Source organism: Benincasa hispida, chromosome 11, assembly GCF_009727055.1.
Source record: "Benincasa hispida cultivar B227 chromosome 11, ASM972705v1, whole genome shotgun sequence".
NCBI classification, from domain to species: Eukaryota; Viridiplantae; Streptophyta; class Magnoliopsida; order Cucurbitales; family Cucurbitaceae; genus Benincasa; species Benincasa hispida.
The window spans coordinates 1419661-1491749 of record NC_052359.1 but is presented as its reverse complement, the minus strand read 5'-3'; the positions used below and the strand labels follow the sequence as shown (position 1 = coordinate 1491749).

Here is a 72089-nt window from a genome sequence, read left to right as displayed (position 1 = left end):
TAATATTTCATCTCATGTAACATATAAACTATAGCTCTTTTTCTATTCCATGGTCCTTAATGTAAATCTCATTTACATAAATCCTCCACTTGATGTATCTCATACACCATACCGATCATATCATATATATATATATATATAATCAAACTACCTCTTGTCAATTTGAACATTTCAAATCAACATCAAGAACTGATTTTCAACTTGAATCCATTGAGCTACCAAAGAGACCTTATGGACCTGTAGCTCAAAGCTCTCACGGTACATGAATAACTAACTAAACTGTTTAGCCACGGGATCTACCATCCGTTAACTGTCAGGCACTCCACTAAGGACTGACAGTTGAACTCTTCTTACTACATATATATATTATGTGTCCATCTTAACCAATCAACAGTGTGATAACCCTTCATAGATCCCTCGTAAGTACAGCTTGACCAATAACTGTTATGCTCCTGTAGTTACATCTAACTCCTTAAGTACCACTAATCCTTCTAATGAACATAAGTCATAGTCCTACTATGACTAAGCTCTCTCTTCCAAAGAGAAGTTGTGGCCACTATTTTCAAGCCCCAAAATCAGCCCTTAAGAGAGCAATCTATCTACTTACCTCTGCTTTGGAGAATGAGTGAATTCCATCTTGTGTAACTGAGTTCCCAGCTCCCAAATCAGACAAGTCCCCAAAAAAGTAGGCATGTTGAGTTGACAATCTGGCCATTCTCACCCATACTAAAAAAAGAACCGCCCTCAAAGGTAGAAGTTCCCAAAACACTCAGGATTGAGGTCATATCACCTACGGTCGTTTAGGTGAGATGTAAGTCTCCAGTATCAACAGCGTTATATACAGAGATGAAACATCTTGTGGTTCTATCTTATACAAACTCTTTGTATAGGACACCCCCGCTCGCATGTCTCCACATGGATGGTCTGGATCTACCATTTGTAGTAGTTCACAACACTTACAAACCTCTATAAAGCGGGTCGTATCCATAGTGTCACCAGGATCAGGTATCCCTCCTTAATCCTTATACTACAGATCTATTTAGGTTATCACTTAAGGCATGATCCACTTGTATATCTCATATACATGCTTAAGTTTACACACAATAACTATGGAGTTTTGTTTATTGGATATGAGTAAATGCCAGAATGAAATAGCTCTTATTTTATTCATAACAATGTATATATATTACAAACAATGAGACTCGGGGAGAATTAGGACACCAATCCCAATAAGTTTGTTGACAGATAATAGAGCTAAAGTGGTAGTTGTCATTGTTAAAGTTGTTGAAAAACATGAATAAACTTAATAAGTCTATTTGCACTACCACTTTTAATACCAATTTTAGGTTTTAGCAAAATAGTTCTAATATACCCTAAGTGAAAAGACATCTATTTTGCAATGATGCCCCAACGAGGCAGAACAAAAGTTACTGGTGGGGTTATCAGGTGCCCCTTCACTGGGATGAGACATTCTCAACCATTAGACAGAAACAACTATTGTAACTGACTCTAACAGTCATCATTTTTTGCTCTAGAATTTGTTAACCTTTAACAATTTCACGTAAGTGTAACCTTTCATTTTAGGCCCTAGAGTCTCACCCTAATGCATCCACCATAGGGAAAAAGTATATTAGGACAATAGTCTAAAGTAACCTTATCCTTTTCAGGAGATCTGATAAAGAGTCGTGCAAAACTGTCATCCTTTAGGGGACACACCCAAGGTGCCTCAAGGCAATGCACAAAACGTTATCCAACCTAATGAGAGAGGCCGTGGGATATGTTGTCACACGTCCTGCTCCCATTTACTATGAACATTCTCTCCATTCACCTTGGTATTGACCTACCTAAATACCATCCTTTAGAAGGACACTAATAGGGTGCCTCAACGCCGATGATAGATCTCATAGTGTAAACTTTTAGGGAGAAACGTGTAGAGGTTTAAGTGAAATATCATATATCCCAAGTACCTTCCACTAAATATTCTACCTAAGGATCCATTAACTTAGATAATCCAATAAACTAAGATCCAAGGTTATTTTATGTAACTTAAGCATGTATATGGAGACATACAAGTGGATCATGCCTAAGTAATAACCTAAATGGTCTGTAGTATATGGTTAAGAAGGGATACCTTATCCTGGTGACACTATAGATACGATCCACTTTGTAAATGTTGCAAGTGTTGTAAAGTGTTACAAATGGTTTGATCCTGACCATTCATATGGAGACATGCGAGCGGGGGTATCCTATACAAAAAGTTTGTATAAGACCAGCCACGAAATGCTTAGTCTCTTTATATAATCGAAGGAAATCGAATTCGAGATTTTCATGAGCAGTGGAACAAGATTATTCCAAATCACAATCATTAATGAACAAAATATTTACAGTCGTCTTCAAACAAACGGTTATGCAATTCATACAGAAATTACAGTAGAAAAACTCAAATGAACAAAAAGAGAACTCTACGAACATTTGTCGCCCCGTCTCCACGCTCCTTGTTCACAAACGCTCGAACAACAGCAGCCTCAAACGCTTAATCTACACGACTGCAACACAGCACGAACCCTTCACACTCGTCCTCAATGATCGCCTCAGTCACGAACTCCTCAGTAACACACGAATGGCCTCCAGAAAACCTTGACGATGTCGAGTTGAGTATAACACCACCAACAAGTCTACCTTGGTATTCTCGGTGTGAGAATCCAGAGGATAGGCTCTGTTCGGACTTGGTATGAGGCTGACGAAGAACGAAACACCGATTGTGTACACAACTGGGCAAGTGGGAAATGGTGGAGACCTATCGTATAGATCGATGCTCAAATCATTTAGATAAAGCTAAGAGATTGTCTAGCAAAAGCTATGCGATCGTTTAGCTCAGTCTGTCACCTATAGACACTACACGATCATTTATTTTGGGCAAGCGATCGTCTAGCAAAACTATGTGATCGTTTAGTAAATATTCTACGGTTGTGTAGCTCGTCCAACCGTCGTTTAGTAAATCCGTATTTACTTGACGACTACATGATTTTTTTTTTTTTTTGGTCGAGAGAAATCTCAAAAACTTTTATCAACCTTTTGTAAAACTTCTTTTCAAAATAGAAAAACCACTTTCCTTTTAAACTCACGGTTACCATGAATCCAATAACCATCCACTCATTTGGTTATTAAAAGAAAAAGAATTAATATTATTATAAATATAAATGATAACCAACTTACCATACTATATTTATAACCTATAGTTTTAATATTTCATCTCATGAAACATATAAACCATAGTTCTTTTTCTATTCCATGGTACTTAATGTAAATCTCATTTACATCAATCCTCCACTAGATGTATCTCATACATCATACCGATTATATCATATATAATCAAATTACCTCTTGTCAATTTGAACATTTCAAATCAACACCAAGAACTGGTCCTCAACTGAATCCATTGAGCTACCAAGGGGGCCTCATGGACCTGTAGCTCGAAGCTCCAACAGTACATGAATAACTAACTAAACTCTTTAGTCACGGGATCCACCATTCGTTAACTGCCAGGCACTCCACTAAAAACCAACAGCTGAACTCTTCTTACCACAAATATATTATGTGTGCATCTTAATCAATCAGTAGTGTAACAACCCTTCACAGATCGCTCGTAAGTACAGCTGGGCCAATAACCGTTACGCCCCTGTAGTTACATCTGTCTCCTTAAGTACCACTGATCTTTCTAATGAACATAAGTCATAGTCCTACTATGACTGAGTCTTCTCTTCCAAAGAGAAGTTGTGGCTACTATGTTCAAGCCCTGGAATCAACCCTTAAGGGAGTAATCTTTCTACTTATCCCTACTTTGAGAAAGGAGTAAATTCCATATTGTGGATTGAGTTCCCAGCTCCCAGATCAGACAAATCCCCAAAAAGGTAGGCATGTTGAGTTGGCAATCTGGCCACTCTCACCCATACTAATCAAAGGACCACCCTCAAAGGCAGAAGTTCTCAAAACATCAGGATTGAAGTCGTGTCACCTATGGTCGTTCAGGTGAGATGCAAGTCTCTAGTATCACCCATACTAACCAAGGAGCTTTGTTTATTGGATATGAGTAAATGTCATAATTCAATAACACTTATTTTATTCACTAAACAATGTGCGTCTTTACAAAACAATGAGACTTCGGGAGAATTAGGACACCAATCCCAACAATAACGCCGTTGATAATTGAGACTTACATTTCACTAGGATGACCATAGGTGACATGACCTTAATCCTAAGTGAGTTGGGAATTCCTACCTATGAGGGCGGTTCTTTGATTTGTATAGGTGAGGGTGGCAAGATTGCCAACTCAACAAGCCTACCATTTTGGGGATTCGTCTGATTGGGGAGCTAGGAACTCAGCTACACAAGACAGAATTCACTCCTTCCCCGAAGTAGAGGTAAGTAGATAAATTACACCCTTAATGGCTGATTTCGGGTCTTGAACATAGTGGCCACATCCTCTCTTGGGAAGGAAAGACTCAGTCATAGTGGAACTATGACTTGTTGTTCATTAGAGGAATCAGTGGTACTTAAGGAGTTAGATGTAACTACAGGAGCAAAAGGGTAAATTAGCTCAATTGTACTTATGAGGGATTTGTGAAGGGCCATCGCACTGTTCATTGGTTATATGGACATATAAATATATTTGTAATGCGAAGAGTATAGTTTTCGGTTTTTAGTGGAGTGCTCGGCAGTTAACAGATGGTGAATATCGTGATTAAAGAGTTTAGTCAGTTATTCACGTACCGTTAGAGCTTCAAGCTACAGATCCATAAGGTCCCCTTGGTAGCTCAATTGAATCATATTGAAAATCAGTTTTTGGGTTAATTTGAAGTGTTCAAATTAACAAAAGGGAATTTGAATATATATGATATAATTCAATTAATTTAATTATATGTGATATAATTGATATAATGTATTTGATACATTGTTTGATTAGAGGGATTAATATAAATATGATTTATATTAAATGCCATAAAGGAGAAAAAGAATTATGGTTTATATGTTGCATATGATGTGATATTAATGTTGGGGTTGATGCCCTAAAGTCTCGTGTCCTGTAGTTTGTAAACAATTTGTATGAACGTTTGTGATGTATAATATATGATATTTACTTCACTTCTTAACTTTGCACATTTGGATGTTTTATTTTCTTTACCACAAACCAATAAACTTAAAATATTTGGTTACTTTTATGTAACTTAAGAATGTATGTGGTGACATACAAGTGGATCATGTCTTAAGTGATAACCAAAATGGTCTGTAGTATATGGATACAGGAGGGAAACCTTATCCCAGTAACACTACGGATGTGGCTCGCTTTGTGGTATAGTTATAAATATTGTGACTTGTCACAGATGGTCTGATCCTGATCATTCACGTAGTGGACATACGAGTGGGGGCGTCCTATATAAAGAGTTTGTATAAGACCTGACCCCGAAGTGTTAACGTCTCGTCATATAACCCCGTTCATGACAGAGACTTCACTTCACTAGAATGACCATAAGTAACATGATCTCAATCCTGAGTGAGTTGGGAACACCTGCCATTGAGAGCGGTCCTTTGATTTGCTTGGGTGCGAGTGGCCAGAGCACCGACTCAAACCTACCACTTTGAGGATTCGTCTAATTTGGGAGCTGGGAACTCAGCTACACAAGATGGAGTTCACTCCTTCCCCAAAGAAGAGGTAAGTAGATAGAATGCTCCCTTAAGGGTTGATCCCAGGGTTTGAACGATGTGGCGCCACACACCTTCTCATGGCCCGATAGGTGTTCACACATAGTAGGAATATGTTGTAATGTTCATTAGAGGGATCAGAGGTACTTAAAGAGTAAGATGTAAATACATGAGCAAAATGGTAAATTGGCCCAGCTGTACTTACGAGTATCTGTGAAGGGTCATCGTACTGATGATTGGTTATATCTGATGGACATAAAAATATATCTATGGCAAGAAGAGTTCAGTTGTCGGTCTTTAATGGAATGCCTGACAGTTAACGGATGGTGAATATCCTGGCTAAAGAGTTTAATCAGTTATTCACGTATCGTTGGAGCTTCGAGCCATAGGTCAATAAAGTACCCTTGGTAGCTTGAATACAAGTTGAGAATCGGTTTTTGGGTCAGTTTGAAATATTCAAATTGACAAGGGGGAATTTGATTATATATAATTGAACTAGTTAATTATATATGATATAATTGACTTTATGTACGAGATACATTAATTTGGAGGAAATTGGATACAAATATGATTTTTATCTAGTGAAGAAAAAATACTATGATTAATATATGATATTAATCCATAGGTTATGAATATAATGTGGTTATATTTATTCTTTATAAATTGGACAGTTATGGGATAATTGGCCGGTGTCTCTTCTGTTTTCATAACTGATGAGTAAGATGAATAATCGTTTTGAGACGCTTAAATAACTCATGGTGTGTTAAGCATTTGATGATGTAGTGTATGAGAAGGTCATCGCTTAGTAAATAAGAGCCTACACGATAGTGCTACTTACTAAACGATCACTTACAACTGCGCGTGCCATTCACTAAACAATCGCTTATATTTTACTAAACGATCATTTAGCGCCCGAGCTTTACTAAATGATCATATAGACGATCACTTAGTTTTTCCTACACGATCGTATAGACGATCGTTTACCTTTTCCTATACGATCGTATACTTTACCTAACGATCAAGCATTTGGTCTATACGATAGACGAGTCTTTCTCCCACTTGTTTGATCTTTGTATACGATCTCTTTTCCTCCTCCCCTCTACCAAATCCAAATAAAGCCCACCCTTTGAATTCTCACTCCGATAATACTGAGGGTTCCGAGTGGTGGTGTCGTCCCCGTTTTCTTGTGTTCGTGCGAAGTTGTTTGTGTAGATGACTGGGGTGTTGCTGGACGATTACTTGCTGGGGTCGTTTGTGGAGAGAGCAAGATTTCAAGTGAAGAAAAGTCTTCAACTGATATGTTCTCTCGACCACTTATTTATTGATCCTTTAAGCATGCTAGTAAGTTAGCGTTGTTAATGCATATTTGTATATTTAAATGTATATGTAGAATTTCTGTCACGATGAATTGGAAAGATTTGCTTCCACTCAGAGGTACTCTTGTATAAAATTTCATTCAATTAAAACTATAGATTATAAATATAATATGATAAATTAATTATTATAGTTATTTATAATAAATTAATTATGAGATAATTGATTTCAATTTTCTCCAATAACCACCTTGGTGGGAGGTTATAAATGGTTTATGGAAACCGATTGGATAAAAGTGAAAAATAGTTTTTCATTTTTAATTTGACGCACTACGCGAAGCAAGTTATATGATAACTTGTTGAGAGAGTAAACAATCAATTGAAATTTACTATACGATAGTGACTCTCTTGCTAAATGATCGAGTACATTAGTCTATGCGATAGACTTCTTCCTTCTCTCACTTACTCGATCGTCTACCTGATTGCATAGTTCCTCCTTCCTTCTTCCAGATCCATACATAGCCACACCTCCTGGATTCTCACATCGAGAATACCAAGGTAGCCTCGTGGTAGTGTCAAGTGTTTGTTCGAGTGTCGAGGATCGAGTTATACTCGATTGTGTTCAAGGTTCTACAAGTTCGTGTACTTTGCTGATTTACTTGCATTGCGTTTGTGCTGTTGAACGTTTCACTGAGTTCGATCGAGGAAATACTAGAAGAAAAGGTTCTTCAAAGGTATGTTGACTCGATCCTTTGTTTTAACTTAGAAGCATGTTGTAATTTACTCGTTATGCATAATCTGTTCTTTTAGACTGTAAATGTATGTGTTCTTTCTCAATGGACTTTGGAACGATCTGTTTCCGCTCACTGGTTCTCTATTTAGAATTCCTTCAAAATCCACCTCAAGTGTTGAGGGAACCTCGACATAGTGGGAGGGTTGCAAACCCACTTATTCGTTATAGGGGTTTAACTGAAATCCTGGCTATGGTACTGATGGCGAGGTTGAGGATCCATAGAAGGCAATGAAGGATGTTGACAGAGATGAATGAATCAAAGCCATGGATCTCAAAATGGAGTCTATGTACTTCAATTCAGTTTGGGAACTTGTAAATCAACCTGATGGGTTTAAACCTATAGGTTGTAAATGGATCTACAAGAGAAAACGGGGTGCTGATGGGAAGGTACAAACCTTCAAGGCTAGACTGGTGGCAAAGGGTTATACCAGGTAGAGGAAGTCGACTATGAGGAGACTTTCTCGTCTATTGCCATGTTGAAGTCTATCTAAATCCTCCTATCCATTACCTCATATTATGACTATGAGATATGACAAATAGTTGTCAAGATTACTTTTTTGAATGGAAATCTTGAGGAGACCATTTATATGATACAACCCGAGGGATTCATAATCCAAGGTCAAGAGCAAAAGGTTTGCAGGCTGAATCGGTCCATTTATGGACTGAAACAGGCATCTCGATCTTGGAACATAAGGTTTGATACTACAATCAAATCTTATAGCTTTTATCAGAATGTTGATGAGCTTTGTGTCTACAAGAAAATCATCAATAGTTCAATAGTTTTCCTAGTGTTATACGTAAATGATATTCCACTCATAGGGTTTAATAGTTTTCCTAGTGTTAGCCTTATGTCTCAAAAACTTTTTCATTCTCCTTTCATTTTCTGGTTTTGATAGATTTTAATGTGTAATATGTAGGTGAATGAAGCATGCAATGAAAGAATTAAGAAGAGAAAGAGAAGAAGAACACAAGATGTATAGTGATACGATATAGCACCTACATCCACTCTCAAGCCATTCAAAAGATGTTTATTAAACCAGAAGAAGAGAGATAAGTTCCTCACTCTTTCTTTTTACAAGTACTACTTTCTCTTATTTTTGTTCTTTGTTTTTGTAGAAAAATTTTACAAACAGATTTCAGTAACAACATAAAACTGATTTCTGTTATTTTGTTGCAGATGCAAAAAATAGAGTTTAGAAGCTAGAAAGAATTGAAAAGAAAATATTGAGCCAAAAAATATTGTTAACTGGTATTGTAACAATCTCTACCTTGAATAATATTTTATCTTTTGAAGCTTCTTTTGTTTGATGCTTTATTTTCTGTTCTAATCTACTATTCTGAGTAGATCTAGGCAATGCTCAAATTTAGCTTTTGTTACCGATTTAGTTAGGAAGTCTGTTGCATTATCTTCTGTAATTACTTTTGTCATAATTACTGAGCTTTTTCCAATTACATCTCTAACAAAGTGTAGCTTGAAATCAATGTGTTTGGATCTGTCATGGAATTGTTGGTTCTTTGTTAGGTGAATTGTACTTTGATTATCACAAAGTAGCTCTACTTGTGTTTGATCATAGCCTAGTTCAGTAGTTAGCCTCTATAGCCACAATGCTTCCTTAACAGCTTCTAAGGTTGCAATAAATTCTGTTTTAGTGGTTGAGAGAGCAACCACTAATTGTAAATTAGAATTTCAGCTAATTACATTGTCTCCAAATAGGAAGGTAAAACTTGTGAGGGATCTTCTCCTGTCTAGGTCACCAGCAAAATCTAAGTCCACATAGCCTTTAAGAGCTAGCTTAATGGAATTAGGGGATTTGTAGTGTATTCTTATGTTCATACTCCCAATTAGGTATCGAAAGACCCACTTAGTTGCTTCCCAATGAGCCTTCCCTAGATTGCTCATATACCTACTGATTAGGCTAGAGTAGTGAGCTAAGTCTGATCTTGTGCAAATCATTAAGTATAAGAGGCTGTTAGTTGCACTTGGAATTTTACTCATTTTCAGTATATCCTCTTCAAGCTTAGGTGAGTACTTAGCTGAGAGTTTGAAATGTTGATGTGTCAACTAACTTAGCATTTAACATATTAATCTTAGTTAGGATCCTTTTAGTGTAATCACTTTGGGAAACAAAAAGTTCTCCCAGGGATCTTCTTCTTTCAATGATCATCCCTAGGATCCTTTTAGATAGACCAAAGTCTTTCTTCTCAAATTCTGAGCTTAAAATCTCTTTTATTTGTTTTACTTCACTTATGTCTCTGTCTGTAGTGAGCATGTCATCAACATAAAGAAGTAAGTATACTAGGCTTCCATCTTTGGTCTTTCTAAAGTACACACAAGCATCATACTGACTTCTCGCAAAACTAATTCTGATCATGAACTCGTCAAAATGCTTGTACCAACATATACTTCAGTAGTTGGGAGCTTGATGTATGCCATGGTATGTGCTAGACCTGATATTGCTTACGTTATTAGTGTTGTTAGTTGTTTTATGTCCAATCCAGGAAAACAACATTGAGAGGTGGTCAAGTGCATCATGAGATATTTGAGAGGTACATCCAATTTGATACTTACATTTGAAGGTGGAAAGCCAGTACTTGCTGGGTACACTGATTCAGATATGGCGGGAGTGTTAGGGTTAATGCCCTAAAGTCTCGTGTCCTGTAGTTTATAAATAGTATGTACGAACACTTGTGTTGTTAATATATGATATTTACTTCCCTTTTCTTTTCTTTTCTTTTCTTTTTTTTTTTTTTGCTCATTTGCTTGCTTTATTTGCTTTACCACAAACCAATAAACATAAAATCTCTGGTTATCTATATGTGACTCAAGCATGTATGTGGTGACATACAAGTGGATCATGTCTTGAGTGATAACCAAAATGGTCTGTAGTATATGGATATAGAAGGGAAACCTTATCCTGGTAACGTTTATGGATGCGGTCCGCTTTGTGGAATGGTCACAAGTGTTGTGACTTGTCGCAAATGGTCTAATCCTGATCATTTGTGTTGGGACAATACGAGTGGGGACGTCCTATACAAAGAGTTTGTATAAGACCTGACCACGAAGTGTTAACGTCTCGTTATATAACACCGTCCATGAAAGAGGCTTCACTTCACTAAGATGACCATAGGTAACATGACCTCAATCCTGAGTGAGTTGGGAACTTCTGCCATTGAGAGCGGTCCTTTGATGTTATGGGTGCGAGTGACCAGGTCGCCGATTCAAACCTACCATTTTGGGGATTCATTTGATTTAGGAGTTGGAAACTCAACTACACAAAATGGAATTCACTCCTTCCCCAAGATAGGGGTAAGTAGATAGATAAGCTCCTTAAGGGCTGATTCCGGGGCTTGAACGATGTGGCGCCACACACCTTCTCTTAGCCCGAGAGGTGTTCACACATAGTTGGACTATATTGTATTGTTCATTAGAAGAGAATCAGTTGTACTTAATGAGTGAGATGTAACTATAGGGGCAAACGGTAATTGGCCCAGCTGTACTTGCGAGCATCTGTGAAGGGTCATCGTTACTCATGATTGGTTATATTCGATGGACACAGAAATATATCTGTGGTAAAAAGAGTTCAGCTGTTGGTCTTTAGTGGAATGCCTAACAGTTAACGGATGGTGGATTCTCGTGGCTAAAGAGTTTAGTCAGCTATTCACGGACCGTTGAAGCTTCGAGCCACAGGTCCATTAGGTCCCCTGGGTAGCTTGGATAAAGTCGAGAACTAGTATTTCGGTTAATTTGAAATGTTCAAATTGAACAAGAGGAAGTTTGATTATATATGATATAATCGGACTGGTTAATTATATATGATATAATTAGCTAAATGTATGAGATACATTATTTTGGAGGAAATTAGATATAAATATGATTTATATCAAGTAGAGGAGAAAATACTATAGTAGATATGTGATATCAAACTATAGGATAAAAATATAATATGATTATATTTATTAATTAATTAGTTGGTTAATTATATGATAATTAATCCAAAATTCATGTTGGACGTGGGTTAGTGAGGGCAACATTGGTTATTGTAACCGATGAGTTAAAATGAAAATGATTTTCATTTTGATTGGTCGTCCAAAGAATTCGTAAGAGCATGCATTGGAGAATAGAGAATGATCGCTTAAGAAAATCGAGAGCCTATATGATAGTCACTCTTCGTTTAGACGATTGTCTACCTCACGCCTAAACGATCGTACGCTATTTCCTACACGATCGGATAGCTTCTCTAAACGATCGTATAGTGTGCCAGTTTTACTAAACGATCGTGTACCTTTTCCTAAACGATCGTTCAGTAAATTTTACACGACTGTGTAGCTCCTCCTAAACGATAAGCATTTTTGCTATGCGATAGCGCTTTTTCTTCCTCCCACTTACTTATCGCCTACATGATTCGTGCTTCCTTCTTCCTCTACCAAATTTCACCAAAGCTCACCCTTTGGGTTTTCACTCTGAGAATACCCGGGGCTCTTTAGTGGTGGTGTCGTCCCCGCGGCGTTCGTGTTCGTGCTTCTTTTGTTGACACTGCTGCTGGGCTCTGGTAGATCGTGTGGAAGGTTTCCGCTGCGTTGGAGTTTCGAAGTGTGAAGAATGTCTTCAACTGGTATGGAACTCTTTCCTTTGTTATTTATCTTGTTCTTAGCATGCCGTTAATTAAGTTTTGTTTGCATAACTGTATGTATTGAATGTATAATATGTATGTCGGTCACGGTGAGATCGGAGCGATCCAAACGTGTTCATGGAACTCTCGGTAAGAGATCCTTCAATCTAGACAACAAAAAGTCTACTTCTGGTTATTTGATAATATTTACAAGTGGTATAGTGTATTGGCAATCAAGGTTGCAGAAGTGTGTTGCACTTTCTACAACTGAAGTAGAGTATATTACAGCAACAGAGGCTTCCAAAGAGATGTTGTGGATGAAGCGCTTTATACAGGAGATTGGTTTCAAGCAACAAAGATATGTGATATACTACGACATTCAGAGTACTATTTATAGTAAGAATGTTACATTTCATTCTAGAACGAAGCGCAAAGATGTGAGGTATCATTGGATGAGATATGCTTTGAATGATTAATTATTTGAGCGAGAGAAGATACATACTGATCATAATGGATCCAATAAATTAACGAAGAATCTACTAAGAGAGAAGCTTAAGTTTTGTCGTTCCACCGCGGGAATGACAAACTCCTCTAGAAAGTGAAATAGGAGGAGGTTTGTTGGTTTATTTTACCTATTAGTGAAAGCCCAAATAAGGCCTATTACTTGGGCTTATTAGGTTTTGTTTATTAAACCAGAAAAAAAAAATAGCAGCCGTCGAGGATAATGCAACACACAGACCAAAAGACTAAAAAGGCAATGAAGAAAAATTAGAGAAAATTCTTCTCCATACAGCAATGTTTTTCAACCATTTAAGGATCGATCCATGGTCCGATAGAGTTGAAATTTTGACAGTATGTTCTTGACACGAGGGTTTTCAATCTGGACGATGGAGATTTTGTTTGGAGCTACCTACAGTTAGATACCAAGGGTAATTGGTTGCCACTTCAAGTGAGATGTTTCTAATTTTATTCTTTATTATAATTTCCGTTTGCTGCCGATATTGCTAATCTTGAGTTATTCACTGTGTACCTCTAGTTGTGACTAGAGAGACCTTGTTTGTACCCATTATTGATTATAGTGGAGATTTTGACTTCGGTGCGTGGTTTTTTACTCCTCATATTGAGGAGATTTTTCCACGTTAAAATTGTTTGTGTCTTTACTTGATTATTATTGTTGTTTTTAGTTGATTAGTATTTTATTAGATTTAGACAGAATGGGATACTTGATCCAAAGGATATAGTGTTTATCCCAACATTTCGAGCCCGACGACCACCTTCGATGTAACTCTAGTGAACAACTCTAACGACCACTTTTGCACAAGCAACTTCGACGACCACCTTAGCGCGGCCAACCCTGACGACCAACTCCGGGTTCTGACAATCAAGCCTAGGCTCCGGCAGTCACCTTCGATGCAACTCTGACAAAAGCCATCTTCGATAATCCACTCGAATGACGACCACCTCTATCAACCAACACTAACATTCACCTTAGAAGACCAACTCCAACGAAGACCACCTCTAAGGAACCTTTAATGACACCCCTAATTTTTGCGAATATGTAAATAAACCCTTAATAAACAACCCTACTTTTTGTGCATGTTCAACTCATACGTTCTACAACCGTTAAAGTATATTAGTGTTGTTGGTTATATAAATAATAGTATTTTGTCTACGTTAAATGCAATATTCCAATCTAATTAGTTCCAGACCTTTGAAGGTTGTTGTAATATGTTTGATTTTAATTTTATTTGCATTTAAATTCATTCTAATTTAACTATAGTTTGTTATCTTACTTGTAGGGCTTAAACTAATTATAGAATCCTTCCTATAATTGGTTTGATGTTTTAAGTTTGGAGTATACTTTTTATGTTCTAAATTTTGTTTAATTGTTGGGGAACAATTTATCATGTATCGAGTGCTATTCATTGTTATGCATTCTTTTACATGTACATAGACATTTTTGTAGATATTATTATTTCATCTGTAAGTGGTAGATTAGATTTAACCATAAAAACTAATCATAAAAAATGTTTGAACAAAAAAGGGTTTGCAAAAATTGAGTTTGCACAAAAAAATAAATTATTTCATTGTATTAGTGTAAAATGTAAAGAATCAAACGTTTGCACAAAAAAGGAAAAAAATCAGTAACCATCAAAATTGAAATTCATGTTTCACAAATGGGCAAAAAACAAGATAAGAATCAATCCTATTTAGTTTTTTTTTTTTTTTAGTTAACATTTATGGTTCTGAGTTAAAATAATTGAGGATTAAGAATCGAGGATTAGGAATTAGAGAAAATGTTCATTTTATTGGAATGTGACTTGTCTTTGGAGATGTAGATAAAATTGTATGCAACTGAGTGTTCAAATTATGTGGTGAAAATATGTTACATTTTTCAAGAAGAAAAAATAAATTGTTATTCAATGTTTAAGCTTTTAATTTACATGATTGAAATGATTAAGTAGTTGTGAAAATTTTTTCATTTGTTTGAAATATGTTTGGTGTTTAAGAATGGAAAAAATATATATATTATGAAATTGAATGTTCAAAATTTGTGTTTAGTATATATTTACTTCGTAGAAATTTGTTATATTATAAGAATCGGTTTTTTATTATTTTTTATTTTTTAAAAAAGAATTCACGATTTTGATATTTTAAATAAGAAAAGTGGAATTCTAAATGTTTGTTAATAAACTTCTTCCAACGTGGGTTGAGTATTTTGAGGGCCCACTATCATTACCCATGATAGAGTAATAAAGAAAAGAAAAGTGGAATTTCGAATTTTTACTAATCAACTTGTACGGTGAACTAAGTAATTAACTTTTATTTCTAGGGACATAAGAGTCCAAAAAAAAAACAGTGCTCATTTTTAATACATTATATATTACACAAAAGATGATAGAGGTTGAATAGATCAAAGATATGTTACACATAAATTTTAAAATTCATGAATATATTAGATACAAAATGAAAAGTTTAAGAATCTATTAAGGATCTATTGTACATGAAGTTGAAAATTTAAAAACTTAAACACTTTTTAAATGTAGAAACACAAAATACACAAATTTAAATGTTGATCAAAGTATCTTTTTGGTTATTTGGGTTTTACTCAATTTAATTCAATTACTCGTGTTAAATTTTAGTTCTTATATTTTCAATAAATCTTAAATTTAGTAATTCAAACTAATAAATTAGGTTAAAAATCACTTTTAGTCCTTAAATTTTCATAAAGTAATAATTTAGTTCCTAAACTTTGGTTTATAACGATTTAGTTTCTAAACTTTCAATTTAGTAACAATTTAGTCCCTATACTTTAGTATGTAACAACTTAGCCCTTGTACTTTCAAATTTGTAACAATTTAGTCCCTAAGGTAGAAATTAGAGTTTAAGATTTCTTGCATAAATAAATCGATAAACTAATTAGAGACTCGATATTTTTTATAATACAAAGTATTCATCATAAAATAATAAAAATTGACATATAATTTTGATAAATTTATTTGCATTAGGGACTAAATTATTACATAATAAAGTTTATAGACTAAATTATTACATAATTGAAAAAAAAATCATCACAAACCAAAGTTGATGGACTAAATTATTACTTTCTTAAAAGTTCAGGGACCAAAAGTGTTTTATAACCTAAATAATAATCTACATGTTTCAAATTTTACTAATATGAATAATTTTCAAGAACTTTTATTGGAAAGACTCACCGGTTAAAAAAAATGTTTTAGAAAAATCAACTATAAACTAATAGTTGGAACTAGGGTTGAATCTCTACAGGGTCAGGTTCTCACCCCGCCCCGATTTGACCGAAGATGGGATCAAATTGGGGATAAAAAATGGGTCCCCATCCGGAATATTTAAAATTGGAATATAAATACCAAAATTTAATTGATTTTAAATATTAATTAATTAAAAATAAAAATATAAACAAGAATTTTTTTTCTCATGGGACCCAATTCTCGAAAAGGGATTTTTCGACCCCGATCCTAACTCCCAAAAAGGGGAATGAAATGGAGACGTGGTTTATAAATCCTCACGGGAAAGGGAATCGGGAGTATATCCCTGGTCCCGATCCCGTCCCGCCCCGTTGCGAACCGTAGTTGGACTAAACGATCAAAATTTATCAAATTTCAAAAGATGGGACAAGATTGTACTTTCATCAAAAAAAAAAAAAAAAAAAGTTTGTATCATATTTATATACTTGAATTTAGCGTCCCTATCATTAAATGGTAATTAATACTTTGAAATGTCTAAAATCGTAAATCACATAATAACACGTGGCAACATGCAAAAGGCTGTCCTACGTCATTACGGAACTCCCATTTTTCAAATTTATTGCCGTGCAGATTTCTAGGTTCTTCAGAAAACGCAAATACAAATCATTCTTCTCCTTCTTTTCCTCTTACCTTCATTCAACAATTCCGTTTTCTCCGGCGAATTCCTCCGCATTCCGATCGAAACTCGCCGGCAAAATTTACGTCTCTCCAGCACCGTGAGGAATTCTCTGTGAGTCCATCGATCTCCACCGCTTATCCGCCATGACGCCTGAATAGTAAGCGCGAATTCTTTGCCTCTAATCATTGTTCGTTTTTAAATTAATTTCAATACACTTCTCGGAACTTGCGTGTTTTTTTTTTTTTTTTTTTTTTTTTTTTGTTATTTTTGTTTAGAATTATCCTAGATCTGGTACGTGGTTGCTTAATCTTAATTTCGCCTTCTTCTTCTTAAATTTTCTTTTAATAATCTGGTAAGCCTGAGTATATATGATTCGTCGGGCTCTTGTGGCGATTTTTCGGTATAGATCCTTGTGATTGGAATCAGATCCACGCGATTCGATCAATTTCGGTCATCGGTGCTAAATTGCGTCTGATTCTTTGACAGCGTTTGCTGATAAACAATGAGTTCTCGATCCTTATGTTAAAGCAACATTTCATCGTCGAACAAATTTTCCTCAAAAAATATATAAAGAGATGTAATTCCATAGTTTTTGGAATAGTTTAGTTAGGTGTCTTGTCTTGTAAATTTTGCCGAAATTAATACAGGTCAAAACTTATTTATGTTCTGTACCTGTTTTACTTTCTATAACTAGCGGCTATTTTGTTTGGTTGGTATGGAATAAAGTCTTGCGCTGTACGCTCTTTGGCGTCAGTTGGTCCTTGGCGTCAAAGATGGGAAAACAATGAATAATTTGTTTGAAAATAGAAAAAATTATAACAGGTTGATCTGCTAGGCTGAGTTTTCATAGAGAAGGATAGATGGTAGAATATGATTGCTTGTTGTATATACAAAGTGTTTTGGTTCATGTCGATGTTCTATTTCATTAAGAAATTTTACATTTAAATATTTAGTGGGCATCATCTGCATCGTTCTTGTTTCAATTTTTCAATCAATATATTTGCTTAAGATATGTTTTAGATTATTTATGAGAATGCTGTACAATATTTCAATAACGTTATCTATAATTGCACTTCATATATTTCTCCAGCTCTAAGCGATATTTATTTCTTTCCTGCAGTGATTATTTGTTTAAGCTCCTGCTTATTGGAGATTCTGGTGTTGGAAAATCATGTCTCCTTCTGAGGTTTGCAGTAAGTGCTCAACGATTCTACAACTTTCTGTTTGTGATTCACAGTTTTTTTTTTTTTCTTCTCTGGCTCTGAACTATGCTGTCAAATTCACAAGTATTAATTAATTTCAATAGCTAATTTTGATTCACTATCTCCAGTTTCCAACTTCTATCACATGTCAGGTGGTTTGGGTGTGAACTCTATATTGTTGCATACTTGTAGTTGTACCAAGAATTACTACCTTATGTGTGCTGTAGCCTTATGCAGTTTTGTGTGTGTGTGTGGAATTTGTTGCTAAACAGCACGTGAATGTTATTAGGTGCTGATATTCATTGGTATCTAATGCTGTACGTAGATTATTGGATTTATTGTAGGAATTACTTTTCATTTTCTATTTTCTTGCTCAACAGGACGATTCATATCTGGATAGCTACATTAGCACCATCGGGGTTGACTTTGTAAGTTTTGATTTCCCACTCTTCTGGTATTTACGAGGATTGCTTTAAAGAAATCCGTTGTTCTAATACATATTGTGTTTTCTTTCTTTTAGAAAATCCGCACAGTGGAGCTCGATGGGAAGACTATAAAGCTCCAAATAGTAAGTTTAATATCTCCGATTCTCCTAGTTGGCTTATTATGTAGGTAGTATCTTTTGTCTAAATATTGGCGTTGACCATATGAAATAAACATTTTATTACCGTATGTTTAGGATTAGAGGTCTTAACCACGTGTCTTCCAGTAAAGGTGGCTGATATGAAGCGTTTATTTTATGTATTAACAAAATAGACTTTCGTTTGAAGTAATTATGAAAGCCGCATGCCGCATGTGTAGTTTTCTTTATGCTTTTAGTTGACAGCACATTAATGCCTTTGTACTCTTTTATTTTATAAATTTGTATGGAAGTAACCAACTATTTACTTTACCTTTGAGACGTGATGGTGTCCTCTTCCTAATAACACCTTGGTTAAACCCTAAGAAAGAACAAGTTCGTAAAACATTTCTAAGATAGAGGATGATATTGTTCTAGATGTAATCATCTAGGTCAAACTTGACAAATTCTCTTGTCCCTGAAAGGACACCTTCGGTTTTTTTTTATTGATAAATTTACCTCATCTCTGTTTACCATCCAGCGGAGAGTAAACATACACTGAAGTAGGACACTAACTTGGTCTTAAGAAAAGTCTATCCTGAAATTTCTACTTATGGAATCCATCCTCCAAATTCTGCCTGTTATTATACTGTTGGAAAGAAGACTTGACAAACTTTTGCTTACAATGTGCAGTGGGATACTGCTGGCCAAGAACGTTTTAGAACAATAACGAGCAGCTACTACCGCGGTGCTCATGGCATTATTGTAAGAGCCACATACTTTCTAAACCTCCTTGTGTGTATAAAACTTGATCTCGGGGTTAGTTGTGCATGATAATTATTCTGAATCTTGTTGACTCTTGGCAGGTTGTTTATGATGTCACAGACCAAGACAGTTTCAATAATGTCAAGCAGTGGTTAAATGAAATTGATCGTTATGCAAGTGAAAACGTGAATAAGCTTCTTGTGGGCAACAAGTCTGACCTGACGGCGAACAAAGTCGTGTCCTATGAGACAGCAAAGGTATCATCATTTTCTTTCGGATTCATTCTTTACATGAAGTTTTTTGCCTTTTGGCCCTGAAAAAGGCTTAGCGAAGTGAGACTTTATGTTTTCTTTTCTAGGCGTTTGCGGATGAAATTGGGATTCCCTTTATGGAAACAAGTGCTAAAAGTGCCATGAACGTTGAACAGGCTTTCATGGCCATGGCTGCTGAAATCAAGAATAGGTAAGTTTACTTTGGACTTCTTGGATGATATAATATTAAATTTATCTTCACTCATAAGATTAAGCTTTTGGGTCAATTAGTGTAATTTAAGATGGTATCAGAGCAGATGGTCTAGGTCCTATGTTCAAATCCCTGCAATGTTGATTTCCATTCATTGAGTCTTCTGCATATTTCAAGCCCACCAGTGAGGGAGAGTGGTAGATGATATATTATTAAATTTGCCTTTACACATAAGTTTAAGCTTTTGGGTCAATTGGTGATTTAAGAATCCTAATAATAAGGATTCCCACCATTCTAATATGTGGTCCAAATGTTCAATAGACACGCGGATGTGTGGTTCGTGGGATGGATTTCTAAAAAACCTGCATCTTTTTCAAATCATGAAAACTACAAATCAAACATAGATTACACAAACTTAAGTTTTGATAATCCAACTCGTATTATCCGAAGCCTTTCAATCTCAAACTCAAGCATCCCATACGTTTTTTTAGGGAACCTTGTCTGAGGAATATGTTGAGGTGTGTAAATAGGGAGAAATTATTGGAAGCTAGAACAATGTGGCTGGCCAAAACGTTGGAGGTTTGAGAGAATCACAAACTATATCTCGAACCTTTATTGAACGGTTATAAGGGGACAATACAGATATCAATTCGGTATCTTTAACATTATTACGTGACAAAATATCTGACTTTTGTCTCGAAGTAAACAACCTGGAAAGCTGGTGCCTGGTATGTTCTCTGACCTGTGAAATGGGATTATTTTGCAGGATGGCAACTCAACCGATGAACAATGCGCGGCCGCCAACTGTGCAAATTCGAGGACAGCCTGTGAACCAAAAGTCTGGTTGTTGCTCATCTTAGATCTCTATGATTAGCACTGTACTGGTATGGTCTGATTGGTCCTTCACATGTAAAACTCTTTTCTTCTAAAGCTTTGTTTTGTTTTGTGTCCTTCTCTCCACCATTCACTTTGTTGGTCAGCACTTTGTTTAAAATTCCCATTCTTTTCCATGTATTTGATTCTGATAACACGAAGGAAAAAAAACCATCTGTACAAATTAGGAAAAAAATATTATTTGGTGAATAGCACTATTTGCTCTTTTATCTTCCAATTCCTTCATGTCATTCCGCCTGGTGGAATTCATCAAGATCTAAACATTACCTAATTTTAATGTTATACGTGGGGTATAGCCTCTATGCCTTTCAAGGGAAAGAGATCTATTTTTTTTTTAAGGAAAAAGTTTGTCACATGACAAATTGTGATTGTTGACTTTTAAGTAGGTTGTAAAAAGATGGGTACAATTCAGGACGCACCCATGTAATTTTCATTCTATAATGCAGATTTGTTGGACTAAATCATTTCCATGACTTTTGATAGGGTCTAATTAGACAAAGTGATAGTTGAATTAATGTTGGAGTAGAAAGTTGCTATTTCAACTTTTTTAAGGCTAAATTTGGCCTAACTTTTCATTCAAAAGATACTTCAATTATTCAAAGTTACAATATTATTCTTTACTCTTCATCAGTGTTTCAAAGCTAATCTTGGAGTAGAAAAATTGTTGGGATGTTGAACAAGAAGTCAATGTGTACGAGTGTTATACTTTCTAGCTTAATTCTAGTCACCGTCGTTTTTATATTAAGAGTAGCTCCTGAACTTTTATGAAAGGTCAAGAGTAAAATTGCAACTTTTGATAGGATTAGAGTATTTTTTAAACAAGTGGTGAACTTCAAGGGTTTTTTTAATAATTTTAATTTTGTAATTTAAGGGTGTTTAGATTACATTTTGAAGTATTTAATTTAAAAAAATAAGTCATTTTGAAAGAAATTAGAGGGTTTGGTAACCACTCAAAATAGCTTTTGAGTGTATTTTAATCAATTTTTATCAAAAATGTTTAAATAAAAATGAATTTTTTGAACAATATTTTTTTCCTAGGTCAATTTAAATGGTCTTAGTCTTTCCTTTAATATATGATTGTAGTTCTTCTATGGTTTTATTTAATAGATAATTAACCTTCAGAAACTAACCTAATACAATAATCAATATGTATTCGTTAATCGTATCAATAGCTACTTTAGAACTTTAGAAGGGATATTTGTATGTTACGGCTCCAGAATATTTTAGTTTATGCTCTAGGCAATCTACATAAGTTGAGAACGAATACTACGGTTTTGAAATTTAGCGATGAGAACTATAATTAATAAATATTTAGGTCTCATTTAATAATTATTTTATTTTTTAAAATTTTTGTTTGCTTTCTTATCATTTTTATTAAAAATAAAAACAAATTTTTAAAAACTATATATATGTCTATATAGATTTTCGTGAAACATTATTAGAATATAATTTATAAACTAATTTTCAAAGTTCCAAATGGTTATCCAACAAATCAAATTTCTTCAACAAAATAGAAATGGAGAAGAAATATGGAGAACCCAAAACGTTCGGATTGGGTTGTACTATTAATTCATTTGGGTTGGTTTGTTTTCAATTAAATGAAAATTTTATGTGTTGGATTGGTTTATGGATTCACAAAAAATAACCCGAACCAACTTGTACTCATTATTAATAATAAAAAGTATGTTTTCTTTTACTTCCAATCCAATTATATATATTTATTTATTTATTTTAATTTCACTTAATTTCATGATTTTTTTTAGATTATTTATTATCCACCAAGAATTTAAAATAGTTTTTTCACACTATGGAAATAAATTTTTTGTAATATAATTAAAACTAATTTGTTAATCTTATTTCAATACGTGAAAATAATTAACCAAATTCTTTTACATTTTAACATGTTGCTTATTTTTAAAACAATATTTTAAATAATTATCCGAGTAACCCGAACCAACCCAACATTTTCAGGGTTGGGTTGGGTTGGATTCATTATTTAATGAGGCTTATCTAGGTTGAAAAAATTTACAATCCGAACAATTGGTTATGTCTAAAAAGTGTTTCAACTCAATCCAAACCAATCCACAAACACCCCTATTGGGAAATCGTGTACTCGGGAGTTAAATGGTTGGAGATGCTTCAATATAGAATAACAATTTATAATCTAGTATCAAGTATGTCGGTATCAAATGTTGTCAGGTTTTATTTTATAATTTGTTTTTATTTATTTATTTTTTAGAATATATTTTCTAGGTTTACGCCACCTTTATCTAAGGTGAAACATGACCCATCAATGTAATTTAACAAGTGGAGTGCATTTGATTACATGTGTTGTTATTTACCTGTGTTTTGTAATGAATTGTGGGGTCTATCTTCAAATCTGTAATCAAAACACACAATCTAATTAAGGAACGAAAGGTGCTCAAGTGAAAGGTGCTCAAGTTATCGTTATCTTTATTGTTGGGGTCAAACGATAACTATAACAGTAAATATGACACATTCATGATTTTAGGTAAAGATGATCAAAATCAATACAATTATGTGATTGAAGTCCATTGCAATTGATTCATTAATTGAATCATATTATAATTACACCCATTTTTATAAGCGGAAACCAATTTACCCATAATTTTACCTAATATATGAGTTTATATGTTATAAATTTGAAGCAAGCGATGCAATATGTTCTTTAGGGAGGTTATTGGGCAAACATTTTTTCAAAAGTTCGATCTAATAAAACAAACCTAAAAGTTAATGTTGCGTTTGGCTAGAAATCTATAAACCAACAGTTAGAAACAAATGATTCCGAATAATCGATAATATTTTATATTTCGAGTGTTTTCGAATGTGTTTAGTAATAATATCAAATTTGGACGGTGAATTCCAATTTTAAAAATATATTATTTTACAATATTATTCAATATATAATATTTTATATATTAAATTCCTCTAATTTAACAAAGAAAGAAAGAAAGAATAAATTTACGATATACGAATCCCAATGACCCAACTTAAATGGATATGATAGCTGTTCGCACGAGATTTCAAGAGAAATTTATTTCGTGGAATTTGAACTTTGTATTTATATTAATTTTGTGAAAAGTGAGTACAATCTCCAAAATAAACTATAGTCTTTAAGTTGAGGGCTTGTTGATCTCCTTGGAGGATCGACTATAGTCTTTAAGTTGGGGGCTTGTTGAGTTTCGACTTGATCTTCTTGGATGATCAACCATCAACCTTGTTGATCTTCTTGGATGATCATCGACCTTTTGATTCTCTCGGTTGGGTGGATGTGCTTGACTTGAAGATCTTGCTTGTACTTCATGCTTGTATTTATAGGCTCTCTTATGGGCTTCATGGGCTTGGGCCTGGTTAGCCCATGGGTTTGATTTAGAAATGTCAAATTCAACCTATTTTTTTTAGCTTAGTTGGATTTTGACCTGAATGAGTGATAAAACCACGTGGCGTCATCAAAATTTATCTTCAACTTCGATTCGGACATATGTCAATTTCTAATTGGACCCAAATTTAATGATTTAAAATTTCGTCATTAATTTAATAAATGTCGTGACAACTTGTGATTGGTCCAAAATTTCTCATTCAAAATAGCTTTTTTATGGCCTAACATTCTTGTCAATACGTTATACTCATTCAATTTTAAATTGTAATCTCCCAAAAAAAACTTCATGAGCCTAAGAAAAACATAAAAAATCAATGATAATCGGAAAAGTCAGTCTTATTTGATTACATTTAATGTTGTTTACTTGTGTTCCGTACCCGTACTGATATCCATGTCCACTTCCAAATCGGTAATAAAAAATACAAATTGATTAACGAGCAGATGATACTCAATTTAACCATGTTTGAAAATTACGTCGACGTTATCATTACGATTACCGTTACTATTACTGTTACAGCATGAAAATTATGAATTTGTCACAATTACTATCACATTTACTGTTTTTGAATGACCCTAAACGGTAACAATGATTGTGACAAATAAGTAAACATGATAAAAAAAATAATTCAATTACGTTTGCGATCGTAGCTGATTACGACGACACCAATTTTCATTACGGATTGGGTAAACGTGCCCATATATCAAAGGTTTTATGTTTTGATGTAAGTCGCGAGGATTTTCGCTCCAAATAATTTTAGCTGAATCCATTTTGATGCAATGAAATTAAAAACATAAAATATAATCAAGCAATTGACTACTGACAAACCAGGCTAAAAAAGAAACAGAAATCACTGCCTTAAAAATTTATATAAAAAAAAAAAAAAAAAAAAAAAAAAAAAAAAAAAAAAAGAATCTTGTTCATTTTTTGAGACAATATAACTGCTATAATTTGGTCAGCCCTTGTAACATCATCATCATCCTCAATGTGCAATGGTTCAAAAAATTCAATAACTTACCAGTAATCACCACATGAGCAAAATCCATTTCTAAAATGATGAAACCTCGTAGTATCTCTCACAATAATCTCCCTTTTCTCAATGGCTGATATGAACTTGATTGCTCTGTGACAATCCCCACAGACTCTCAAGTTTTTGAAAACTCGAATCGGCGTCCCGGGTGCCATTTTTATCAATCCAAAAGCAATTGCCAGTTTCTCACTATGAAACAGCAGTAGCTTCTCTTTATGCTCTTCTTCTACATCATGGAGTGCAAATTCAAGGTCTGGAGCATACCCTGCCAGCTTCATTTTCGCATCTAACTCATTTAGTTTCTTGTGTATGGAAGTCAGTTCTGGATGAACTCTATCACCTGATCTGAATTCATGAGTTACACTCTTTATCTCAATCCAACTGTAACCTGGTATTTTAACTACATTGTGTTCTTTCATCATCTTCCTCACTTTAGCCACTTGATCCCATTTGTTTGTCACTGCGTAGATATTCGCAAGCTGAACGTATCCGGTTGCACTCGTGGGATCGAGGTCTAACAAGTTCCTGGCTGCAAATTCTGCCAGTTCCAAGTTTTTGTGGATTCTACAAGCGCCCAAGAGGGTTCCAAAGATTGCAGCATGAGGCTTGAATGGCATCTCATTGATCAAACCTACAGCTTCTTTTAACCGACCAGCTCGACCGAGAAGGTCAACAACACATGTGTAGTGGTCTGGTTTTGCTTCGATTCCAAACTCCTTCATAGACTTGAAATATCGAACCCCGAGATCAACAAATCCGGCGTGGTTACAGGCCAATATGACCGCAACAAATGTGATCCAATCTGGTTTCATTGCACCATTTCTCATCTTGTCAAATAAATGAAGAGCTTTTTGACCTGCACCGTGTTGAGCATAACCTGAAATCATGGCATTCCATGTAATCACATCCTTTTGCGGCATCTCCAGAAACAATTTCCAGGCACTATCCAGATCTCCACACTTACAGTACATGCTAATCAATGAAGTACAGGCAGTTGTATCTTTGGATAGCGGAGATTTACTCACTAATTGATGTATTTGCCTTCCCATAGGCAAAGCAGACAAGTTGCTACATCCAAGAAGAACACTGCTCAAACTCGAAGGATTCGGTCTTACCCGAGATTCAATCATTGCCTTGAAAAGTTTGAGACCATCCTCTGCGCGACAATTCTCAACATAACCTGCTATCATAGAGTTCCATGTGACCAAATTCCTCGTGACCATCCTATGAAATATCCTTTCAGCTAACTCCACCTTCCCAAACTTCATGTACCCGGTCAGCATTGCAGTTTCTACAACCACACTCTTCATAAGCGCATTCTTATACAGCTTCTCAGCTGCCTCCAAATCTCCATGTTCCACATATCCAGAAATCATAGCACTCCACGAGACACCATTCTTCTCCGGCATTACCGAAAACAAATCGAACGCTTCTCGCATTTGCCCATTCTGAGCAAACCCAGATATCAATGTATTCCAAGAGGCAATATCCTTGATAGGCATTCTGTTAAAGAAAGTCAAAGCAGCCTCAACACCACAATTTCTCAAATAACAAACCAACATAATGTTATAAGATACAGAATCTGGTTCAGGAATTTTATCAAACAGTTCGTGGGCTTCCTTCATTTTCCCAGCCACCTTCGTATATCCCGAAAGCATTGAATTCCAAGTAACTGTGGTTCTAACAGGCATTTTGTCAAACATCTTACGGGCAGACTCTAAATGCCCAGATCTTACAAAGCTGGCGATTGTTTTATTAAACGAAACAACATCAGAAGTAGTGTCAACATGAAGTTGGGGGATCATGTTATTGGGGGAAACCAAATGGGTTCTTCGTGGCGGGTGGATGGAAGAAGCGATGGAAGACGATTCTTGATTGGAATCAACATGAAGGTTCTGGAAATGAGATTCGATTGAAACAAAATGGCGGAATAAAGATGGGGGAAACTGGGCGTATGCCCTTGAGTTTCTAAGATTGATGATCATTTGTCATAGTTGAAACGGTAAGTGGATAGTACCATTTACCGAGCTTAGTTTAAAGCTTCTATATGGTCGATCATGGCAGATGCTGAAGGTTCATCAAAATGAACAGCACATCTCTTTAGAGAGAGACCAAGACGAACACAACAAAGAGGAAAAAAAGGAAAAAAGTTTGAACGTGGTAAAATTTTAACGTCTTTTGATCCAAGTTTAAAATGTGGATGTGCACGAAAATATGGAACTCTTAATTTTAAGAAATTTTTGAAGAAAATATTGATAAAACGTTGATTTTGATGGATTTATGTAAAAAAAAAAAGTATAAAAATAAAAAATTAATTTAAATTAGTAAATAATAATTTTATGTTTTTTAAACAAGTAAACATGTTGATTTCGAAGGATATTTGAGAGTCATTACGGCCTAAGCATCTTGTGGTACCTTGGGCTAACCTCCTTTAGTATTTGGAATCGGTTACAAACTCGTAATTGTGTTAGATTGTAGTGTTCTGATATCTAGGGTTGGCAAAATTCTCCGCGAGGTCGGGTCCCCGCGGGTCCCGTCCGATCGGGACGGGGAATCCCCGGTTTGACCGAAAATGGGGTCAAATCGGGGAAGTTTTTCAAGGTTCCGTTCGAGGAGGGGCGGGGGAACGGGGATGGTATCCTCGCCCTAACCCGCGACCCCAATTTTATATAGTTATATTTTTAATATTTTATAAATATATATTTATAATATATAAATAACTTATTTATATGTATATTTATAATGTATACTATACATAGTGTTGTAAGCCCAATATTGATATATAAATTCTAAATTTAAGCCCAAAAGTCACCTAAACTTAAAAAATTAAAAGAAAATAAATGAGGACCGCGGGGATCTAATAGGGATTCCCCGTGGGGAATTAGTAGGGGAATGGGGCCCGCAGGGACCGTTTCCCCGACGAGGAATTCCCAGCCCCCATGCCTTCAAAGATGAAGGCGGGGATGGGGGAGTTTCCCCACGGGGCCGGGGACGGGGGACCCTCCCCCACCCACCCCAGCCCTGTTGCCAACCCTACTGATATCCCTAGTAACAGTGATCTATGTAGTGTTGGAGCGGAGTCTAGGAATAATTTATTCTTTGAGTGTTCTTTAAGAAAGGCTATGGGGTGAGACATACTTTTGTGAGATTGGTGTTCCCATTGGATATCGTATAGGATATACTTTGCGGGTTAGTGTTCCCATAGGATAATCGTATTGGAATGCGGAGCTTGATTGGAATTTGTTATTTTAGTAAAGGAATCAGCTGAGAGTTGCTTGTGTGTTTGTTATTTATCATGTTTGGCGCGAACGTGATAAACATGTTCCTAGTGCCCCTTTAAGTCCTTCTTAAGTAATTGTTAGATATTTTAAGTGAGATTTTATAAGTTGCTCTAAGAGTCAGAGGCTTTTACTGTGGAAGAATCAGGTGGCATTTTCTCCTTTGAATATATTTTTTTTAAATTGTGTGTAGTTTTGTTTCTTTTGGATAGGTTGCTTTGATGTTTTATTATATTATTTTTCTGGTTTGCTTGTGCCTTAACCTCATATTGTGAGGTCTCTCTCAAAAAAAGAAAAAAACTATTAATGATATTTTATCGCTTAATTATCATGTTTTTGTAGATTTTCTTATGATATAGTGAAAATATCGATGCTTTATATATATATATTATAGTTTTTTTTTTTTTTTTTTTTTGTAAATGATTAGAAAATTATATTAGTTGTCATCTTCTTTTTCTTTTTTCTAAGTATGGATTGTAACTTATGTGTATTTTTAATATATTGTAAGAATAAGATTTTAAAAATATATATATATATATATATATATATATATATATTATTGTCGCTGAATTTTGCAAATTTTTTGCCGAACTTAATCCATAGCTAATACGCAAACCGATACAACTTAATTTTTGTACAAAACTTGATTTTTTTAGAATTGATGATTTAATTTTTTTTAATTAAAGATTAAATTATAGAAAATATTTCATAACTATGAGTTACTCTGAAATGTTTCATTATAATCATTAAAATTATTTTCCAAGCGATCACTAAAATGACTTTTGTTGTTAAATTTATGAAAAAATACAAAAAAGTGTATGTTTCTATTTATATGTTGCTTATGTGAATAAAATTCAAATATATACAAATTCTTTGCCTATAAATTTAACATAACAAATTGGAGATGAGTTAGTTAAAGATTAAGGTTATGATAAAAAATCATAAGTAAAAATAAAACAAAACAAAAACAAAAAATTGAGACATGAGGTTGAAATGAGGAAAATGCATGACAACATATATTGTTTACAAATGTCATATCTTTGTTATTTTTCATGTATATGTAAAGATTTGTTCACATATGTATACATAACATTTGTGCCGATAATTTAAAAATCTATAGGGATTTTTTTAAAACAAACTAACTTCAATGGTTAAAATGGAACTTTTTCAAATTTCAAAATATTATTAAAGCCGAGTCCATAATTCGGGATTATTTTTTATAATGTAACCAGTAATATTCATGGATGAGTTCATGAAAATTAGACATAGAAAACTAATTGCAACATGCTTCTAAGGGCAAACCAATTTGATTACATCAAAAGTTTGTGATGAAATTTGCTATGAGGTGACAAATTTAGGGATAAAATTTAATTTTTCTCCGTTATAAAATAAAGGTTTAAAGATAAATTTGTTATGAGCTTCTTTTTTTTTTCCTCCTCTCTCTCTCTTCTTTCTCCCTTTTTACTAACAATTTAAGTCTGATTTGATAACTATTTCATACTTATTTTTTGTTTTTTAAAATTAAACATATTTTTTTCTCATTTTTTTATAATGATTTGCATTTTTCTTAAGTACAATTGTTGAATTCTTAGCCAAATTCCAAAAGCAAACATAAGTTTTTAAAAGCTAATTTTTTTTTAGTTTTCAAAGTTTGACTTGGTTTTTTAAACCATTAGTAAATAGTAGATAAGAGGGGAAGAAATTTGAAGGTGGAGTTAGTATCTTTAAGCTTAATTTTCAAAAATAAAATCCAAAAACCAAATGGGCCTTAGTTTTTTTTAACTCTAGTTGATAATAATAACAATTTAGTCTACGTTCAGGAAAATCTTACTGAGATTTAATAGAATTTCTTATCATTAAAATTAGTATAACTCAATTGGTATGGTACTTGATACAATTGACATGATACTTGTACTATCAACCTCGAGTTTAGATATTCAATCCTCCCACATATTTGTCCGAAAAAAAGGAATTTCTCACCTTTATAAATGAATAAATTTGATAGGACAATTCAAATTTTACGCAGTCAATGGACTTGAATGATATTATAAATAATATTTCAAACTCTATACATTAATGTTTATTTTCATCCATCATTTCAACATAGAAACTACCCAATCATTTTTTAATAACATTTTCAATGTTCAAGGATTAAATTAGAATTTTATTGGAATTTTCCATAAAGTGAGTGTTTTTATGCAATTTAATTAATAAAAAAATTATAAAAATAAAATAAGTTTTTGTTCAAAATATAAAAGAATTACAAAATGAAAATAAATTATTTTCTATAGAAATATTTCAAATACTTTTAGTACATTTTCAAACTTAAACGATTAAATTGAGGGGGGAAAGTTAGATATATCGAAAATGACAAAATAAAAAACAAAAAACAAAAAACAAAAATAAAGTTCCGTTGCCGGGACTTGAACCCGGGTCTTTCGGGTGAGAGCCGAATATCCTAACCAACTAGACTACAACGGATTACTGGTGATAGTATGAAGCAAAATCTAATTATTAATTAAATGGATATAGCCAATTAAATATAAAGTGATATATTTTTGGTAACTATTTCAATAAATCCTAACTGTGTAAAATCAATATGTCGTTATTATTATTATATAATTTCCAATTTTATGTTTTTTTAAATTTTTTTTTAAAAAATTAGTTTATAACCATAGATTTTAGTGTTATATCAATTTAAAATATAAACTAAAACTTGTATCAATTTAAACAGTTAACTTTGTAAATCTATCATTTTTTTTTAGACAATTATAAATCCCTCAATTGATTCAATTAAACTCAAAATTTTTTATGAGTTAACTAATTTAGACCCTTTGTTAAAATTACTATCGAAAATTATTATATATCAATTCTATTTGTTCATTTAGTTAGAATGGTTTTTAAATAAGTTTACATACTTATAAAGATGGATGCATTGAGAGGTTCAGAACTTTGTTATATACCTTTTAAGTATAGGAACAAAATAGAAACATATTGAAGGTCAATTACCTATCATGCATAAATCATTAAGTTTAAGGTTGTTTGACAACTATTTGGTTTTGTTTTTTGTTTTTTTGTTTTTTTTTTTAATTAGGCTTACACACATTATTTTTTAGAAAAATTGGAGAAAATAGCAAAATTTGGTGGTTCATTTGGACTTATGGCAAAATCAAGAAATAATAAGGTTTTCACAAATCGTGTGTCATTCACGTGAGGTCGACTTTTATAATACCGAATCTACCCCTAATATGGTCGACCAATTATATTGAATGCAGTGCAATTGCTATAGCGTGTATCAATTATGAATATAAATATAGTGTAAATAGGTAAGTGTCACTTCAATTTCCAAACGAACAGGATTAAAAAGTGGTGCATTTTTTATCAAGTTTAAAATTTGAATTGGCAGCTTTTTATCTGATTTGATTTGTGTAACCACTTTTTGAATTCATTCAAAATAAATCAATCTCGACTTTCTATATCTTCATTTTAATTTTAATTTATAGTAAATCTTCAAATTTTACATGATCTTATTAATTTTTTATATTTTAAATTCTTGTTAACATATTTAATTGCGACTGTGGTTTTGTTCCTTATTTTATAAATATTATCATCAAATAAAGTGTATATTTCATTCAAATTTCCTGTTTTTTCAAAACACGCGTGCGCGCACACACACACATATATGTATCATTTATCATCTTATTATATTATTATATCATTTTAAAATTTTTATATATACTTTGTTATCAATATCTCAACAAAAATCTGTCTTTTTGACAAACAAGTAAGTATTCGCTTCTGCAATCTTGTTATTTTTGCTATGGCAATCTTTTACAACGAATGCAGTGTAATTGTTGAAGTTCTAGTTATCAAATTATGACCTAATTGATTAAAAAAAATAATAACAAACAAGGTCACTTCTTGATTTTTTTCCTGAATTATATATGAATTTAGATTTTATCTAATTACTTTTCGAATTAATCACAATACACAAAAACTTCCTATTTTTCTCTCCAATTTGTATTCAAATTTATTTTTTTATTCTCAAATCTAATTTTGTTTAACTAACTTCTCTCTCCTTCTCAATCTCATATATATGATCATTGGTTTGGCAACCATTTCTTGAATTCTTTCGTCTTGGCTAACTTTCGATGGCCACCCTCGCCAGATCGTCGACCTTGGTCGCTCACACATATGTTCCCTACTTTTGTTTCTACTTTCAACATCGCTTTTGTTGGATTTTATGTCCTAAAACTCGTGGTTTGTAAACAATATAACTTATTCTGAAAATTCAATAAAGTTGTTATTGAATATATTTTTTTTAAGAAATCCAACAAACCAAAGTCCTTTGACTATTATATGAGTACTTGAACTTTATATGGAGACATACAGGTGGATCAGGTTCGAATAAATAGTCAAAATTATTATAGTATATGAATAAGGTTAGGTACCTTATTATGGTAACACTATTGGATGCGGCCTACTTTTTAGTTATTACAAAAAGTTGTAAAGTACTACATACGAAGTGATCCCAATTCATGCATGTTGTGACATGAGGAGTGGGGGTGTCTTGTGTAAATGAGTTTTGTGCAAGATTGGACCATGAAACTAGTTACTTTCACTTTATAACGTTGTTTACTGTTTAAGACTAACTATTTCAAAACGATAATCTAGGTAACTTACCTTAATCTTGAGCTAACTATGAACTCTTGTTTATTCGGGATTATCCTTTGATTTGTAAACAGTGAGAGTAGACCAACTGCTTCTGCTCAATAAGCTTACCATTTTGGTGATAAAACTGGATGAACAGCTAGAAACATAGGGTGCAAGAGGGAATTCACTCCTACCTAGTTAAGGTTAGTCGAGAGGTTGAGAGGTTGTTCCCTTCAAGTATTGATTCTGGGTCTTAAACAAGAGGCATCACCCTCTCATTGGCCCAAGAGAGATTCGATTGGTTGATTGGATCATAAATCAATGGTTCATCAGGGGATCAGTGGGACTTAAGGAACAAAAGGTAATTTTTAGGGTAAAATAGAGATTCGACCCAGCTGTTATTATGAGTAACCTGTGAAAGGTTAACTTACTAATCATGGTTATATCGAGTGGACATAATATATCTATAGTGAGGAGAGTTCACTATGGGCTTTAGTGGAATCACCCATTAGTTAACGAATGGGGGTTACTAATGAGTTTAGCCGATTAATCTCGGATCGTTGGAGCCCATGATCTGTAGGTCCGCGAGGTCCCCTACTAGTTCGTAAATGGATTAGCTCTAGAATAGTGTGACGAGTCAATTTGAAGTGTTCAAATTATAATTAAATGAATTTGGAGAAATAATATTTAAATATTATTTAAATATTTGGAGATAGAATTGTGTAAAAATTAATTTAATATTTGATATTAAATTAATTATAATTGTTTAAATTGTTTAAACAATTAGTTATTAATTAAGAAAATTAATTTTGTAACTTAATCCTGAGCGATGATCTAGGTAACTTATAATTATTTGAAAAACAATTAGTTATTCAAATAATTATAAGTTATTTGAAAAACAATTAGTTATTTCAAAGCGATGATCTAGGTAACTTACCTTGATCCTGAGCTAACTATGAACTCGTGTTTATTCGGGATTATCCTTTGATTTGCAAACAGTAAGAGTAGACCAACTGCTTCTGCTCAATAAGCTTACTATTTTGGTGATAAAACTGGATGAACAGCTGGAAACATAGGGTGCAAGAGGGAATTCACTCTTACCTAGTTAAGGTTAGTTGAGAGGTTGAGAGGTTGTTCCCTCCAAGTATTGATTATGGGTCTTAAACAAGAGACATCACCCTCTCATTGGCCCAAGAGGGATTCGATTGGTTGATTGGATCATAAATCAATAGTTCATTAGGGGATCAGTGGGACTTAAGGAACAAAAGGTAATTTTTAGGGTAAAATAGAGATTCGACCCAGTTGTTATTATGACTTACAAATCATGATTATATCGAGTGGACATAATATATCTACATTGAGGAGAGTTCACTATGGGCTTTAGTGGAATCACCCATTAGTTAACGAATGAGGGTTAGATCAGTCTAATGAGTTTAGCCGATTAATCTCGGATCGTTGGAGCCCATGATCTGTAGGTCCGCGAGGTCCCCTATTAGCTCGTAAATGGATTAGCTCTAGAATAGTGTGACGAGTCAATTTGAAGTGTTCAAATTATAATTAAATGAATTTGGGGAAATATTATTTAAATATTTGAAGATAGAATTGTGTAGAAATTAATTTAATATTTGATATTAAATTAATTATAATTATTTAAATTGTTTAAACAATTAGTTATTAATTAATTAAGAAAATTAATTTTTTAAAATTAATAATATTTTCAATTTTATTAGATAAAATTAAATTATGAATCAATTTTGATAAAATTGAAAAAGAAAAGAAAAACACAAAGTTGGAAAAATGTTTTTTCCATTGTCTTCATGTACTAGCTCACCAACAACCCACTTTAAATCTTCATTAACTCCAAGCATGAACTGCATCTCATGCAACAAATCTCTTTGCATGAATGTCTACAATATATTGAAGAGATTGAAGTGTTGTGAAGGTAATGCAACCAAACAAATTTTTGAGAAAAATTCGTGAGAGAAAAAGGTTGCTTTTCTGTTGGGTTACTGCTGTGAGTTTCTCCAAATTCCCCTAATTACAACTTATTTTGAGTCTCACTACTCAATCTTGAGCACCAAGAGGATAGTAGGGAAGATCTTGGGGTGGTCTACTACAAGATTCAGTGGAGATTTGTAACTGGTTTAAAGCTTAAAGGAAGTTCTTCAAAGGTATATCATGAAACCCATTTATTTATGTGGAAGCATGTTTTCTTTTGTGTCAGAATTAATGAATTAGAGTGCTTATGGATCCTGGTTTCTTTCACTCATTGGTACCTTCCAACAGTTTTTAACAATGACCTTTTGGTGTTGATAGTGTTTAAAGTTGGTTTTCAAGATCCTATGGACAAACTAGTCACATGGAATTAAGATGATCAACTAGTTTGGTGTCAAACGCAATCCCATTTCCAATAGTCACATCATCTTGAGATTGCAATTCCTTCAAATGTTTACTTGCCTACAACAATTTCATAGGTATAATCAACTTTGTTTTTTCTCACTTTGGAGAAGTCCATCCATGTGGACATCCATAAGTTTCTAACAACCCTTGGCGCCTGGTCGTCAACTTCCCTCACATACACATAAGTGTTGAAGACCATATTGGGTGATTTATTTGCTTTTAGAATGTTTAGATAGTGTGTATTTGAGGTTCTATAATGTTTATATAGAGTGTATTTATGGTATTCAAGTTGCTTTTAAAGCAGCGTATCTTTGCATTTTTATTTATACTTAAATTGGTTGTTTTTAGGGTAGTTTTATCATTTACTAATTAGTATATATATTTTTTGTAGACATTTATTTTGCTATTTTTACAAATGAAAATTTAAATTTTGTTATTTTATTGTCACTCCTAGTTTTACCCTCAATAATGTAGGCTGAAAAGTGAAGATCAAGACTCGATTCAAGCCTAAGCCCACCGAACCTAACACATTGTTTTGAATTTAATCGAGTTGACTACTTTTAATATCCATACCCATAACTTAATCCTTATGCTTGACTCATTGAATCGAAGTTTTGGAATTTGTTAGTGCACATCACTTTCTAATTTCAAGTTCTATTTTTCTTATTCGTTTCTCACACAATTTTATTTGATTTGTATCATACCATATTTAAATACACATATAAATTCTATGAAAATTTTCAAAAACAAACTCAAATTTTCAAATTTTTTCGGTTAGTTTTCAAAATGTTGATTGTTTTCTTAAAACATTTTAAAAAGTAAGTTATAAAGCAAGAAAACTAAAAGTAAAAGTAGTGACGGTAAACTTAAATTTCAAAAAGAGAGAGAGAATAAGATAGTTATCATATGAGATCAAAATAATTATTAAAGTGAGTATTTTTAAGACCAAAATGACCAATTCTACTAGATTATATGATAGATTGACCTAATAGTTGACACAAAATATTATTCGATTTGGCAATAAACGAAGTATTCTTTAGATGCCAAACAAATCAAGTGTAGAGGACAAGAGCGAAAAGGTGAGCAAGAAATAAAACCATATTGAAAATATGTAGGGGTTGGAGATTGAATCTTAGATTTTGAGATTAATAATAAAAGTTTATGACAGTCAAATTATATCATGTCAACAAAATCGATAATTAGAAAGTGAGCTAGAACTGGAATACAAGCTTAGAAAAAAAAATATCTAAAAACAAGGTTGATGACACCAAAAAATGATCAGAGGTTTGTTTTGAAGGCTAAAATATAATGAATTTATAGTGGGTTATAATTACACGCTATGTCTGTAATTATAAAGTACAAAGTCTAGCTAAATTGTTACACAAAATATATAGATTACATTTTATTCAATTTCAAATAAGTAGAGACTAAAGCTTATAAATATGAATTGAAAATTTATTGTTGGCCATCATTTGCAATAATATTTACCTAATCGATATTTACACATTAATTGTTACGCCAATTGACGATGTTATAAATAATACTATATATGATTTTTAAACTCTGCACAATGCTAATTTTCATCAATCATTTGGACAAAAAAAAAAGTTACTTTTTTAATAATAATTTAAAAAATTTAAAGCTTAAATTAACATATTTCAAAATCTATACCGATAAATTTGAAACATATCTTAAGAGTTTAAATAATATTCTACGTGATTTGACTAATAAAATAGTAATTCAAAATTTAGTATCATATTTGAAACATACACTAAACTATTTTATATAATCTAATTAATAACCAAACATGTATGAGAATATTTCTAATGCTTTTAGGACATTTTCAAATCGAGAATTTTTTAAAGTTTTAAGAGATATTTTAACTTAATTAATAAAAAAAAAAAATAGAAATATCATAAAGAGGGTATATTAAAAAAAATATAAAAAATTTCCGTTGCCGGGACTTGAACCCGGGTCTTTCGGGTGAGAGCCGAATATCCTGACCAACTAGACTACAACGGAAGCTTGGTTATGACTTGAAAACAAAATATAAAAGGAAAAACATTAAAATAAATATAAGCAGTGTAAAATCCAAAATACTGTTATACTAAATCCGAAGTAATAGTTTCAATTCTCCAACTTCATATATTAGATAAAGGTCCTAAATTTTCTTAAGTGAGTTAATTCATTAGTTAAGATTGCTTTTGAAAACCGTTCATATTGTTGATTTGATATCTAAATAAATTTACACGTATTTGAAGGTTGATGCATTGAGAGTTTATATAAAAGGTTTATTATATATTTCTAAAGTATAGGTACTGGGTTCAAGCCTACTTGATAATCATTTTGTTTTAAAATTAAGCATATGAATATTAATTCTTACTTTCATTAGTGGCCATAATTATGAGGGCGGATAAAAAGAATAGCAAATTTTAAAGTTTCATTTGAAAAAATGGCAAAAATATTTCAAAATTGTAAGAATAATAAAATGAATTTATATACCATAAACAAACCAAATCAAGTACAACGAGAATGCAAAGACACATTTCTTCAAAAACAACTCGAATACCACAAATACACTATGCTTAAACATTATAGAACCACAAATACACTATATCTAAACATTCTAAAAGTAAAATTAAAAATCACTCAATATGGTCGTTAATGCTTCCGATTGCTTATAAAACGCGTGTATGTGAGGGAAGCCAACAACCAAACAACGGGAGTCATTATAAACTTATGCATGTCCATAGTGATGGACTTCCTCCAAGGTGAGAAAGAGCAAAGTTGATTATACTACTGAAGTTGTTGTTGGGAAGTGAATATTTGAAAGAGTCGCAGCTTCATAACAATGCGACTATAGGAAATATGATTGCGTTTGACACCAAACCAGTTGTAGGAGGTCCATCGTCATCATTCCACGTGACCAGTTTGCCCATAGGATCTTGAAAGTAAACTTTAACACTCTCATCCCGAAACATCATTGTTGAAAACGATGTTCTGAGTAAAAACACAAACATGAAACATGTGTGCGAGCGATAAAGGTCGATGACCTGATGAGGGTGATCGTCAAAAGCTAACCAGGACAATGGAATTCAAGAAAGGGTTGCTAAACAAACGATTGCAAACATGAGATTGAAAAGGGAAAAAAAGATTTTGGGGAGCGACTAAGTGAAAAATAAGAAGAATATGAGATTTAGAGTTTTATATATATGCGTGTATTTTTTAAGTACAACAAGCCATTTTTATGTGTGTTTTTTTAAGTACAACAAACAATTTTTATGTGTTTCTATATGAAAAATTGAAAACACAAAAAATACGAAGAAAAAAAAGGATCAAACTAATTTGATAACAATAGGTATAAAATTAAAAAAAAAATATTTAGATGCAACTGAATTTGTAACAAACATTTAAACAAGTAGATAGTTAGATAAAATCAACTTTGGTAATAAAAGATAAAATTGAATACAATTTGGAGAGAAAAATTAGGAAGTTTTTGTTCATCGTGATTAATTCAAAAAGTATTTGTATAAAATCCAATTTGATAACAAAATATAAATTCAAATATAATTCGGAGGAGACAAATCAGAAAGGATAATCATTTATTTACAATTACACTATATTCATAATTTCATTTTCATTTAAAGTTTTAACAATTACACTGTATTTATATCTCTATCAACTACAGAACCTACGAATCCATAAAGAGAAAAACAACCAGAAGCCTAACTTGTCGTAGAAGCATAGAAAAAATAGCAAGGTTGCAAAAGTGAATATCTATTTTTTTTTTTTGTCAAAAAGACAAATTTATGGCATAATAATATAATAAGATGATAGTGAATGCAACATGATTAAAAAAATATAAAAAAATGATAAATTTTGAATGAAATATGCAGTTTGTTAGGTGATAATGTGTTTAAAGTAATGAGTAAAATCTTAATCGGAAGCAAATATATTAATTCGAATTAAAAAGAAAAGAAAAGAAAGACAATGTAAAATCTAAAGATCTAATATAAATTGCAAAATGGAGATATACATAAATTAGGGATTAATTCATTCTAAATATTTTCGAAAAGTGATTATAATAAATCAAATATGATATCAAACTATCGATTCAAAAATAAAATTGGGTGAAAACCAGCCCCCTTTATCTCTTGAATCAATTAGGTTGGAATTTGATAATCGACTCTTTTCATTTACACTGTATTTTTATTCACAACTGCTATACGATATAACATAGCAATTATGCTATATTCGAAAATGCTATTATTCGACCATACCAAGGGTAACTTTAGAATTATAAAAGTATTCGTCAAGTGAGCGGCATACATTTTGCCAAAATTACGATTATTTTCAACTTTTGACAAAAATCAAAAGGTCCCTCAAATTTTGCCATTTTCTTCAATTGAAAAGTGAATCTAGACTCGATTCAAGCTGAAGCCCAACAACCCTAAGACATTGTTTGGATTTTGGTTGTACCTACCTAACTTTCAATACTCACACCAATGAGTCCATGACTCAACTCTTACGCCTGACTCATTGAATCCAAATGTTGGAAGGTGCTAGTGCACATATCACAATCTAATTTAAAGTACTGTTTATTTATTAATTTAAATCATGCACCATTAAACTTGATTTATTGAATCAAAATCTTGGAACACGTTAACACACACATCAACGTTTAATTTCAAGTATTATTTTTTAAAATTATGTTTGTTATTTCACACATTTTTTTAATTAATTTTATAACGTTCTCTAAACACACATTTGAATTATAGGCAAAATTACAAAAACAAAATCAAGGTTTCAATATTCCTTCGTTGGTTTTCAAAAATCTACTTAGTTTTAAAATATTTTCAAAAGTAGATAATGAAGTAAGAAAATCAGAAGTAGTAGAGTAGTAGTAAAAGTAGTAGTGAATTTAACTTTTAAAAATAAAAAATAAAAAATAAAATAGTAAATGAAACCAAACTAATTATCAAATCAGCCTTTTGAAGACTAAAATGACATTTTGACACCTTCTAATGGATTATTTGATAAGAGCAAGAAAGTGAAAAAAAAAAGTAAGAATCAAAATAATATATTTTTTATTTAGGATATGTGAGGTAGAAAATTCAACCTAAGATCTCGAGGTTAACTGAACAAATTTATGACAGTCAAAGCCATTTCATATTTGGAAAAAAAAAAAAAAGCTAAAAAAAAATCTAAAAACTTGACCGATCAAATTTCATTTTTCCCAAAATGTTGGGTCATTCGTATGAAAATTTCCCGTCCTAATTTTATCTTATTGACATTTTGAAAAAATTTCATATTTTGACGATCAGCTACCGGAAGATTATCAATTTTGGAGGGGAGAGTCGTTTTCAATCTCCCTTTCTGATTTCAACGCAACAACCAATTTCTCCTACTGTTCAATGATTCTACAATTCTGAAATCCAAAAATTTTTCCTCGGAACTTCAAACGAGTTCGCTCGCCACTTCCATGGTTTTTGGTAAGGTTACTAAACTTGCCTTCTTTTATTGCTTCCGCCGTTTGATTCTGTTTCGTGTTCATAATTTATCCTCCTCCGACCTCATCGGGTCGGAATTGTATTCCTATTTTGTGTTTTTCTCTGGAATTCCCAATATAAGATTTATATGGTGAATGTTAGTGGCTGTCTCGTTCTCTTGACTGGTGATGTTGAAGTTGGGCATCAAGTGATGAAAAATTTGAATAATTACTTATTTGGTTTGTGTTCTGTGTAAACGCTTATACTAAATTCAGGATTACAAACTTCAGAGTCATTTCTAAGATCGTCATCTTTCTTGTTGTGGGACTTCAAGTGGATCTTTCATTGACTGAGAGTCGTTTTATTTGTTTCCCTCTTTATGAGCTTGGCATAGAACGATTTTTATTGTATAGAAGCTGGGGGTCATGTTGGTCACCGTTTTTAGTACTGATCTGGGTTCCTATGAAATGCTGAGTGGTAGACCGATGCAATTCAATTCAACCAGTGCCATGTAAAATAACTTAGGAGATAAAATACCTCATAAATGCTATCGAAGTAAATCCAGTGGTATGCAAAAAGAGTCTTGGAGTGAGGGAGTTGAAAAATATGTTTCTAATATGTTTCTATCATATACTATGAGAGAAGTTGTGAAAATATTCATGAAGGATCTTTCTGTGATTTGGAACTTGGTTGGAAGGTCAGGGGACAAAGGAAAGGAGGAAGATGTTGGTGAACAAGTTATAACAAACAATTTGTGTCCAGATGTTACATTGCAATAGGGAAATAAAGATAGATAGATCAATTGTGAAATTTATGTGAAGTTCTGGTTAGTCAGAAGGTGAGTCTTGGCATCCTAACCTTGTGGGGGATGAAGGAAAGATTAAAGTCCCAGAGGTAAGTGCACATTCTCTCTTTCTCAATAAAGATACAATAGAGAGCCGAGCTGGATTCGTGAATTTTCAACATCTGTAGTTCATTTAACTACTGAAACATGGGAGCACTTGAGAAGCAGATACCACAATAGTCAATCAGAGATGGTGTTGCATTGGTAATTGCAATTATATATAGTCGATAGGAGGTGGTGTTGAGGTGGTGAGGCAGTGTTCATTTTTTTGGGCTCTCTATTGATGTAAAAGTATCTTATATTTCAGCAATTGTAGTCTAAACACTTTATATCCAGCTGGACTAGCAGTGGCACCACTTGTTCACCAAACTGTTGGGAGAGGCACGTCTGAAGGAATTGGTGGATCGTGGGAGCGGGGACTAGCTGAAGGGTGTTAATAGGGTTTTAGGAATGAAGGAAGGGTGAGATGGTTTTTGAGAGCAATAGCTCATTTAGGAGAGACAACTCTCTCAAATAGCCTGAACATCTTTCTTTGTTATTTTGCTTCCTCTGTCTCTTTGATTTCTCTAAACTTGTGACCCCTGTTGGCTTTGTAATATCCTTGTTGGGATGTTTGTTTATATATAACATTCTCTTTAGGGGAGAAGGATATACTCTGTTCTGGTGTGATTATTGGCTTCGGTTAGGTATTCTTGTATATTTTCTGCGTGCAGGGATTTAGATACCTAACATTTGGTATCAGAGCACGTTCAAATCTAGGACGAACACGCATGATGATTCAGAAATAGCTAGAAGAACGAATGGAAGGGGCAGGGAAGGAGATGATCGGAATCAGAGAAATGCTGCTAACGATGAACAAGACCCTGGAAAAGTTGTTGGGCGATATGAAAGAAATGTTGAGCAGAAAAGGGAAGGAGGTGAGTACTGTGGCCATGGAAAGTTCCAAGGTGAAAAAAACCAGAGAAAGTGAAGGAGAGTCTTCACAAACAAAAGACCTGGTTAGAAGGGAAGGTAGAAGAAGATTGAGATGCCAATGTTTAATGGAGAGAACCCAGACGTGTGGATTTTTCGAGCTGATCGGTATTTCGAAATACATGAACTGACTGATGAGAAGATAAGAGCGTCCGTGATTAGCTTCGAGCAGGATGAAGTGGACTGGTATCGATGGGTTAACAACCGACAAAAGTTCGTAAGCTGGGAGGAGTTCAAAGAACGGCTGCTGGATAGGTTTCGCATATCGGCAGAGGGGACATTGTTATCCTGCTTATGGAACTTGAAGATGGAAACCACGGTGGCGGACTATCGGAAAAGATTTGAAATTGTGACCGTGTTGATCCTTGAAGCGGCTGAGAACGTACTCAAAACGACTTTTTTGAACGGACTTCATTCGACGATCAAGGCTGAGTTGATCAGCATGAGACCGGTGGGCTTAGATGAAATAATTCGAGAGGGTCCAGTTAGTGGAGGACAGGGACCTCATGATCCAATTGTCGTTGGAGGAATTAAAGAGAAGTGGCCTAACTAGGGTCTAGGCCCAAGGGAGCAGTAGCAAGTCCTTTAGTAGTGGAATTTTGAAACCTGGAAGCCATTACCCAGACCAAACGATGATGAAGAATGTGATGATTCCAGAGAAAGGGGGGACGGGGAAGCTAAACCCTCAGGTGAAAAGAGTATTCGATGCGGAGTTTCAAGCTCGACGTGAGAAAGGAATGTTATCGTTGCGATGAGAAATACTTGGCAGGCCACAGATGCAAAGTGAAAGAGAAGCGGGAACTAATGTTGCTGATTGCTGGAGAAGAAGTCGACGATGAAAATCTTGCATGCGAGACGAAAGAGAACACAAAAGAAGGAACGGGAGGAGAGGAGACAGTGGAGTTAGCACTATGCACGGTGTTAGGGTTCTCAGCACTAGGAACCATGAAGGTAAGGGAACCGTCAAAGGGAAGGAGGTGGTAGTGATGATCGACTGTGACACCACCCATAATTTCATTCACCAAAGGATTGTGGATCAGCTAGGGCTACCATTAACGGAAACCACAAACTACGGTGTGGAGATAGGGAACGATATGACCATGAAAGGAAAGGGGGTGTGCAAAGCCGTCAGTCTGATACTCCCGACCGTGATTGTGACAGCGGATTTCATACCTTTGGACATGGGCAATGTGGATGTGATTCTAGAGTTGTTGTGGTTACACTGAATGGGTTACATAGGGGTTGACTGGCCCAGTATGACGATGATGTTCACAAAAGGCGAAAGGAAGGTTACCATAAAAAGGGATCCATCACTAACCCCCGCATAAGTATCCTTGAAAATGATGGTGAAGACATGGGAAGAAGAAGATCAGGGGTTCCTCGTTGAGTTGCAAAGTCTATAAATAGATAGTGAAGTCGAAGGGGAAAATAGTGAATCAGAGGGAAGTCTGAGACTATTAGATTGCGATATCAGGGACTTGGTTGAGGAATTCGAAGATGTATTTCAGACTCCGAATGGGTTTCCACCTAAATGGAAGGTTGATCACTGAATCACTTTAAGGGAAGGGCAAGACCCCATTAACGTCCGACCATATAAATATGCCCACATTCAAAAGGAAAAGATTGAGTGTTTGGTGAAAGATATATTGACATCCGGGATAATTCGAGTAACAACCCGTTCTCAGGTCCAGTCCTATTGGTTAGAAAGAAGGATGGAGGGTGGAGGTTCTGTGTGGATTATAGACGTCTGAATAATGCCACCATCTCAGATAAATTCCCGATGCCAGTTATTGAAGAGTTGTTAGATGAGTTACATGGCTCGACAGTGCACTCTAAGCTGGATTTGAGGTTGAGTTATCATCAGATTAGAATGAAGGAGGAAGATGTGCCCAAAACGCTTTTCGTACAAATGAGGGACACTATGAATTCGTAGTTATGCATTTTGGATTAACGAATGCCCTAGCCACATTCCAAGCACTGATGAATCAAATATTCAGGCCTTTCCTTAGGAGATGCGTCCTGGAATTCTTCGATGACATCTTGATTTATAGTCCAGATTGGGATACTCACATTAAGCATTTGGGAATGGTTTTTAATGTGCTCAGAGACAACAAGTTGTTCGCAAACGAGAAGAAGTGTCTTTGGCCAAACCAAGATCCAATATTTGGGTCATTGGATTTTTGAACAAGGAGTCGAGGCAGAGCAAGAGAAAATTCAGGCGATGGTCAATTGGGGTAAGCTTACGACTTTGAGGGAACTTTGGGGTTTTCTGGGGCTCACCGGATATTATCGAAGGTTCGTAAAAAATGATGGCAAGATTACATAACCTCTTCACCAATTACTGCACAAAGACACCTTTCAGTGGAATTTGGAGGCCTATCAAGCATTTGAAAAACTTAAGAAGATAACGACCACTCTACCCGTCCTTGCCTTACCAAATTTTAACGAGCCATTTGTTATTGAAACCGATGCATCAGGCACAGGACTGGGGGTAGTGTTAACACAAAGCGGCTGTCCTATTGCATATTTCAGTCAAACCTTGTCGTCGAGAGCTCAAGCTAAATCAGTGTATGAGAGGGAGTTGATGGCAGTGGTGTTAGCAATGCAAAAATGGAGACATTATCTATTGGGTAGGCGATTTATAGTGATTTTCGATCCGCGAGCATTGAAATATTGACTAGAACAGAGGGAGGTTTAGCCGAATTTTCAGCGGCAGTCGACCAAACTAATGGGGTATGATTTCAAAATTTTATATCAACCAAGCTTGAACAACAAAGCGGCAGATGCCCTATCTAGAATGCCCACACTTGATTAGCAGAACACAGAAGAAGTTGCAAGCTTGAATGTGTTCTCAACCCATAACATCTTAGACGTGGACCTCACTCAAAAGGATGTAGAATAAGATCAAACCTTGCAAAAAATTATTCAGGACTTGAAACAGGATCCGGATAGCTACCCCAAATACTCGTGGATGCAAGGGAAGTTGTTATACAAAAATCGGTTAGTGATTTCTAAATCCTCTGCTCTGATACCCACTCGATTACATACTTTTGATGACTTTGTGATGGGGGGACACTCTGGATTCCTACGAACATATAAACGATTGATGGGAGAACTATATTGGCAAGACATGAAGCAAAATGTAAAAGGTTATGTGGAGAAGTGTGTAATCTGCCAAAAGAACAAGTATGAAGCAGTGACACCCATTGGTTTGTTACAACCCCTGCCAATTCCAGATTGAGTATGGGAACATGTATCAATGGATTTTATTGAGGGGCTACCTAAATCAGCAGGGAAAGATGTGATTCCTGTGGTCGTGGATCGATTGAGTAAGTGTAGTCACTTCATCGCCCCAAGTCATCTGTTCTCAGCAAAACAAGTGGCATTGGAAGTTATCAAAGAAGAATTTAGACACCATGGGTTTCCAAGATCGATCATTTCCGATAGGGACAAATTTTTTGTGAGCTTATTTTGGTGTGAAATGTTTGCTATTCAAGGAACCAAATTAAGAAAAAGCACCGCGTTTCACCCCCAAACTGATGGTCAGATGGAAATTGTTAACAAATATCTCGAAACCTACTTAAAATGTTTCTGCAATAAACAACCTAGGACGTGGGAGAAGTGGCTACCCTAGGCAGAGCTGTGGTATAACACCAACTTTCACATATCGATCAACACTACCCCATTCAACATAGTTTTTGAGCGCATTCCTTCCCCCATTACCTTGTATGGTGACCGAAAAACTGTGCATAACACGTTGGAACAACAACTAATCGAATGGGATTGAGCTCTCTTGAAATTAAAAGATTAGTTGGTAATGGCTCAGAATTGAATGCGTAAGTTCGCGAATAGAAAAAGAAGGCAAGTGAAATTCGAAACAGGGAACTTTGTATACCTTAAGATCAGGCCTTACAGAAAAAAATCTCTTGCGAAGAAAAGATGTGAGAAGCTATCACCAAGGTTCTATGGCCCCTACAAAGTGGTGGAGAAGATTGGGACCGTGGCATATCGTCTGGAACTTCCTCCCTCGGCCACGATACATGATGTTTTTCACGTCTCACAATTAAATAAAGTAGTATCTCCTGAGAGCAGAGTACTAACTGAAGCACCACAATTGTTTGAAGAATTTGAATGGGAGGCAGAATCGAAATTGGTATTAGGAGTTAGGTGGAATGCTCAAACGAATTTTCAAGAGTGGTTGATCCAATGGGAGAAACAACCAGACTCAGAGGGCACTTGGGAGCCAGTTGAAGTCATAAAGGAGCAATTTCCGGATGCTCACCTTGAGGACAAGGTGAATTTTCAGCAAGGGGCGGATGTGAGATCTTCTATCATGAAGGTCTATGAGAGGAAGAAGGGCAAGAAAGGAATTATGCAAACAAGAGAGGAGGAGGGGACCAGTGATCACCAGACCGTTGGGAGAGGCACGTTAGAAGGAATTAGTGGATCGTGGGAGCGGGGACAAGTTGAAGGGTATTAGTAGGGTTTTAGGAATGAAGGAAGGGTAGGATGGTTTTTGAGAGCAATAGCTCATTTAGGAGAGACGGCTCTCTCGAATAGCCGGAACATCTTTCTTTGTTATTTTGCTTCCTCTGTTCTTCCTCTTTGATTTCTCTGAACTTGTGACCCCTGTTGGCTTCGTAATAACCTTGAAGACATTGGGATATTTGTTTATATATAACATTCTCCTCAGGGGAGAAGGATATACTCTGTTCTAGTGTGATTATTGGCTTCGGTTAGGTATTCTTGTGTATTTTGTGTGTGAAGGGATTTAGATACCTAACATAGTTTTTGACCATTCACAATTCTTTTAGAAATTGGCTCTTTTGCTTGGGCCCTTGGGTTTTTTTTTTTTTTGGTAGGATGGAAAACTTTTGGACGTAAAGTGGTGAAGAAGGCAAGGATAGATTTCGACCACTGTCAAAGTTCTTTTAGAAATTGGATATTTAGCTCAGGGTTTTCTTTTAGGAGTGAAAACTTTGGACTTTGCATCCATCCTGCCAAACAGGCTGAAACTAGGAGGGCGTAGGATCAACAAGCTCACTACTGGCACCTTTTATTTAAGCTATGCCTTCTTGATAGGGAATTGGAAGATTGGGAGATTCTCGTCAGCCTAGTTAACAACAAACATCTCTTTCACTTGAGTGATCAAAGAGTTTGGTAGATCAACAGAAGCAGTCATTTCTTTGTTAAGACTTTTTTTTTTTTTTTTTTTTTTTTTTTTTTTTGTGGGTAGCTGAGGAAGGAGTTTTATCAGATGTCCTCGTAGGGACAATGAGGAAGGACTTTTGGATATTACTTGGGATGAACTGTGTTAGCATTTCTCCTTCTTGGAATACTACCCACAAAGAATTTAATGATTATGGTCTTTCTTCACGTTCTAATCAGGGAAGGTTTCTGTAACTCTTTTGACTTTTGTAGGCATCATGTATTTCATTCTTGCGTGAAATTTATTTCTTATCTACACACCCACACCCACACCCACACCCACGCAGCCATTGTGAGACTAGAATTTTTTGATATTTTGATATCTAATTATATTTTGAAAACTTTCATTGATATGATATTTTAACACTTGTTTATTGCGATTGTAACAGAGATCTGGTAGCTTATCTCATCATTCTTAACTTACCTCTTTCAAAGTTCAAGATGTGCCATGATAACTTCCAAGTTCATTCTTTAGAAGAGTCAACGACAGCTGAAGATAGTCTCCTTATATATTGCAAACCAGTTGAACTATACAATATTCTTCATCTTCGTTCCCTTAACAATGTAATATGCTGCGTTTCCTGGGGTCAAATCACTTTTTACTTTCTATTCTATTGATTTCTTATGGATCAATTTCCTTGATGGTTTTGTGTACAAAATTTTCATTAGTTATTAACATTGAATTGAAAGAGTATTTTCTCTTTGGAGAAATATAATGAATTGAAAGTTTTGGAAGTAAAATATTTACCTGCTGCAGCCCATTAGTTGGCATATTGTACTTCAAACTTTATTTTTTTCAAAACATGATTTAACTAACTCAATCTTGGAAGTTCTGATGAAGTTAATTTCTCTGTTGCAGCCTTCTTTTCTTCGACGTTGTTTGTATTACAAGTTACAAGCTAGGCGAAAAGAGAGGTAAGATGTTCATTTTCAGATTGAATGAAAGGAGTAACCGATGGCTAATGGCAAGCTTCTTTTTAAGTTGTTTAGTTCATGAATATTCTCTAGCTTTTGTTCACTTTAGGAAACCTCTGAATTTGATCACACAGATTTTTATCTTTGTTTGAGGCTTGTTAATATATTACTAATGTATATTATATTAATGATGGACTTCGTCATATTTTGTATGTAACTAAGTTATTTACTGTGGAGGAAATATATGAAATGACTTGGTTACTGAAAGATATTCCTCTTGGTGTTCTTTAACCAAAGGGTTCAAGGAGTTTTCTATTAAAGATATTAATCGTAGTTGGGAGAGTTTTATGGTTCCTTTTTTATCATTTAGTGCTCTCGTCTTTTCCTTATATTTTTTCTACTTATTATTACTGTTTGGATATGTTCTGTTATTTTGTTTGTGTTTTCTTTGTTAACTTTGACATTAGTCTATTTTCATTCTTTTAGTGCAAACTGTGATATCCTTAAAAAAAAAAATAATAATAACCTATTTCAGATTATTATTATTGTCATCATTTTAGTATTTTTTTTTTTTTTTTTTTTTTTTTGGGATAAAGAACTTTGGGAGATTTTCAAACATAGATAAAATAAGGGAAAGTATTTACACAAAATAACCAAATTTAATCTTCTTTGAAATGGTAAGAACAACAAATTCATGAAGACATCAATGTGGTTTTGCAATATCACCATTTGGCTCACGTTTTTGTATCAGGCTTACAAATGAGAGCTGCAGATATAATTGTCATCTAAATTGAATGAGAATAAAATCAATTTGTTCTCTTGTGCCCTTATCCTTTCTGGTATTATAAATCAACGTGGTTTCATTAACATCCCATGAGTGCGTGATAGATAATATTGGCCTTATGTACAGGGTGAGCACTGGAGTTGTAATTTTCAACTATAGGGACTACAACAACATAGTTCGAAAAACTGAAGGTCTCTCCCTGTCTTTTGTTGTAGTGAAACATCAAATGTTTTCATCCTTTTTAAAGCCTTTGATAGTTTATTTGCTTGCAATTTCTATGAACTCTATGGACATGCCATTTCTTTTGAAAGATTACTTTCTGTTCATTTTTGGTATGGAACATTTATGGTTTTTATGTGCTGAAAATGTCACCATAGATCTGTTAATAGCATGTTCCATGCAAAAATACAATCAAATATAATACAATTAATGGTGTGTTTTGACGGGTGTGTGTGTGTTCTTTTTATATCAATTAATATTTAAAAACCATTTTCTTTTATCATTGAGACTTGTTAAAGTTTCTATTATTTTTTATTTTAATTTTAAACTTTGCTTGGGAAGACATTTTTTTTTATATAAAAAAAAAGATTTCATCGTCATATTATTTTACCAATATGAAACATAATACTTTAAATCAAATTATACTGACAAGAGTACTTAAGGTTTTTTTTTTTTTTTAAATAATTGTATATGAGTGGCGCAAGTGCAGTCAACAAAAGATGAACAAAAAAAGGTAAATAAGACAATAAAGTCTTGTTTTTCTGGTCCAAATATTTTTGTATTACACTTTTTCTGCCATACAGACCAAATCAAGAGCATTCATGTAGTTCCCTGGTCACTTATACTTCTCAACTTGGAAAAAAAGTCTGTTTTGTTTTTGTTTTTTATTTTTTGTTCTTTGCTTTAATTTTTTTTATTATTCTAATTAAAAACATAAATTTGTTATTTGTTTATTCTTTCCTGAAAACCATTAAAAAATTGTTCTATTTTTTAACATGGAAAACAAGTTTTTTTTTTTTCTCTTTATTTTTTTTTTTTTAATAATAATTAGAGCTAACTAGGTGCGTTGTATTCATTTATTTGTTGTCTTCAATTGAGCTGTAAAATATGTAGTAATTAGGTGTAGATCATTTCATCTACATTGGTGCCAACTGTTGTATGTAACTAAAATAATTCTTATAAATATAGCTAATAATATCTGTAGATGATAAGTTCCATTGTATCTTGTAGAGTTAGATGAGATATGATAGTTTTTTCTGTAAAGACTTGTAGTTTTCTTTTAGATATAAGATCATCTAATAGAAATGGATAAGTATGTCATGTAAATCGTTTGCTGCATTGAGATATAATAAGTCTGTTTAACATTTTTTTTTTGGTACAAGACTTCTATCTTGCCTTTTGAACGTACAGTTTTGGTCCTAATTTCATTCTCGAATTATGTAGTAACTGAAGACTTCTCATGTCCATTTTGTTTGATGCTATGCGCAAGCTTTAAGGTAGGCTTTCAGACTCTGTGATATTCCTTAAATGTGAAGTTAAGGTTTTTGCTTCTTGACTAAGCTTCATTGAGAAATATGAAAGAAATACAAGAGCATAAAAAAAAAAAAAAAAAAAAAAAAAAACCCCCACAAAAGTGGTCCCAAAACATAGAAATGGACTCCAAGCCAAGAGAATAAAATCCAACTAATAATTACAAAAAAGCGGCCAAACCAAAACCCATAGCGAGACATTAAATTTTAAATCTCAAAATGTCCCATACTTCAAACTTAGACCTCTTCAATCTCCTTAAAAATACAACCACTCCTCTCAAGCCATAACCTCCAATAAAACAACAAAAATACAAACTTGTCAGAGACCTTCCTTTATCCTGAAAAGGAAGATTCATATAGCCTCCTCAATCAGAGAACCACAACTAACCCAACCCAACAAATCCTGATGGATGGCGAACAGTTCTCCCTAATAGCCATGGCAAGCCAACAGTCCCTCAAAATATGATCTAAATCCGTTGTTGCTTGATGACAAAGAGAACACCAATGCCAACTCAACTGACCCATCCGTTGTTCAGGGGAAAAGGGAGTTTATTTTTTATTTTTTATTATTATTTTTTTTAAAAAAAATTTATAATGGAAAGTGGGGATGTGTGCTTTGTTATAGGATGTTTGAAAGGAAACAAGTATTAGAGTTTTTAGAGGTATTGAGAGAGAGTCTTCTGATGTTTGGTTCCTTGTGAAGTTTAATGTCTGTTGGTGACAAGTTTCTTTTGTAATTATTTGTTTGGTATGCCCTTGTATTCTTCCATTTTCTTCCCAACAAATGTTGGTGTTTTATCCCCCCAAAAAAAAGATTGCTTCTAAATATGGTCTAGAGTGTTTAACTTTTCCACAAAACCTGCCATGCAAAAAAATTAACCGTATTGGGATCACAACCTTCTAAAGAGAGGAGAAAGCTGAGATTTTGTGAGGGGTAGGAGGAATACAAAGAAAATAGAAGAAAAGCCCCCGGAGGATTAAGGTCTAGGTTTACCAATAGATGTTTCTCCTCCTTAGATTCATAAAAGGGTTATTATTCATCGAAAAAGGGGCCGTCCCTTCAACCACTTCTCTTCAATAGCGAAAAGTTAAAACCCAAAAAGCCAGAGGAAAATCCAAATAGGGCAAAACAGCGGCCACATAACGCATTTTCTTATTAGGAAGGTGATAGTACTAAGAAACGCCAAACAAAGAGGTTAAAAACTTCTACCCAACAAAGAGGCTCACCTCGACCTCTCAAATATCCTAAATGGAGATGGGTAGTTGATGTTCCTCAAATGTGATGGTGTTGAAATATGCGGCTTTAGCCTTAAGGGTAGTTGATGGGTAGTTGATGTTCCTCAAATGTGATGGTGTTGAAATATGGCCCTTTAGTCTTAAGGGCATTTTTTGTCTTTTTAATATATGCCTGCTAAATTAGGGTTTCCCCTCACTCTATTTATATCTGAGGTTGGGGTCTCTTGTAAGTATAAGATTAAAATAATAAAAACTTCTCTATCGTGGGTTTTTCTCTCTGTGTGAGGGTTTTTCACATAAGTCTTGTCTTGTTTCTTCCCTTTCCTTTTTACTTTTCAATATGACATCAGAGTAAGGTGATGAAACCCTAGCCTCGATAGAATAAATTCAGTCATCAAACTTGGTAGGTGATGGAACAATGACAGACACAACTAATATGGCTATGATCTAGGCGGCCATGGATCGGTATCTCCGGACGGTCTTAAACCCGGCGCAACAACAACCGTTGATTGGAACACAGCTGCCGAGCGCCCTCAACCCAGCAATCGTGCCACCCGTATTCCCTGTGGTCGTGCCATCAAGCAACCTTAACCCAGCCGGGTTGCGGATCGCCTAGACGCCTGGCGGTCTTGTTCCAGCCGACGCGTCGCAGATCTCTCAGTCGCAGCAGCCTTCGGGCGAGTCTGTTCCAGCAGCCAAGTCGGGTCAATCAACCAGAGCTCTTCTTGCTTCTACCGATTGCTCCCGAGCCATTCCCACGCTACCCGATCGCGGCTTCGTCTGGCAGCAGTGCCGAGCCTTGTGGTCAGTACGCGATCGGAGCTCCACCGTCCGCATCTGTTCAACAACAATATTGTGGACAATAACTTCCGCACGTTTATCCGGTTCAGCCTCGGTATCGAATGGGGACTCTATGGGAGAGAATTCCATTCCCGTCTTCTATGGACAGAAATATTCAAGATCAGAATCCCATGGGGAACTCCAACAGCAATTGCCAAATCTCCAACAACAAATGACAGCTTTTGGGGCAAAACTGAAGGCCATGAATCTTCTAGTCTTCCAATCTATTCAGAAAATCCGGTAACAATGTTTCCTACTCTTCCTATTGCTAATTTTTTATCTGGGACTATAGGGAACTCTGCAGGGATGATCACATGAGAAAAACTGAATGGCCATAATTACTTCTCCTGGTCCCAAACCATTAAAATGGTCCTTGAAGGGCGCCATAAATTTGGGTACTTGACCGGAAAAATACCGCGACCAAGCCCTGAGGATTCCTAAGAGCGTGTCTAGAAGGGAGGGGATTCGTTACTTCGCTCGATGTTGATCAGTAGCATGGAACCTCAGATTGGGAAACCCCCTGCTCTATTCAGTCACTGCATGGGATATTTGGGATGCAGTTCGGAGATTATATTCTAGAAGGTAGAACGCGTCCCACCTGTATGCTCTACGTAAATAGGTCCGTGAGTGCAAACAAGGGAGTATGAATTTAATGTCATATTTCAACAAAATATCCTTATTATGGCAGGAGATGGATTGTGTTGGGAGATCATCTGGAATTGCTCACATGACGGAATTCAGTATTCGAAGATAGAAGAGCTTGATCGTGTGTATGACTTCCTTGCGAGATTGCACCCAAAATTTGATACGGTTCGAAGTTGAATTCTAGGGCAAAAGCCGATACCGTCTCTCATGGAGGTCTGCTCAGATGTCTGGTTGGAAGTAGATAGATCCAGTGCTATGAATGGCTCTGCTGTTACCACTATGGAGTCAGCTGCCTTTGGGGTGAAATCCTCTGGATCGGACTGCGATAAGCAGAATGGCAAAACACCTCCAATATGTGAACATTGCAAGAAGCCGTGGCACACAAAGGACTAGTGCTGGAAGCTACATTGCCGACCTCCTAATGGCAAACATCGCCCTCCGAATGACAAATCGAAGTCTGGCCGAGCTCTTGTGAGTGAATCTGTTGAGGAGGCCGCACAACCTCAGGTGACTCAGGTATCGTGGGATCAGAACAGTTGTTCAATCAGATACTCCTCAGTCCTTTAGTTTCTTTGTTGAAGGGAATGAATTATGGATTCTAGATTCAGGAGCGACTGATCACTTGATTGGCTCATCTAATCAATTCCTCTCGTATTGTCCGAGTGTTGGAAATGAAAGGATTCGAATTATGGAATAAATGGGAAAGAAATGTTGAATATATAGAAAACTTGGGTGTCCAAGGCGAAAATGCCACAATAAATAATCTTTTTCAGACATAGTAAATGACGATAAAAGACTAGTTCTAAACAAATTCCTAGAGGAAGCATCTTCAAAAAGGAAATAGAGGCCCCTGTCATATCGGGTAGTTGCAATCGTCGTCCCCGAGCTTAGGTCCTGAAACAAAGCAACAGAGAAGATAACTCTACAGTTCAAATCTTTTGTTATTTTACTTATTTGACAACAGGTTGTAAGAAATCTTCAACACATGTAGTACATTTTGTACAACTAATCCTTGAAATGGGGACAACTGGCCTTTTCCTGCAACAGGAGCGAAGGACCCATCTGCAATTTGAATCCTCTCATTTCCAGCACTCAGACAATACAAGAGGAAGCAATTAGATGAGCCAGTCAAGTGATCGGTTGCTCCTGAATCTAGAATCCATAATTCATTCCCTTCAACAAAGAAACTAAAGGACTGAGGAGTACTTGACAACTGTTCCGATCCCTACGATACTTGAGTCACCTGGGTTGGTCACCTAAGGTTGTGCGGCCTCCTCAACAGATCCACTCACAAGAGCTCGGCTAGACTTCGATTTGTCATTCGAAGGGTGACGTTTGCCATTAGGAGGTCGGCCATGTAGCTTCCAGCACTGGTCTTTTGTGTGCCACGACTTCTTGCAATGTTCACATATTGGAGGTGTTTTTCCATTTTGCTTGTCGCAGTCCGATCCAGAGGATTTCACCCCAAAGGCACTTGATCCACAGTGATGTTTGGAGCCCTTCAAACATCTCTACCTTGTTTGGTAAACGGTAGTTTGTCAGGTTTATCGATGATCATACTCAGCTTACATGGGTGTATCTCCTTACTAATAAGACCGAGGTCGTGTCTATCTTCCAACAATTTTATACCACAGTCTTAACTCAGTTTGATACGAAGATTGCCATCCTCCGGAGTGATAATGGATGTGAGTTCGTCAATCACACCCTCCGGGAATTCCTGACTTAAAAAGGAATTGTCCATCAAAATTTTTGTGCTTACACTCCGCAACAAAATGGGGTGGCTGAACGGAAAAATCGCCATCTCATTGAGGTTGCTCGATCCCTGATGATTCCTACGTCTCATCCATCGTATTTATGGGGAGATGCTATTCTCACTACAGCCCATCTCATTAATAGGATGCCCTCACGCGTTTTTAAGTTTCAAACACCCTTTGAGTGTTTTAAAGAATCCTGCTTGTCCACACATCTTATACCTGAGGTTCCTCTTTGTGTGTTTGGGTGTACAACCTTCGTGCATACTCACGGTCCCCACCAGACTAAATTTGCCCCACGAGCTCAAAAGTGTGTGTTTGTCGGGTATCCCCTTCATCAGCGGGATTATAAATGTTTCCACTCATCTTCAAGGAAGTACTTCGTCACTATGGATGTTATGTTCCTTGAAGGTAAACCATTTTTTCTTGTTAGTCATCTTCAAGGAAGTACTTCGTCACTATGGATGTTATGTTCCTTGAAGGTAAACCATTTTTTCCTGTTAGTCATCTTAAGGGGAGACCATAGTGAAGAGACTAACAGTTCCACATACTATGTACCTATTGACTTCAACCTTGAACCTAGTCCAGATACAAATACAAATGTTACTGTTCTACCTAGTTCCAAAACTGGTCCAGATATCCCGGTGTCTGTTCTCCCTACTAGACAGGTGCCCTGGATAACATACTATAGGAAGAATCTTAGAAAGGAAACCCCCGCTGTCCCATCGGAAGCTGTCCAAGAATCGGAACCAGCACCAACTCAAGTTCAAGATCCTGTTGTTTCAGAGAATGTCCTTGAAGGAAAATCTGGGTGTGTAGAAGATGGTAAGACAAGCTTAGAGAAGGTTGAAACTATAGATGGTAATGAGGTGTTGGAAGATCCTCAGGAGGATGAGAACTTGCCATAGGAATCCAAATAGAATCAGTACCCTGATACTGGAAAGAGGCCGGAGGAAACTGGCGATTATGATACCACTCTTGATATGCCAATTGCTCTACGGAAAGGAACCAGGTCATGCACCAAGTACCTTATGCATAGCCTTTTGTCCTATAATAATTTGTCTCATGGATTTAAAACCTTTACTACCCAATTGGATGCTCTAGCAATACCTACCAGTGTACACACAACCATGGAAGTTCTTGAGTGGAAAACGGTTGTTATGGAAGAAATGAGAGCCTTTGAAGCAAATAAAACTTGGGATCTGGTGGCTCTCCCTAAAGGTCACAAAACAGTTGGATGCAAATGGGTGTTCACAGTGAAGTATAAATCTGATGGAACGCTCGAAAGAGACAAGGTTAGGTTAGTAGCTAAAGGGTTCACTCAGACGTATGGGATTGACTATTCAGAAACTTTTTCCCCAGTGGCTAAGCTCAACACAATCCGAGTTCTTCTGTCCGTTGTCGTGAATAAGGACTGGTCTCTACATCAACTGGATGTAAAAAATGTCTTCCTGAATGGTGAGTTAGAAGGAGAGGTTTACATGAGTCCTCCTCCGGGTTTCGAAGCAAAATTTGGGAACCATGTTTGCAAACTTAGAAAGTCCTTATATGGGTTAAAACAGTCTCCGAGAGCGTGGTTCGATAGATTCACGATGTTTGTTAAATCCCAAGGGTTTGTTCAAGGGCATTCTGATCATACCTTGTTCACCAAAAGATCATTGTCAGGGAAGATTGTTGTTTTGGTGGTTTACGTCGACGATATCATTTTGTCAAGAGATGATACTGCAGAGATTGATAAGCTGAAATAGAGGATGACGGGCGAGTTTGAGATTAAAGATCTTGGCGGGAGATATTTCCTTGGGATGGAAGTGGTGAGATCAAAAGCAGGAATATCCGTGTTTCAATGGAAATATACACTGGACTTGTTAAAGGAAACAGGAATAACTGGGATTTAAACCTGTTGACACTCCTATTGAAGTTAATGGCAAACTAAAAAATACTATGGAAGGAGTTCCTGTAAATAAAGAGAGGTATCAACGTCTTGTGGAAAAATCGATTTACCTATCTCATACCAGACCTGATATATCATATGCTGTGAGTGTGATAAGTCAGTTTATGCAAAGTCCGTATGAGGAACACATGGAAGCAGTTACTCGAATTCTGAGATATTTGAAATCCACCCCAAGAAAGGGCTTAGTTTTCAGAAAATATGACAAACGGAGCATCAAAGCATATACTGACTCAAATTGGGCAGGATCAGTGACTGATCGAAAGTCAACCTTGGGATATTGTATCTTTGTATGGGGAAATTTGGTTGCCTGGAAAAGTAAGAAATAGAGTGTAGTTGCCAGGAGTAGTGCTGAGGCAGAGTATAGAGCTATGAGCCTGGGTGTGTGTGAAGAAATATGGTTACAGAAAGTTTTGTCCAAAGGGTTACCGAGATAGACTTTTGAAGCTTTTGTTAGCAAGTTGGGTCTCACTGATATCTACACCCCAACTTGAGGGGGAGTGTTGAAATATGGTGCTTTAGCCCTAAGGGTGTTTTTTTCTTTTTACTATATGCCTACTAAATTAGGGTTTCCCCTCACTCTATTTATATCTGAGATTGGGGTCTCTTGTAAGTATGACATTAAAATGATAAAAACTTTTCTATCGTGGTTTTTTTCTCCTTGTGTTAGGGATTCCCACGTAAGCCTTGTTTTGTTTCTTCTCTTTCCTCTTTACTTTTCAATAGATGGTTTCTTGAGTTCCCATAACATTTTAACCTATGTTTTTAATTTCTGAAACTTCCCTTGATTTCAAGTTTGTCTTGTTGTGTTGTTTATTATTATTATAATTTTTATTTGTTTTGTTTTGGAAATTTTAGCCAATTTAAAAAATAAGACACAAGTTATTTTCTCCCCAATTAATATTAATTTCCAAATGTTGGACCACCTAGACCACTCGTTTCAATACCGCCTGGTGAAATTGTCTTCACTTACAACTTAAGCTTTTTAGTCAGTCGATGATTTAACATGGTATCAGAGCAGGTGGTCAAGGAGGTCTTGTGTTCAAAACCCTTACAACGTTATTTTCTTCCCAGTGAATATCGATATCCACTTGTTGGGTTGTCTACATATTTTAAGCCCACAAGTGGGAGGAGTGTTAGATGATATAATATTAAATTTATCTTCACCTATCAGCTTTAACTATTGGGTTAATCAGTAATTTAACCATTTTGAAAAATTGTATTAGATTTCATGAACTTCTTAAATTTAACCTAATTCATTTTAACGTTAGAACATACCTCTACATTTTAAAAACTTTTTAATGAAAGTATTGGGGAAAAAAAAAAAAAAAACCAGCTTCCATTTTTTGGGATAAGTTTGGAATTTTGAAATTTTATAAAGGACCAAAATTGATTCTCGACTATCCCACCTTTTTATATGGTAAAAGTAAAGATAAAAATAACCCCCAATAGGTGGCCCGTTGGGTAAGGCTTGCGGTCTTTGTGTGCTACCTACCCAAAGATTGTGTGTTTGACTTTTCAGTTGAGCTTAATAAGGAACCCTTGATGTTTCCAAAGTCTTGACCTCGGAACTAGTGTGAACATTTTTTTAATAAATAAAATAGTAAGATAAAGATAGAGATTATTCGGTATATGCTTTCATGGTTGTGAGTTAATTTTGAATTTATTTAAAACATAAGTTTACATCTTATGAGTAATTTGTAGGTCAAAATTAGTTTGGCCCTTGAAGTTTCCTTTTAAATTTTTAAAAGTTTTATTTTAGAATCGAAACTTTCACCTAAAAATTATTTTATTTTCCTTAATCCAAAGATTCACAAAAAAATCAGTGGAGTAGCATGCTATAGCCCTTCCCTCTTCCCAAATTGGCGGGTTAAATAACACCCCCTACATTAGGAGTCAAATCTGTTGCAAGCTAGAAACATGCCACAAGTTATCAAGGATATATTCAAAATGAAACTGCAAACTTTTACTCCACTATGAGCGATCCAAATCCTCAAAATTACAATTATTCGTGGAAAAGATATGTATCCAGACATTGTTATCCCAATGGACATCTTGATAGATTACCTTCGGTCATATTTGAAGTTTAAGATTTTATGCATAACCAAGTGCAGCTGTCTAATTACCATGGGGTCCACCTTAAACAAAACAACCCTCTAACATGTGATACCAATATGAACTAAGTCAGAGAAGTATAGTAAAATTCAACTGCTAAAATTTGGAAGAAGCAGCTCCCATTGCACACACAGTTTTAGATGTTCGCTAACTACTTTGGTTAATGAATAAGTATCCTATAATTTAGTTGTCTTGTTACGGTAACTGCAAACTGACCTAACTGAGTTAGCTGATTATCTGAAAACTAACAGAAATTATGTAGCTGTTCCCACCAGGAACTGTGTAGGACAAATGAAGATATCCTATATTTGTACATGCACTGCTCATATTGACATTTTCGATCAAGTTTGTTGCAATTTGTTTAATCATATTATTATTAATTTTAGTATTCCTTTTGTTGTACTTGTTTGTGTTGATAATGCGTATTTGGATAGCATAATTTAGGCTGGGTCAGGTCATAGAGATATTTCATATGCTTTAAAAATTTGGTTGCTTGTTTGGTGGCATCCTTGATTGAACCTTGGTGCTTATTATTTTTTCTTTCCTTTTCCTTTTTGTTTTTTCCCCCTAAAGAGACTAGTGCTTTTGTTCTTATCTTTTAGGGTTTGCGCTACCACTTATGCTCTTCCCATGATATGTTCAACTTCGAATACTGGGTTGGTAATCTCCAATGTCTAGATGTTTTGCTGCTTATCGAGCATTATGTGGTTTGTGAAGAAACATTTAACGTGTAGGTGACTGAAGAATATCAGGCAGTGAATGTCTCTGTGAAAATTGATGTCTTTAGATCTGAGGTAAGCGTTTGAAATTCCTTTTTGTGAATAATTCTTTTTGATAATTTTGCTTTTCTTATCGTTATACTTATATTTATCATGTCAATTAAAAGGAACATTTGGTGAGTTGATGTTTGGTTAGACTCAAAGCCATCTTCAAAAGATCCTGCAATCCAAATTCCATATTGAATGAATTTGTCTTTCTTGGATTCGTATCGTACTGAAATAAAAAAGACTCAGAATCCTTCTCAGCTTTTGGCTGTCTTCTGTAGATCCAACAGTCTCTTCCACATTGGATGAATTTGGCTACATTGGAATAATGCTTTACCAAAACCGATGACACTCAAAATCCTTCTCACCTTCATTCGGTCTGCTCAGGCTTTTCTTAAGTAGGACGGGAGGGATATGGCAGTGTAGCAACTACTCGTCTCTTTACGCCCTTCACCTTTTTTCTTTCCTCTCTTCTGTTGCTCATTTTGTTTCTTTACTCGTTCATCCTAGCTCTTGTGACTTGTCAATGACGCTTTATTTTAGTTTGTTTAACAATTTTGTTTGTGCCAAACAGCCGCTTGAAGGTTGCTAATATGTTTTTATATTGTATTTTTTCTTTTGCAGACTGTAGCAGATGGAGTGGACCCACAACTACAAACTTTCTTCTTCTGGTATGTTTTTTGAACCCCTTCATATGGGATTATCTTGTTGGCGCTTTGCCTTATTTTGTTGCTAGACTTGACTATTTAATATCCAGCACAAGACCACGAAAGCGCAAGTTAAAGAACTCTATTCAGAATGGGAAGTATGTGCAGTTCTTGGAGATGGACTCACCTGGACCTGCCACAGAAGGCGTGCACAAGGGATTTGTAGGGCATAACACTGGTAATTTAATCTGCTGTAAAATTTTATTTTTTCTTTTGCAGTCCTCTAGTTCCTTTAAGTTGGAGGAAAAGGAGTGATAGAATTCTTTCTTATGTCACACTAATAGAAGTGGCAAACTAGCATTACATAAAGACGCCATTCTGACATTCTTGCGTGTGAACTTGGCCAATAATTTGTACTTACCTGAGCTTGCTTGGTGTTTCATTAGAAAAATTTGGCTGGAGAAATAGAAGCCTCACGAATCGTGGTTCTAAAGTTTCAACAATTTTCCCCTCGATTAGTATTCTTTTAGTTAACAAAGGGATACCAATAGCTGAGCTCGGTAGCGTGGGCTTGTTACCCCTAGCAGAGGGGCACATTAAAATTCAAAAAAACAAAGGGATACCAATAAGTTGATTAAAAAGTAAATTTGACAAGGGGTTGAGGATTTCACTTTTCGGTGTCCACCCAATTGAAATGAATATTAATTAATTGCATTGAGATATTTTAAATTCATCCATTCCATGTTATATATCGTAATTTGAAAAGCTCATATCGTATCAAGCTGTAGTAAGTGGTATATTTATTATCTTATTTCTTCATAGATGGATTTTCTCTTCTTTAACTTTAAACTTCGTGGATTTTGAACTATATGATCTCAACAATCTGCTTGGCAATTCAACTGAAATTAAATTTGTATTTAGATGGTGTATCCTGTGAAAAAGAGGGGAGCCATTCATTCCCCATTGAGACTTATTTGCAGAATGCACAACAAGACGGAGAAAATATTGGCCCTGATTGTCCTTCCTCTATGGAGTGCATTGAACGTGTTGCATCCAGCTCAAATATTCCAGGTGTCCCAATGGCTATCAATCAATCTTCTACAGGTCCTGAATGTTATAAAGTACTGTCTGGAAGTGATCATTTACAACCAACCAAAGGAAGGAAGTTAACGGTCGAACGAGACCCTAGAAAGTATGTTCACCATCTTTTCTGGTTTTTTTCTTCAGATATCAAAGCTTCATTCACATGTAGTGATGTAGTCTTGGCTGGATTTAGTTTTGTATTGGTTGTTTATTTTCTTTGGTTGTTTTTGTTTTCCGTTTAACTATTACTTCTATATTAAAACCAATTTGACAATTTTAAACAAGTTTTATACACGTGAACATTAATGCATTAATGGTTGAACGAAATTTTAAAGGAGGGTCTAAATTTATTAAACTTATGAAAGTTTAGGGTTTTAATTGATACATTTATTAGTTTGGGTTCTTAAGTGATAAAACTTTGAAAGTTGTAGGGTATAAATTGATTTTTTTAGATAATATACTAAAGAATAGAACACAAATAGCTTTTTCTTTATAAAGCTCAATGAGGTTGCATAAAGAAGGTGTGTTTTTTTTTCCTTGGAAGATGTGTGTTTTTTGTGATGCTTGCCTTCATTTCATTGTTGGAAAATGCTTAGAGAAATATAATTTACCTGACAATATTTAGATTTCCATTAAATTAAATAGATGACAATACAAGTTTATACCTGCGTCTTTGTTGTGTCTAATATCTATGCCACAATTTTTAGGAAATGGTGTATTGGCATGTTCTTAACCAATTCCATGTTTGTGGTTTCCTAGCTTTACAGTCCGAACAAAACCCAAACTTCAAGTTCATCTTTTAATTCTAGAGCTGTCCATAAATTTTAATCAATTTTGAGTGTGCCAGTAAGTAAGGGTGGTCAATTTATTTTGTTATTTCAGCCGCATGCTCTTGCAGAAACGGCAGTTTTATCACTCTCACAGGGTTCAGGTATGAAGCTTGGTTTTACAATATTGAGGTCTTTCAAATTATTTAATTTACTTATGAAAAATGAATTATTTTTATTTTGGTTTTCGGTGTGAGGGATCTGTGAGGCCCCTGATTATACGTACATATAAACGTAGGAGTAAGAGGGGATTTTTGTCAAATGTTAGTGAGTGGAGGGAATCTGTTATCCATGGGGACCATGGGTGTTGGAGGGTTTATGTGGGGTTTTAGCAAGCAAGAGGGGGATGAGAATTTGCTGAGCAAGCTTGGCTTGTGGGAGAGGATCTCCAGCCCTTACAAAGTTCTGGTAGCTAGAGTTCCGTTTATCTTTCTTGTTGTTGATTGGCTGTAATTTCCTAGAACTTCATAAATAATACTATCAGAGCATTGCTCTGTTTATGGGTATCGGCTTTGTTGGGAAATCTTAATTGCAAGGAGGCCAGATTCCTAAAAGGATCCTGTGCTTTCGTACTTTGTTAAGCAGAAAGAATTTAAACATGCACTTTTGAAGTTTAAATTAATTCTTAGTTTTGTTTGGTTTAATCTGGTTCAATTTAGAGAGAACTGTGAGAAAAAAATGAAGTAAGCTATGATTAGGAAATTAATCCGGCCAATTTGTTAGGGTAAAAATGCCTGCTGGTTTGGATCATTGGTATTTTTATTTGTTTATTTTCAGTCCTGCTATTGTCGAATCATTCAACATTTAGTAGTTAAAACATATGTAAGATGCTTATATTAGATATAAATGGATTAATTTGTTCTTAGATAGTTTTAAACAAGTGGATTGGTGCTTAGTACATGAACTTTACAGGTTGCTATTCTGTTAATTAAAAATTCAAAGTTCTTGCTACACTTGCATCTAGCTTCCTACCATGTTATTTTCAATCCTTTTTTCCTGGAATGAAATCTGTTGCTTGCTCATCGCTATCTTCTGTTTTGATAATGAAGCCTATGGCTGTAGATAAAGTACTATCTGACAAAGATAGTGAGGACGAAGTAGATGATGACATTGCAGATTTTGAAGATCGAAGGGTATGGTTTTTGTTGAACTAGTAAATATTTGACTTGTTCCTACTTGCATTATTTTAGAAGGATTTTTTCTTAAGAATTTGAAGTGTTTTTTCAAACTAGCAATATGGAATATCTTGGTCTGGCAGGTGATTACAATCTTGTGTACCACTGGTTGGCCCTGTTAAATCCATTTTTTGGAATTCGTGCAAACTTAAAATACCAACTTGAACTGTTAATTTACAGATGCTCGATGATTTCGTGGATGTCACCAAAGATGAAAAGCGGCTTATGCATCTATGGAACTCCTTTGTTAGGAAGCAGAGGTTGTTCCTTGCCAACCTTATTTTTCTTAACAATTATTTTCATTACCTTATTTCCTCTATACTGTTTAATTCTACTTTAACATGGTACCAAACTGAGCTGCACCATGAATAATACTTTTCCTAGCAGTCCCATAGTTCCTATATAAAAAAAATTATATTCTCTGCTGTGTACCAGGGTGCTAGCTGATGGTCACGTGCCTTGGGCATGCGAAGCATTCTCAAAACTTCACGGGAAAGAGCTTATCTCATCTCCGCCTCTCTTTTGGTAATGTTCTTCAACATGTTGGCATATTTCCATGGCTTATTTTGATGTAGGCTTGCTTTGTGATGTTTGTTCATTATTAGTTGTGTTTTGTTTTTCCCGTTGGCTTGATGATATTATTCACAGTTGGATATTTTTGCACAAGGGCCTATCAATAAAGGCGATAACTGATTTAGGGCTCATTTTGAAGCTTTATAAAAGTTGACCTTTTTTGCTTAGCTGCACCATGATTGTTATCAGAGCTTGAAACAAGACATGATGACAGTAGGTGAAATCTCCTCGAGCAAGCTTCCAGAGGCTATGCTTGGGTTCAAACAAGACTTCCTGTTGAAGGAACTACCAAATTTTTTACCACATTGAAGGATCTGTGGAAGACATGCAGTAAGTTCTTTACGTCACTGGTAATTCTAGGAAAAAGAACATTTAAGATACAAGCCCCTGCTTGAATTGTACATTGGAATGAGAATGGAGATCAGTGTAATTGGAGGCAGTGTACAGAGAGAAGTCGATTTAAATTTGGACAGCAAAATTTCTAACATGACTGATTCTGACACTTGTTCGGCGAGCTCTGGAAGAGTGCTGAATAAGGAGAATGGTTCCAAGGACGAAGAATGACAACCAAGAACATCGAATCGTCCTATCATGGTCAGTTGAATTTTGAGGTCTCCCAATTCTTTCACTTCCAATCGGGCACGATGAGATCTTCTTACAATATTTTCAACGATGAAGAGTAATTTATGGATTTTGTACAAGACAATTGGAATAATCAAAGCATAGTTCTTCAAGATACTCTTACAAATTAGGTTCTTCCTGCTGGGTTTTCTTGATGTAGTGAAAAGCATAAAAATGGTAGTTCAAATGATAATAGACTTGATGAGTTCAAAAACTTTTGAAAACTTTTGATCACTTCAATATTTTTCCTTCTGGAATCTCAACTCAAGTTTAATCAGTAAACTTGTGGGTCTTTGAAAGCATAAAGCTTGAGATTTGTGTTTACCAAGTGACAAACACGTGAACGATTGGTCCTAAAATCATTTTATTGATTTTGCTGCCTTTTGGAAGTTTGATAAGGCTATGTTGGATGATTGACAAATTTCATAATCGAACTTCTTTCAGACCATATTATTGACGCTTGTTTTTTTCCTCTCTAGTTTGAATCGTTTGCAAATGCAACTAAGAACCTTTCCTTTACACAAGTGTTCAGTCTATCCTCTTTATGCTTGGAAGTGTGGCTGAAAGGATCCATTTTGATTCGGGTTTCAAATTCGACATTCTTTGACCAAAGAAAATATGATCCTGATTCATTTGGAGTCGATCTATATAATTGCGCATTTCTGGCTTCTGTTTGCCTAACTTCCTGTTGATATCACTGAAAATTTTGCAGGTGTTGGAGATTATTCATGATCAAGCTCTGGAATCATGGCCTTCTTGATGCCTCTACCATGAACAACTGTAATTTAACTCTTGAAGGATTCAAAGATGAGAGTTCGAATGCGACGAAAAATTGTAGAAGAGATGACGATTAGTGGCTACTTCGGTTTATATTATTGTTCTTCATTAACTGATCATTTATAGGTTGGAGTTACTTCATTTACATTCATTATTTATATGGGTTACCTTTCTTTCCTAACTTCTATTGAAGAAAGAAAGAACCTCTTGCTTCTAAATTTTTACCACTTTCATTAGATTAGAACTCTTATTCTCTTATATCTTTTTCTTTACTGAATGATCTATTCTATAATACAAGAGAATCTAAAACTAACTAGCTGTTATAGGTTTAGAAGCAAAATTAGAATAAACAAAATGTGGGAGTTTCATTTCATCCTTTAATTTTCATTGAACATTTTAATAAAACTTGGTAATAGAGTTTTTGTCTTAAATTGAAAGAGTTGGATATAATTGAAATATAAGGGCGTGCCTGTTTAGTGATGTACTGAAATCAGAAAACTGAAAAGAGATTGAATGAAAAATAAAGTTGTATTTTTGGATATATGTTTGCTAGAAGATTTAGAGACTAGATTACAAAAATAAACAACGGTTGAAAATTTATTTGATAATTTATATATAAAGCATAAAAATGGTCGTTACAAAACAAAATATTAAGTTGGATCTAAATCGTTATTAATTAATTGACGAACATAATTGATATTTTATTAAATCAGAGTAGTAATTACCTTTCTAGTCCCTCATGTTTGGAGTCTGGATAATTTGATTTTAGGTTTCAAAATTGGACAATTAAATCTCTACTGCTTATAAAGTTGAATTTTGGTACCTTCGCATTGTAAAATAATAATAAGAGAAATTACAATAGAATGCAAAAAAAAAATATTGCCCTCTTTCTCCAATCATATGTCGTCTATCGTCATCAGTCCATCTTGGAAATGATAAGGATTCATCGTTCTAGGTTTGAAATAATGAGAAATAGTGATGTAATCTAGAGGATAAAATGAGAGAAATCTTTAAGAATAAAGTCAAAGTCTTTACTATGAATAAAAAAAAGTAATCAATGTAAGAAGACAATTTCTCTATTATGGAGAATTAGAAAACAAACAATTAGGAAAAGAACTGTGACCAAATAGAGTAAGAATGCAACTAAAGTAGATTGAGAATAATAATAATAAAGAAAAAGAGAGAGAATAACACAATGATTTACAAATTAAAGTAAAAGTCATGGGCAAAGATATAAGAATTTCACTGTATAAAATAGAAGTTACAAACTCTTTTTTTCTAATAGAGTAATATTAATCTATCTTATAAAAAGAAACTTTATTTTTTTCTTTCACGCACTTTGCTATCATGTCGGAGATTGTGGGATGGTTTGGCAATCATGTGTCCCCTCCTATTTATAGTCTAAAGAACTTAGTCATTAAACAAATCCAATGGCTCCAAATTGTCTTTGATATATGTGGAGGATCTAATGACTCCAATTTATTCTTCATAGATGTGAAATATCTAAAGGCCACAAATTGGTCTTGCACAATGTGGAAGATCTAATAACCCAAAATTGTCTTCAAGAATCTTCTTGAATAATAAATAAACTTCTTGAAAAATCTTGATTATTTAACACAAACTAATCTTTAATCTTAATTAATCAAGAAAACTAATCTTAATCCAAATTAATTAAGGACACTTATCCTAATCCTAATTAATCAAGAAAACTAACCATAATCCTGATTGAGCAAGGATTTGACAGAGACATCTTCATTTACCATAATCATACTCTATCAAATGTCCCTGGCATTTTAGAATTTTTTATTCCATATATGAAATTGGTTCTATGTTGCAAATTTTACTTTATAATAAGTTTTCATTTGATATTATTGAAATTTATGTGTTAATGAACAATTTTGCACTATTTTTCATTGAGTCTTTTTTTGTGCAGATGACCTTTTCTCACGCACATTTATGTTTTTATGTCTTTTAATCCCCCCCCCCTCCTGAATGTATGATATTTTGTTGACGTCATAGGGAAATTTCCGCCTTCAAAGGCCCATCGTGGTCGGGTTGAACTTTCCAGCCCGACGGTGGAGCCTATCCCACCCGAACTTCACCTTTTAACGGTTGTTAGTAGGAATCATACTCGCGATAGGGATGATTAACCCAGCCCGACACATTTAGTAAAGCCCTATCCCGATTTCACAACTAGAGCCCAATGTTTAAATTTGTTCCCTGTAGATGCACCTTTTGCTCGCGATAGGGATACCCCACCAAACCCAATCAAACATGCAAATCCCTTACTCTATTTTAAGAAGAAAGCCCGAGTGCCACATGTTCACGATATAGATGTGCCACCCCACCTAGCCCGAGTGCCACCTGTAAAGCTCTACCTCGATTTTTTTTAAGAAAAAAAGAAAGTCCGATTCTAAAATTTTGGAGAAACCTGATTGAACATTGTTTGCGAATTTCGACCATGATAGAGGCAGATATTCTAAGAAGCTCTTCTTTTTCCACCCACATCTTCCAATTGTCTTCACCATCTCACACCTCTAGGTTAGTTGCTTGCCTCTTCAATTGTTAAATACAGATTTGTATGCACATCCATATGTTCATAGAACTAGGGCACAAATAGTTAGTTAATGGGACTGGGTATTCTCTTAATTGCGGATGTACGTTATATGTCGTTAATGAAATGTAGGTACATGACGTCGATTTTGAAATATAAGGTAGAAGATTACTTCCTTGCATAAATTACGAATCTGTCTCACATTCGGCCTACGAATGAAGTGATAGAACTATGAAGATTCGTAGTGGAAGCAAGAATTAGCTTAATTTTCAATTTTTTACAGAACACGAAAATTACATAATTCAAACAATATAAAGAGGAAAAATTTACAACATGCATAAAAACGGGGTGAAAGGGAGAAGAAATTCATACATACCCTTGGGAAAAGAAATTCATACATACCCTTGAAGATCACAAATCTTCACGAAATCCCCTTCTCCAAATTGATCACGATCAAGAACAAAATTCTGAGCACCACCACAAGTAAGACCTCTGTATTCTTTTTTGGGATGAGAATTTCTCATGGGTGTGTGGGCCCTGAGATTTTGGAAGAGGGAAGAAAAAGAATTTTTAAAGAGAAAAAGAGGATTCTAGAAAAAATTTCAGAGTGAGTTTTTCTTCTAAGGAAGAGTCTGTGTAGAAGATCATAAAACTGAAAGATCATGCTGCATGAAAAACCATACACATCCACGTTAATTGAGAGAATTAAGGGGAGAGAGTTAATTTGAAAATTTAAATTTATAATAAATTTAAATAATAATTATATATATATAATAACTAATTTATTATATGTATATATAACTATATATTATATCAAATATAACATATAACCTATAGTTTTTATATTGCATCAAATACAATATAACCTATAGTTTTTAATTCTCTCAATAATTTGTGGTGTTTAATATAAATCACATTTATACTAAATTTACTTATAGGAATCCAATCCATATAATTAATTATCATATTCAAATATTTATTTCCTTTCAAATAAACTTTATATTATTATGTATCAAATACATTATATTAATTATATCACATATATAATTAGTTTAATTAATAATTATATTAATTATTTCCTCAATTAATTTGAGCAATTCAAATTAATCCAAAATTGACTCTTAATAATCCCTGTTGAGCTACAAAGGGGGATCTATGGATCTACAGATTGAAACTCCAATGGTATTTAGATAATTAATTAAACTTTTTAATTAAATTAATCCACAATCGTTAATTACCAGTTATTTCACTAAAGACTGACAGTTGCACTCTTCACACTCTAGATATATTTTTGTGTCCATTAGATATGACCAATCAACAATGCATTGATCCTTCACAAATTGCTCATAAGTACAATTACGTCAAAATTATCATTTTACCCCTGTAGTTATATCTAACTTATTAAGTACCACTAATCCATCTAATGAACAATTAGTCATAATCCAACTATAACTATAATCCTCTCAGGCAAGGAGAGGGTGTGGCACCACATTGTTGAAGATCTGGAATCATCTCTTAAGGGAGCAATTTATCTACTCACCCTAACAACAGGGGTGAGCGAAGTCCTTCTTGTGTAGCTGCGTTCCTAGCTTCTCGATCAGATTAATCCCCAAAATGGTAGGCATATTGAGTTGGCGAATCTGACCACTCTCACTCATGTAGATCAAAGGACCATCCTTATAGACTCCTATAGTTACTCAAGATCAAGGTCAAGCTACATATAGTCATCCTAATGAAATGTAAGTCTTTTCTAATAACGTGTCATAAAGAGAGACTCAATATTTCGCGGTCCGATCTTATACAAACTCTTTGTATAAGATACTCTCGCTCACATGTCTCCATATGAATGATAAGAATCAGATCATTTGTAAAACATTACAATAATTGTAATAATTACAAAGTGAGTTATATTCGTATTATCACCAAGATAAGGTACCCAACCTTATCCATCTACTACAGACCGTTTAGGTTATTATTTAAACAGGATCCACCTATATGTCACCACATACATGTTTAAACTACATCGAATAATCTTGGATCTTAGTTTATTGGTTTTGGATTAATGCAACTAAATATCAAATAAAATAATACTTATTTTATTAATATATAATCTGTTTGTACAAATAAAATTTACAAACTACAAGACCATGACATTTAGGGTATCAACTCCACAAATCTCCCACTTGTCCTAAAGTTAGTGGAGTGTACAAATACAAAGTAAAGAAGCTAAGTACATTACACAAAACAAAACTAGGGCATACATTATGCACCTAATAATTCCTCCCACTTGTCCTAGACTAGATGATACATGCCTCGTAAACCCAGACTCTCAAGGTGACCCTCAAACACTTTAGTCGTGAGAGTCTTTGTAAATGGCAATAACATTGTGCTCCAAAGTGATCTTCGTGATGATCACGTCCCCTGGATGCACAATCTTCTGGATAAGATGTTATTTATGCTTTATATGCTTCCCACGTTTGTGACTTCTAGGCTCCCTAGAAATCGCCAAAACATCATATTATCACAATAAAGAGTGATGAGCTTTGATGTGTTTGGAACAACTTTCAGATCAATAAATAATTTTTTTTTTTTAAAAAAAAAAAAACTTCCTAAGTCATACAACTTCCTTGGTAGCTTCACAAGCAGCTACGTACTTTGTCTCCATGGTAAAGTCAACTATACAACCTTGCTTAGTGCTTCTCTAGACCACGTATGTTAAGAGTGAACACTGATCATGGAATGGATTTCCTAAAAACCCTATCAATCTGGAAATCAGAGTCGGTGTATCATGTAAGGATCAATTCCTTAGACCCATACACAGGCATGTAGTCCTTCGTTCTTTGATGATACTTGAGGATGGTTTTAACAGTTGTTTAGTGATCTAATCCTATTGACTATTTCTATTGCATAGCAAATGTCAGGTCTAGTACATAACATTGCATACATTAGGCTGCCACACAGTCGATGCATAGGGGATCCGTCTTATTTTCTCAAGCTCTTGAAGTGTCTTAGGACACTGTTCCTTAGACAGAATAGTTCCATGCATGAAAGGTAAATAAACCTCTCTTTGAATTCTGCACGAATATTTAACAAGCATCTTCTCAATGTATGGTGCCTGAGACAAGGCTAACATTTTGTTCTTACGATCCCTTAAGATCTAGATCCCTAGAACAAACTTCGTTTCTCCCTAATATTTTATTAGGAATTAGACGGCTAACCATTGTTTAACATCAGTCAATAGACCTACATCATTCTCATGAGTAGGATATCATCCACGTACAACATTAGGAGAGCTACTGAACTGTTACTGATTTTCTTGTAAATACAAGGC

The 72089-nt window shown here is 34.7% G+C and overlaps 3 protein-coding genes and 2 non-coding genes across 7 annotated transcripts; 2 read left to right on the top strand and 3 right to left on the bottom strand.

Moving 5' to 3' along the window:
- The first annotated feature begins 16778 nt into the window (after positions 1–16778).
- Positions 16779–21020, top strand: LOC120089762 (GTP-binding protein YPTM2-like). The gene is made up of 8 exons (XM_039047151.1): positions 16779–16977; positions 17941–18013; positions 18403–18450; positions 18543–18590; positions 19275–19346; positions 19448–19603; positions 19705–19808; positions 20575–21020. Exons 1-8 carry the CDS (start codon positions 16964–16966, stop codon positions 20666–20668), a joined length of 609 nt encoding a protein of 202 aa, XP_038903079.1. The 5' UTR covers positions 16779–16963; the 3' UTR covers positions 20669–21020.
- Positions 21021–25023: 4003 nt separating this feature from the next.
- Positions 25024–27318, bottom strand: LOC120090106 (pentatricopeptide repeat-containing protein At4g16835, mitochondrial). Its single transcript, XM_039047619.1, has one exon. The coding sequence runs from the start codon at positions 27113–27115 to the stop codon at positions 25115–25117; it is 2001 nt and encodes a 666-aa protein (XP_038903547.1). The 5' UTR covers positions 27116–27318; the 3' UTR covers positions 25024–25114.
- Positions 27319–30816: 3498 nt separating this feature from the next.
- Positions 30817–30889, bottom strand: TRNAE-CUC. The gene has a single exon. It is a non-coding gene; the product is annotated as a tRNA-Glu (tRNA).
- A 6521-nt stretch (positions 30890–37410) lies between these two features.
- On the bottom strand, positions 37411–37483 carry TRNAE-CUC. Its single transcript has one exon. It is a non-coding gene; the product is annotated as a tRNA-Glu (tRNA).
- A 3186-nt stretch (positions 37484–40669) lies between these two features.
- On the top strand, positions 40670–66440 carry LOC120092151 (polycomb group protein EMBRYONIC FLOWER 2-like). 3 transcript variants are annotated; one of them, XR_005485924.1, is made up of 17 exons: positions 40670–40953; positions 48364–48538; positions 48834–48889; positions 49800–49864; positions 51117–51169; positions 60340–60393; positions 60472–60531; positions 60624–60632; positions 61126–61172; positions 61259–61386; positions 62070–62340; positions 63114–63162; positions 64108–64191; positions 64414–64493; positions 64669–64758; positions 64882–65400; positions 66140–66276. XR_005485924.1 is itself a non-coding variant. In XM_039050366.1 (16 exons), the coding sequence occupies exons 2-16, from the start codon at positions 48416–48418 to the stop codon at positions 66279–66281; spliced, it is 1311 nt and encodes a 436-aa protein (XP_038906294.1). In that variant the 5' UTR covers positions 40674–40953; positions 48364–48415; the 3' UTR covers positions 66282–66440. The 3 variants fall into 3 exon arrangements, 2 of the variants coding, with proteins under 2 accessions (XP_038906294.1, XP_038906295.1); XM_039050366.1 differs by lacking the exon at positions 64882–65400 and having other exon boundaries at positions 40674–40953; positions 66140–66440; XM_039050367.1 differs by lacking the exons at positions 60624–60632; positions 64882–65400 and having other exon boundaries at positions 40682–40953; positions 66140–66440.
- The last annotated feature ends 5649 nt before the right edge of the window (positions 66441–72089 follow it).

Bases quoted from the DNA above. Each gene is read 5' to 3' on its own strand.
- LOC120089762 (XM_039047151.1), top strand. The intron at 18,014-18,402 runs GTAAGTGCTCAA...CTTGCTCAACAG, and splicing joins GTCTCCTTCTGAGGTTTGCA to GACGATTCATATCTGGATAG. The intron at 18,591-19,274 runs GTAAGTTTAATA...TACAATGTGCAG, and splicing joins AGACTATAAAGCTCCAAATA to TGGGATACTGCTGGCCAAGA.
- LOC120090106 (XM_039047619.1), bottom strand. From the start codon at position 27,115: ATGATCATCAATCTTAGAAACTCAAGGGCATACGCCCAGTTTCCCCCA.
- LOC120092151 (XM_039050366.1), top strand. From the start codon at position 48,416: ATGTGCCATGATAACTTCCAAGTTCATTCTTTAGAAGAGTCAACGACA. The intron at 51,170-60,339 runs GTAGGCTTTCAG...CTTATCTTTTAG, and splicing joins TGCTATGCGCAAGCTTTAAG to GGTTTGCGCTACCACTTATG. The intron at 63,163-64,107 runs GTATGAAGCTTG...TTGATAATGAAG, and splicing joins ATCACTCTCACAGGGTTCAG to CCTATGGCTGTAGATAAAGT.